This window comes from Oxyura jamaicensis, chromosome 3, assembly GCF_011077185.1.
Source record: "Oxyura jamaicensis isolate SHBP4307 breed ruddy duck chromosome 3, BPBGC_Ojam_1.0, whole genome shotgun sequence".
Taxonomy (NCBI): Eukaryota; Metazoa; Chordata; class Aves; order Anseriformes; family Anatidae; genus Oxyura; species Oxyura jamaicensis.
The window spans coordinates 80858950-80930754 of NC_048895.1; the positions used below are offsets into that span (position 1 = coordinate 80858950).

The window sequence follows — 71805 nt, forward strand, 5'->3', positions numbered from 1 at the left end:
AGAAGGATAGAGAAGGTCCCGTGCCAAAAACAAATGGAAAAGCAGAGTTAGCTACAAGGATGGTTGTGTTTATTCCACTGGAGTTCCTTTTTCGGTGCATGAGGAATTTGCTTTCTGCAATGCTTTGTATTGTCACCTCATAGCAGGAGGAATCAACTCACTTTCACGAAGCGTAAGAAAAAAAGGAGAAGCGCAAGCTCGGCTTCCCTGGGGCTCTGCATTTTGATGAACACACAGAGTAGCCCAAGCCCTTTCCCCGTTCCATAGGTGCGTGGGACCCGATGGCAGCCTGCAGCTCAGGCTAGCAGCGTGCGGTGATACAGGTCAGCTCACCCATGGATGCAACTGGGCACCAGAATAGAGGCAGGGAAGAACAAATAGCCAGAGCACGGAGCATGTTAACAGGTGTAACAGGTTCAAGCTCCTATTCTGTGACAACCTTCCTGTGGGCAAGCCAATTAGTTTCTCCATGCCTCATTTACATATTCATAAATTCAGAATGAAACTGGTTTTTGGTCTCACAGGACTACTATGAAAGGTAAATTATATTAAATTTTGTAACCCACTCTAGTATATGATAACAGCAGTGATTTAAGCACCGAGGAGAGAAAAAGGGAGATTTTATACCCAGCTTTCCTTTGTGGCAGAAGAAGAACTCACAGGGATGTCACCCCTTAGGAGACCAACGTGGCACCGGAGACATTTGTGACTTCTCCCAAAATATGCCCAACAGCCACCCACCACCAAGGAGAACATCAAGAAGAGGGAGCCTGGCCCTGCACAGTGTGGCAGCAGGATGAGGGACAACATGAAGTGAAACAAGAGAGCAAGAGATGCTCAGACTGGCCTTAAGGAGAAACTTTCCCCTTAGGAAGCAGAGCGGGTTGCCCAGGAAAGCTGAACAGTCTCCATCCAAGGAGATTTTCAAGGCCAGAGCCAACACTGAGCACCTTGAAGCTGAGCCCACTGTGAGTAGCAGGTTGGTCTGGCAACCTCCCACGGTCCCTTTCCACCTCCTGAGGCCCTTTCCTACCTAAATTACTCATCCAGTCAAAATAGCTGTATCTTTGTTAATGGCAAAGAAAGGGAGACCCAGTCTTCCTTTGTGGAAAAGTATTTATGTTTAAAAAGATAGCTTATGCAGATATAATATCTGGAAGGGTCCATGCCAAGTATACCATAACTGCTAGACCCCGAGGACATGGAATGAGTCCTGCTACAGTGCCTGGTTGATATTTCTCAGCAGATATCATATCTTAATTTATTTTATGTGGCAGATGAGAAGGTGTTTTCCCTTTAATATGCACATTTGTTTCTGACATCGCAGGTGCCACTGAGAAATAGCCTTCCTGCTACGTTTTTGCTTTTCCTGTTTTGAACGATATGTAAACTGGTCTATTAAAGACAGAGAAAGGGCTGGAGTTAAAAATGCCCCTATTTACAGCAATGCTTCTGTACTGCTGGTATTACAATGCTCGTATCCATGCAAGCCACAGTAGTAAGATATCAGGGAGATAAAGGAGGAACTGGAGACAATGCTTCCACTAATGAAAGTAAAAATAGAGGTACCAAAGCAAGGTACAGGTACTGGCTGCCCTGCTATCCCCACCAGCTGTGTGCAGGTGTTTCTGCTGGGCTGAGGAAGGGCACAGGGGCAGAGGAGCAGCTCTTCTGTGCAGGCAAGGGAAAGGACAGCATGTGTGTGTGTGTGCCGCAGGGTGGCCAGCCCATACGAACCTGCTCGGGCTTGACTCGGGCTGTTATTTATCACCTCGTTTCATGTGAATATGGCTGTGCAGCAGTGCGAGCAGAGAGCTGCTAAAACTCCAGCCTGGTGCTTGAAGGAGAGCTGACGCTGTTCTGCATTTCTATAAACCACAAATATTTCAGTGTCCCACAGGATAAAAAGCCATGACATAACTAGGAGGAGTACGGGCACAGTATTCGTTGTGCAGGCTGGATGAAGCTAGGCAGTATATCATCCTTCCAGATAACGGCCCGGAGAGCAGCTCTGAGACAGGCTGCCTCCCTGTTACGCAGCACTCCGTATTACAGCAGTTGAAACTCAGCCAGTTGCTTCCCAAAGAGCGAAGCATGGCAGATGCCTTCACCATCATGCCCTGTCACACGAAGATTTATAAGCCATGAGGATGCTAACAATTTAGCTCTCCCACTTGGCTAATGACATAAGATACTCACTATGTGCTGGGAAAGTAAGGGCATAGCTCTGGACAGGTACAGCCATCGTGCCTGCTCAGAGGAGCAGTGACCATCACCCTGCTTCTCCACTGACACCATAGTGCCAGGATCTGCCTCCTCCTTCAGCAAGTATTTGGGGAGGGTCGTGTGCTGCCAGGAGAGCACAGCGCTTGCCAGCCAAATCCCAGCAGTTGGTAGAGAGATGATTGATTGGAAGGCAGATGGAGGGAGCTTCACCGGGAAACACAACCGCTCGCCTTTGGGAGGGAGGGATGTGCTCCAGATGAGAATGTCACAGCAAGAACCACGAGTGGAAGAGGATCCTGGATAAACTGCAACTGGAATAAGGCATACATTTGAATAAGAAATCAGAAAATAGACTGGGGAAAAGGGGCAGAGAAGGAAGGAATAAAGTTTAGAGAAGACAAGAGGGTTTTCTTAAAATGGGATGTTAAGGAAAAGTGAAGGAAATATAGAGGGTGATGGAGAATTTGGGTAGTGGGTAGAAGGCCAGCAGAAGGACTGTGGGGAAATAAAGTCAAGAAAAAGCATCAAAATAGGGGGGCAGGAATAAACAGTGGCAAAGTAGTTGCTGCAGCAAGTTTGCACAGGCTGTTGTTGTAGATGCCTCTGCGTGCCGTGCTTACCACCTCCTCCAGGCTGGCCCCATGGTCCTGATGCTCCCACAGGCCCTGCATGAAGCCAGCACAGCCCTGCAGCACCAATGCAGGATTTATTCCTTCCCTCAGCTTTGTATATCACCAAAAAGGCCTGCTTACAGGTAGCCGTGTGTTGTAGAGCCCTGGAGCCAACACCTGAAATGCAATTGCATATTTAATCTAGCTCCTGTAGTCACTTGGCTATTCAGTCCTTTGGAAAGGTGATGATGCCTCCCCCCCCCCCCCCCCCCCCCCCCCCCCTTTTTTTTTTTTTTCCTTCCTTTCCGTACAAGCTAGTTTGGAACTGTTGATGCGTTCAGGACAGGTTTATCTTGAAGACATCTGCTTATACCAAGGGAATAGTCTGAACTCCCAGTGACCTATAGAGCCTGCATTCCTAATTCATGGAAAAATATTCTGTAATCAGGGTTTTGCCACTTCAATGGAGTCTAAAGATAGAAAGGTTATGTTCTTGTCTGGGGTCACAAATAACCATTTATGACTTTATAGCTTCATTCTGACCTAGAGTTAACCAGGTGCAAAACTGGGAAGTAGGAGGAGCAGGTTACACTGTCACAGAGTACATCTACCCAGAGGGCTTACCTTATGCTTTTGCTCACATTCTTTTTCCAACCTCTAACAAACACTTACAATCCCTTTAAGCATGACTGGCTAAGTGCTCTGAGACAATGCCTGCTTTTATGGCTGCTTTGCTGCAGGCCAGGGGCCCTGAGAAGGTGTGACAAGCCCAAGGAGCTGAGCACATGCCCTCCAGCATCCTCACACCACTCTCAGCACCTGCCAGCCCTTCCCACCGTTCAGTCCCCATTTGCCTCCTTCCCCTTTCCTTTTTATATTCTCCAGAGCAGCATTCAGTTCCTGGAGCCACCAAAAGTCCACCATCCACTGCTCTACCCCACCATGGTGAGGGTTCAGGAACTGTTTCCTCGGAGGGCCTCTCACTGTGTCCCACAGCCTAAGAGGGTTATATCCATTAGGATATATCATGGCTGGATGGATAGTATGGATAGGAGAAAAATAGGATGGCAATAGATAGAAACAGAGCTGCTCATCCAGACCACATGCTGATCTGGAGATCCTCACACCTGCCCTGTCTTCTCTCCTCTCCCAGTCTGTTTCCTGACGGGCAAATCTGTCACTACATCTCTACAGCAGAGAACTTCAAAAACTGTAAATCTCCACAACTACGCCTTGTTCCTTCTGTTGACTGAGGCACAAATTTAAGGCACAAATGTAGTTGGAACATCTCTCATATGGCTGATTGTAAGTCTGTCGCTGGGGAAAGACATTTTGCTCTGATTTTACACTTTCGCTAGAGGCACCTTGAGAACATTTTACAGCAGGCACTGAGTATCGGGTTGAGTTTGCATGATCCATCTACACGGCTTATCTACAGAACAGCCACGGAAACCTAAACATAGTGCTTCTCTTGTATGCTGGTAAGGATGGCCTCTCAATCTGGGTGCTTCCAAACTGGGTGCAGCACAAAAAACAAACAAACAAACAAAAAAAACACAAGAGGAGTCCTCCCAGTGCAACAATACTTTCCAGGAAATCATGGACTGTTTCTGGGGATATGATAATTAGAGTTCGGTTAATACATGAAGATCAGTTTCTTCCTTTTGGCAGTGGTCAAACTCACTGTTGACATCTGCAGGAACTCTGCTGTGGACTAGAAGGAGAACATCACCTCAGCTAGGCATGCCTCTGCCCATCTTTCTTCCCTCAGTTACAGGCAGCTATGCGATATCCTGTTGGGAGCCCTTGAGAAATATGTCACGTATGCCAGTTTACTTGTCAAAAAATATAAAATCTATTAAATTAAAGTTATATATATTAAAGTTGAAGAACTTAGTGGTGAAATAATTTGAGAAAAAATATCCTTGGCCTTGGAAATTCACAATGGATGTTACTTTGCCAGGGTTTGTCTTTCTCTGGCATGTTCCCTTACAGAAAATATAAGTTTGTGTATGCTCAGTGGTATCTTTTTTGTTTGTTTGTTTGTACAGGGGAATAGTGACAATAATTCATGGTTCAAGTTGTCTAGAGGACTAGGAGGCAATGATGGTAGACTTAGTTCTACCAAGAGTAGTGTCCAAACAGTGAGTATTAGAGCTGAATAATTCAAAAACTTTTTAAGATAATCTTAGCTTAGGCCCTGATCTTCCCAAGACAATGCTCATACTTCATTTTTTGCTTGCACAGTCACACTGAATGCAACAGGAGCAGGGCAGCACATCTAAAGCTAAGACTATCATAAATCACCTTTCTGCATCAGAGCCTCAATCACAGTCTGTTCCTAGATATGCCATACGAAGAAGAAGGAAAAATAAATAAATAAACAAGTTTGCTCTGGCCCCATTTAAATTCCTTTTGTGTCCATTTTCTGTGATGCTTTGGGAAAGAAAAAGAAAGAAGGAAGGAAGGAAGGAAGGAAGGAAGGAAGGAAGGAAGGAAGGAAGGAAGGAAGGAAGGAAGGAAGGAAGGAAGGAAGGAAGGAAGGAAGGAAGGAAGGAAGGAAGGAAGGAAGGAAGGAAGGAAATAAAAAGAATGAGGAAAGCCACAAGTGTAAGTTGTTTCCACATTGTGAAAACCCAGTTGTGCATTTGTGTAAACAGGGATCCAGCCTAGGTGTTCCCACAATGTTCCTGTCAGGAAACAGATACGATGCATATGATTAATCAGATCACCACCAACTAGGTACAGTGGATATTTGCTTTCAGACCACCAAGATTAGAAAAGGTATCTGTTGAATTCATTTGAATAGCAAATAGACCAGGGAATCACAATCTGTTCTTAGCTATTCAATGGATTAAAACCAGCAATTCATTGAATATATTACTCTCTTCATTCTAATAATCATTAGAGCAGAGTCAGAAATTTGAAAACAGTAATTTCAGGAATGGTGCATTATTTCTGCGTGGAACTGATATGTGATTTACTTCAGTATATGTTCTCCTTGGCTTCTGGATCAGTCCCAAGCAGCTTGTAACAAACCCTCCCCGCTGACTGCCTAGCTGACAGTGCACCCAGAAAAGCACAGGTATGAGGATTTCAAAGATCAAAGCAGGAGTTAGCTGCATTATTCATGTGGTATTAGATTTTGACCCCCACTTGCAACTAACAAAGTGCAGTTATGAAACTTATTCACTTACAACGCCTGCAAATTAATTTCAGCAACCGTTTGAGCATCTGAGCTGATCTGCACTGTGAGTACACGGGGAACCAGATCTTGGGAATTTTCGTTTTGTGTGAAAGCAAGAATGAAATGATTTCAAGGACAACTAGCAGAAAAAAAGCAAAAGTGCTTTGGGGAGAGGAGAGACAGCACTAGAATCTGTTAGCATTCAGTATTTCCAGGAGGAGGCCTCAATTTGAGGGAATTTGGCCAGAAATTTGGACAGATTTTGTGACCTCCCTACCAAGGCACCTTTCCCCAGAGCACCCATCCCTTTGGCAGCCCATGGCCTTCCCAACCGCAGCCTCACATGCTGGCTCACAGTTTGGAGAACCGGGTGGAAATTCAGCCTCTCTGCTTCACAGAGGATTTAGGAAATGCTTGCTCTTCACACAGAAGCCATTTCATCAACTCAAGTCAGAAGCAGCTGGATGCCTACAGAAACATCTGGAAAATCAGCATTAGAGGTGGAAAGAAGAGGACAGAGCACTAAAATAGACGGCGGGCTGCCATTTAGTACTCACCCAATTTATACGATCCTTCCTCCAGTTGCTCACTTTGTCTTTCCAGGCTTCGTAATCTGTGGTGGACAGACCAAGGGGTGGAGCTGGGCTGGCAACCAGCGCCTGGTAGCAGCGCTCCTACAAACACGTAGTACTAGCACGGGCAGAAGGCACCGTCGTGCTGATCATCATCCTCTGAGTCAGCCATTTGCAAACACCTTCTCCAGGCTGTCATCTTGCCACTATGAATTCAAAATCTGAGTCAGAACCCAATTTAAACTGCTATAATTAACAGTCCCAATTTAACCGAATCTAGCAGTTTGTCATCTTGCATTCTCTGCGTACATCTGAAAATCTCTCTTCTGGGCTCCCAAAGAGCCTAAGAGGTTTCAGGCTCCCATCAGGACTGAGTCCAACAGCAACCAAACAACAAAACTCATCCTTACTGGATTTATTTCACCATTAAATAGTGAAGTACCAAACGTGATGGACTGGCTGCTGCTGTGTGCTTTACTATAAATACTGCTGGTGAGGGCAAAGCCCAAACGCTGCATAAAGGAAAGAGGGGTGGGAGCATCTTGCATGCTCAGGAGCCCCAGGAAACTTAGACCAGCCAAGACTTCTACACAGAATATAATTATGTACTGAACAAGCTGAACATGAGCACTCTTTCCTATATTTTTTTTTAAATGCTGTTGTTACAATGAATGTTCACTCTGAGAGCGGTCTGGTTACTGTGGGTGGCTTAGGAGAGCCCCTGCATTTTTTTAGGGAGTACAATGCTATTACAAGTAGGTGACTTAGGGACTAATGGGTAGTTTTTCGGCCATGGGTGATGCCAAGCCAAAACTGTGGGTAGAAGCATATTTTTGGAAACATTTAAGATTTAGGGAGGATTTTTTTCCTCCACTTTTTTTTTTTTTCTTCCTTTCTTTTTTTTTTTTTTCCTCATAACTTCCATCTAAATATCAGAATCATATAAACTTTTAGGTTAGAAGATACCTCCAAGATCATCAAGCCCAATTGTTAACCTAGCAGAAAAAAAAAAAAAAAAAAAAAAAAAAAAAAAAAAAGTCCTTTGCTGTGCAGGTGTCAGAGCACTGGCATAGGTTGCTCAGAGAGGTGGTGGAGTCTCCTCCTTGGAGACCTTCAGAAGCCACCTGGACATGGTCCTGGGCAGCCTGCTCTGTGTGTCCCTGCTTGGGCAGGGGTTGGAGCAGGTGGCCTCCAGAGGGCCCTGCCAGCCTCAGCCCTTCTGGGATTCTGGGATTCCTTTCTTTTCTCTCACTACCAGTGCAACTGAACAATATATTTGGTCTTTTGTATTTTGCTGTTACTGTTTATTTTTGCAGAACTATGTCAAAGCCGCCATTAAGAGCTCCTGCCTCAACCAAGTACTGTGCAAATGCAGCTGGAGAGCCACTTGCTTACCATCTACACAGACAAAACACATGAAGACATAACCCCAAATTACTATAGCAGGTCAACAGTCAAGTTGGGAAAAGTGCCATGTCTCCAAATCCAGTTTAGATAGCCTGTGCCCCAAACTGCACCCATTCTGCTGCCTCAACACTTTGTTGTCATCCTCTCTATCCTGTGGCCTCCCATTGATGCCCTTTGGGAACAGCCTTCTGTGAGCTGACATAGATATTCATCTACTTTTTTGCAGAAATACCTACACGTCAAAAAGTATGGGCATTTTTAGAGATTTCACTGAGAAAGCCGTGACTGCCATGCCAGCTGTGTCAAACATTCATGTTTTAGTGTTGATCAATTCACTGTCTTCTCATCATGTTCATTTTAGTGTGTTTTACGCATCAGTGTATAAATGAACATAATACCTCCTTGGAATATACTTCTGATGACAAGTTTTTAAATGTCTTGAACTACACGTTTCCACACTCCATCAGGAAAGAGATCCTTAAATCAAGCTCTTGTTCTTAATTGGGCATTACATGCTGTGTGCATATATAAACTTGTGGTATTATATATCTGAATATAAACTTACACATATGCAGAAAAAATCAAACGGGGTTGTCATTTATACCCTCAATGACGAAGCTGAGAAATAAAATCTTGCCTCGTCATACATCTTTCAACTTCAGTGAATTATTTTTACTGACGTTGCAAGTCTTCATTTTAAATCCAGTTTTGACGAAAAAAGTAGCTGATCATCTGCCCTGTTATTATACAAACTATCAAGTGGAAGGAAATATAATTTGTAGAATGATTAATTACATAATGATTATAGTGGAGAAATATATTCTCTAACATAATTCGTTAAACGGAGGAATTTAATATGAAATAGTAGATTTCCAAATTTATACAAATAACACCAGATGGTGAGTAGCTAGTTTTAATTAAATTAGGTTTGATAATTATAGCTGATTAATTTTTAGGTTTGACTCAGATTAGAAAGAATGTATTATTTTCCTGTAAATGTATTTTTAGTTTCCTTACGAGGGCGCGAACATCGTGGCGTGCGCCGCGGTCCAGCCAGGTCCCGCAGCCGCCAGCTCGCAGCATCCCTGCGGGACCAGGCGGTGCTCCTGCAGCTGGCAGGATGCTTGGGCCGGGGCCACCTGACGGAAGTCGGAGGGAGTTTTGGCAATGGAAGCAGGAGGGAGTTTCTGCCACAGCACCGAAATATGTTTTCATAGCCTGGTCTACTGGCTTAGCAGTTTTTGAGCAAAGGAAAAAGGCCCACAAGAGGATGGTTTCCTTCCAGTTGCTCAGAGCATGCTCAGCCACTTGCATTTCTGTATTGTGCCTGCAGTGACCTCCTTGAACACACACACTTGCACTCACTGTGTCTTGTGTCCTGAGACATCTCCTCATGGACGAACAGACAAGGGCCAAGGCCTGGAAGCGAGGAGCCCTGGGGCTCATCCTCTGCTCCAGCACACTCTGTCTCATTACTGCTGCTTTCCAGAAGTTCATATTGTTTGGTCACAGCCTAGAGCTCACCAAGTCCCAATGGCTCCACTGAACCATGGAAATATGCCTACATATTGTCCAAGCCCTTTTAGACTATGGCCAAAGCCTAGCTTTCAGGACCAAGTCCTTCATACTCAATGCTCACCATCCCATGGGAATTGTCTTCTGCCTCTGGACCATGTCAGGTGTAATGTGTCCAAATCAGGACCCACACAGAATCACAGGATGGTTTGGATTGGAAGGGACCTTAAAGATCACCTAATTCCACCCCCCTACCATGGAAAGGTACACCTCTCACCAGACCAGGTTGCCAAAGCCCCATCCAGCCTGGCCTTGAACACCTCCAGGGATGGGGCATCCACAGCTTCTCTGGGCAACCTGTGCCAGGGCCTCACCACCCTCAGAGGAAATAATTTCTTCCTAAACTGAGTCCTTTCTATTTACAGATTTTGCAGTTTCATCTACAAGCCCAAATGAATGTTTTTATTAGTGTTTGAGACATCACCCATATGCAAAATGGGTGATGTCTGGGAAACCTCAGATTCTCCCCAGTAGCAAGAGGCTGAAGGTAGAAATATTTGTATGGGACTAACTGGGAGACATTTACTCTTTATGATGATCAAGGAAGGACTCTTTCAGTGTGCCTGAGCTTGTGGCATACTTCTCTTTTGCTTGAGCTATTAACCTGTCTCCTGGAGCCTGCAAAGCATAAAAAGAGCTTGAAAAAAACAAAAAGGTTTGATTCATTGGATCATCACAGTTTAAAGGTACTTTAAATATTGTAGTTATAACTGAATAATATAATTATAATTGAACATTATAATTTAAATTATGAATATTCATTTAAAAGGGGTGTTCAGGATCTGCCTATAACTACTGGAAGCCATCGGGTGCTTCTGACTTCCAGCAAAGAACATGTTAGACTTCAGGAAGCCAGTCCAAGGGCTTACTCTCCATTCCGTATGACATTATGAAACTTAAAAGACACCTTAAATCATCTTCCCCACTAGAGCTTCCTCAGAGCCAGCACTTGGGCTGGCACGCAGGCAAGGTGGTGCTGTCCTGCCTCCTCTCTCTAAAGTCCTTTTCCTTTTATCTCAGTTTTCTCTCCGCAGGGTTCTTCTTCCATTATCTGCCTAGTGCAAATCCCGTCTCCTGCTCTGCTTTCTTTTGTGTGTGTGTGTGTGCGTGTGCTGAAAAGTGGCCTCCCTGAATTTGTATTATATTGATTATGTAAATCAGTGCTTCTCCTCTAGATTGCTTTTTCTTTGTGAATTGGGAGTATAATTTGCAGTCTTCTACCTGATAATTGTGAGTATAATTTGAGCTGTCTCTTTGTGGAGTCATCAGTGACTGTTTTAATTTCCATATGTGAGCAGTCCTTTTTTTTTTTTTTTTTTTTTTTCTTTTCTTTTTTTTTTTTTTAACTTTTTACCAAATCCTGCTTCTTTCTGAACTAATGGATTGATTCTGCTGCTCATAATAGCATCACCTAAGTGTATTTTGGAATTTCCACTGCTAGTGAGATTGAAATTTATCTACAATGTGACAGGTTTTTTCAACATTTTCAAAGAAGACATAATCTCATAACTATCAACCTGACAATAAAATTGTCTATCTGTAATGGAAAATTGAGGACTCAAATATGGTCATTTTTTTTTTTTCTCTGTGAAAATGTTTCAAAATGAAGTAAAACAATATCATTTTGTTGTGAATAGTACATGTCTTTCATCGACTTGAAATGCCAACTATAGATATCAAAATTAAAATAATGAGAGGTTCGTGACATACTGTTCTTTTATTCAGCAACGAATGCAACCCACTTACACAGTGCCATGTAGCACATTTAACAGCAAATGAGATATTATAAATCTATTCAAAAGGTTTCTAAAGGATAAAGGAAAAAATTCTAATAGCCTCTTCCTGGCAAGTGCCTCAGAGAAGGAGACGATTGCTTTATCATGCCATTTTCAAAAAGCTCTGCAAGTAGTTTCTTACTCTCTTGTTGGTGTGATGTTGGTGTTGGCGAAGCATGGACAATATGCTGAAGGTTTTATAAGGCACAGGTGGACAGGAGCTCTGCCCAGCGTGTTTCAGCATGAGACCCTAAGCCAACTCCCATCTGTGGCTGTGGTCTCTGGAGATGGTTCCCAGGGCATCCTGAATGTCTCTACAGGGCACTGGGGCCTACCAATGAAAACAAACAAACAAAGGAAAATCTCTTAAACTGTAGCAAAATCTTAAAAAAAAAAAAAAAAAAAAAAAAAGAGAGAGAGATTTCTCACAAAAACATTTCTCCGCCAAATAAAGTAATATTTTATGTTGACCAAGGAGTTTTATTTTTATAAACTCACTATGTTGCATTCTGATGTTTTAATTAATAAAAGTATTTCAGGCACTATATAAACTTTTCTAAATGCAAAGTAGTTCGGAAAAAGTATCAGCTTTTTCCACTCTCCAAAAATGTCCAAAATGGGCGATGTTTTGACCCAATCAACATGCTTTTTAAAATTTCTGTCTGCAAAGAGAAATGCCACCATAATTAGTACATTTATATGAAATACTTCATTTTGGACAAACTGATGTTTTTTAATGGGAAACTATTCTGTTAGAAAAAATCAGATCAATGCTACTGCCTTGCTCAATTGCACCTGCAAATAAACTCGGGGATGTAAACCTGGATGGTGCTGCAATCAGTGGGAATTCTGACAGAGGCTTCAAAGCGTCCAGGAGTACAAATGTGTAGGTACGTGTGCATGAATATACACGTATCTGCATCATTTATGTATATCATCTTTTACATATCTATACCTAGATAATTATAGCTATTGCTATATACACACACCAGAGAAATGACTGGTCTAACAGATGGGAGTCCTGCAGGAAACCCTAAGAACAGCCAGGGTTGGGGGAGAAGCGAGGCAAAGGCATATGTTTTGTTGTAGCTTGAATTACCAGAGAGCTAATCCCCAGGAAGGGGGTACATTTGACCTTCTGCAGCATGGGGAAGGTTAATCTTTCATATTTCTCAATCAACACATTCCAGGGGAAACTTTCTGCTTCACTGCAGTATTAAAAAAGCATTGAGATATTAGAATTTTTAGCAAGATGGAGATTCTGGAGGATTTTTTTCAGCACTAGTCATGCAATTTGTCAACACTGTACTAGATGAACAGTCAGTCAAATACAACTCTCTCTCTTAATCCTTGAAATGTGGCCAGTTTCTCACATTTAAACAACGTGCCCTAAGATGTTTATTTTCATTCTCGGTTAGCTGGTTAACATTTGAATGTGATATTGAGCATCATTATCAACTGATGAAAGGTGAAATGAGTGAAATGAATGAGAAATACTACATTTTAAAATGCATGGGCCAGCCATGCTCCCATGAGAACTCTCTGATAGATTTAGGGAACAGAGATTCAACCCTTTGTCAGCACTGTTTTTAAATATCCTGAAATCAAACTGAGCAGTAAAGTGTAACACTGGAATATCCCATGCAAGTAATAATAATAGAAGCTCACATAGTCATTGGAAAGATTTCCGAAGTGGGTAAACTTGTATTTAAATGGAAGGACTGGGGGAAAAAAGTCTGGATGACTAGCAAGAGCAGATTTTCACTACATGCACAAGAGCACACCTAAAAAATATAGATATATGCTCTGTCAGCAGCATGTAAGCATGCATGTATGTGCCTGTGTGTGTGTGAGTGCATGTCTGTGCAGGTGTGCGTGGAATTACGAAGCAAGGGCATCTCTTTCTCTTAGACATCTACACAGAAATACCTCTACACAGAAATACCTCTCCCCACTAGGTTTGCTTTTGAAAATTCAGTAATATTCTTTGTCTTAACCCAGTGCAGAAATCCTCTGAGATACATCTTCCATCCTGACCTTAATTCTTTTAGTCATGTCTAGATATTGTAGCAGTCTTTAGGTTAAAGTATGATGTATTGCAGACATTCAGAGAAAGGAAGCTTTAACTTTGAATTTTTCTGCTTTTGTGTGTTGGTGTCAGAACTCTATCATTGCTCTTTCAGTGGGGAAAGAGGGAGATTATGGGCTTGTTATCTGGCCAGGAGTTTCTGTACTTCAAAAAATATAGGTCTTGATAAGCTGTCTCCCCTAGGAAGGAAATTAATATCCCCGTTTGGTTTCTTAGGATAGTAGGCTCTTTATATACCAAGTGTCTGTCTATTCCTCAGCATTTTCTGTAAGACGTGCACACGTATATATATTTGTGGCTGTGCAGAAATGTGTGCAAATAAATGTGCGGATATTTGTAACTGTATATTAATTACAGAGAATGTCTCTACATGAAGCTGAAATGGTTTTAGAAATTGTGTTTGTCCAGACTGCTGTGTTCTGCAGATTCACATTGGAAGCCTTTAGATTTATTTCTCTATCAGCATATATCAAAGAATTGACAAAGGAGGCTTCAGAGTGTTGGGTTAATTACAACAGCAGGATCAGAAAGGTTAAAAAATGTTAATGTGCATTACTGGGGCAGCACAACCTACTGAGCACCAACTGATCGGGATTTATTGTGGGGGCCGAGACAGGTGTGCACACAGAGTGTAAGAGGAGCTGAAGTGCACAAGAGCCCTTTTACATCCAGTGATCCCGATAATGTGCTGACACACTCACAGCATTTGATTTTAATGGTTCAGCTGGCTGGGTGGTGATATCCAGGTATCAAGCACTTTGGCTATTCCGACTCCCCACTGAAGGAGCTGGGAAGTCACTGCAGATGTCCACAGCATGGGTTACAGCCCCGTAATATGTTTACTTTTCTCATCCCCAGGAGCACGCTCAGGGATCACAGGCACATGGCAGGCTCCCTGCTCCATCTGTACAGGGAGGTCAGAGAGCAAACACCGCTAATGCACTCACGGCATTGCTGTTATAAAAGACATCATCGCTTGCATTTGAGATGGCAGCAAAGTAGCCTGAGGGATACCACTGTGTGTTGTGCTGACAACATGTTAGATCTGTGCCAGCGTGCTCCTGCCTCGCTCTCCCAGGTGTCTCAGCTGCAGCTGTGGCAAAAAGGCTGGTTCTCTGAGGGGAGAAGAGCCAGGGCCAAAGAGATAAATGCTGGAGAGCTTCCAGGGTTGGAGAATGTGCGTGATGCAGCATGCATTTTTTTGGTTTCAGAGCTAGTGGTAAAGCCAGACCCCTGGTAGGACCTAATTACCTCCCTTCTGAACAGTAACTCAGAAGCTAAACGCTGTCGAGGAGAGATGGGGACTCATTTCCAGGAACATAGGCACAAACACGTTTTTATTGGCCATAGAGAATGGTACTGTGCGTGCCAATATAGCATGGATGTCTGACTCAGAACATAAAGTGCAGGTGCCAGCAGCAAGAAGATGCTGCTAAGAAATACCAGCTCTCTGGGACTGCAAAGTGTCAGCTGTCTAGGGAGACCGGAGCTGGGAACAGGAAGCCACTGATGGCTGACGATGTTTCTTTGCCATCTCCCTCTCCTCTTGCAGCTTTGGAGCAATGAGCCGTGGCAGCAGGAGTGGTGGAGCTGCTCCTCCTGAGCCAGATCAAGCAGCCCCGAACCATCCTGCAGGAGCCTGCACGCGTGGGAGAGCAGGGAACACACAGCATTATCCAGGGGCAGCTGCTCCTCTCCTCCTCGCGGGATGCTCCTGGCCACGGACAGCACCTCGTGGCTTGCCCTCATCCCTGGAGCCTGCTCTAGGAGCAGAAAGAACAGAGAATCGGAGAGCAGAAAACCGACAGCATTAATACATTTTGTACAGTGCCCTGCGCAATGTGCCTTGCACAGCTGGGCACGCCAGAGGTACAGGTAATGGCAACAAGCAGGGAGTGTCTCTGAGGATGAGAGTGGGAAATGAAATTGTCTTTGGGTAAAAATAGTTCCTTTTGATTGTGTGTTTTCTGCTGGCTCTTTGTCTTCAGGCAATGTATGAGAACTTGAGGAACATTTTTTTTTCCCCAGGTGATGTTTTAGTGCTCTCTGCCTTAAAGCCAGTCAATATTTGTAATTATTTGTCCATCCCACAGGTAACCATAGGACTTCTGAAAAAAAAAAAAGAATGAAGATGGCAGCACAGTACCTGTCAAGATTTGGAGAATTAAGATGACAAAAAGCAGGCTGGTGGGCTTAAACCTCCTGCATTGATCCAAAAGACTGTCTAGTTTTACACATCCTTCTGGTCCTTTATACATTAATGTTATGCTTACTACGTAAAACCCATGTAGGTGCAACTGTATGTGTTTCTGTGTGTATGCACTCGCATATGACTGTATTTTCTTATTTGCATATGTGTATGAATACATGCAGCACGTGTGGGCGGTGAGAAGCTAAAGGAACATTTTCAAGGTTGACAAGACCAAAATTTGATCCTCCTGCAGCCGGCTGGGTTTTTCTAAGCGTGTGCTGAGGCAGAAGGAGCAAGAATCCCCTTGCAGGCTGGAGGGTGCTGCAGGAGGATGAAGCCCCAGCCCACCGGCTCAGTGCAGAGGAGTTAACCCAGCACACCAGCTCTGCCAGCACGGTTATGCTGCTGACAGGCCTCGATAACAGGGATATCCTGGTCCCAAAAATAAGCCAGCAGGAACCTGCCTTGAGATGGGTGTCTGAGCTCTGAGCAGCCTGGTGCGGGGTCCTAATGGCCCATGTCCCTTGCCAGCCATTGGTGACAGGGCTGACACAGCTGATGTGCAAAGGGGAGCCTGGTCCTGGTGCTCCTGCCCCAGCTTCCACAGCACTTTTGTGGGTTTGGGAGCAGGGGACCTGGTGGGTGGTGGTGAAACGAGGGGGTGGGTGTGCGGCACAGCCGGCCCTGGGCTTCACAGCTCCTCCAGCACAGCTGCTGTCGGCGGGAGCTGATGGTGTCGGGGTGCCGACGGGCCTTGTCACCTCCCAAGAGGCTGCCACCAGCTGCCAGCTCTAACAGGCTCTTTATTTCATGAACGAACATGGAGATCCTGGCCTGATCCATCAGATTTCTCTCCTTTCTCCCACAGAAGTCACATTTTAGCAAAGCTCCGTAAACTGCATTTGCATGACAGTGCCTTTAGAGGTCACAGGACGTGGGTGCACATGTGCTGTGTGAAGGAGATGGCTGGCAACAGGAGCCCACAGGCCTGGATGCATTCATGGTTCCCCTCTTCCTGCTTCCTCCTCATTTCATACAGTGTCCTCGTGACTGGGACTTAGGGTGGTGGAGATCCCAAGCAAAAGTCCCGTTTTCTCTCAGCAAGGAGGTTGCACTTGGTAATAGCCCAAAAGATAAGGGAAGGAACCTCCTATCCCTCCTCTTATAGCTGTTCATTTTTCAGAACCAGGTATGAAATGTGTTAAATCTGACTTTCTCCTAGCATGGGGCCATGCGGGTGCCAGTCCTTGCTCCACGGGGCTGTTTTAGGCAAGACACAAGAGCAGGGTAGTCCCCAGCAAGGCAGGCAAAGTGGATTTGATCTTCTGCAGGCAGGAGAGGAAACCAAACCCATATTTGCCACAGCTAGGGCAAGTACTTTCACCACTCTGCTGGAAGATAATCAGGTATATCCATTTTCTCTATCCTCACTTTGTGCTCAGAATCCATTTTCCTGGCTGGACCACCCAGAAAACACACAGCATGTGGATGTTATTGGGCTTAAGCATGCAGTAGGGGCTCAGTTGCTAAGCTGTGATAAGGCGCTCAGGTACTTAAGGATCCTAGAGAATATAGCTGTCAAAAACACAGCTAAAGATTTGAGGCATCTGCAGAAGCCAGCACAGGTTTATAGTCTCTTGCTCCTGGACTGTGTTACCATAATTTGCTTGTCCTTTTCCAGACCTGAGCCTTGCCCAGTTCATAGCACATTAATAGGAATTGATCACTTGACCAGTTTTGTCAATTCTTGTTAAGTTAGTGAATGAAATGTTCCCAAGCCACCAAGATGATACAATGAATGGCCATGTTTGTAAACTAGTAAGCCCACAGTGTATGGTCCTTCCAAGAGAAAAAAACATTTTTATTTTTCCAGACTTATAGTTCAACTGGAAGACTAGAAATGTAGAAGACAATCATGTATTTCCCCAAACAAGTGATGAGCAAGGGTTTTTTTATTTGTTTGTTTGTTTGTTTGTTTGTTCTCTGATCAAATATAGAGCAAGAAAAGATGGTTAATTACAGGCTTGCAGTCCATTGTACAGGAGCTGCAAAAATGAAAAAGAAGATCAATCTTTTAGAGATGTGGTAAGAAAAAGCAGACTAGAAAGGACCCATTAGCAGCATGAATCCATTACATTTGCCTAAATATTTCTAAAAGAGCTGAGAGTGGAAGCAGACAAATAGGCAACAAAAGGCCCTGCGAAATTGCTTTGATGAGCTGGCCAGCTGCTCTGTAGTTCCCAAATCCAAATTTTCATGAACTGAAGAGAAAATGATAGAGCACTGTGAACATCTCCATCAATTGACCATGCTCTGATGCAAAGCAAGGTAAAATATGATCATTCATCTCTAAATTTAAGGAGTCCAGGAAAAGTCCACCCTGGTCTATCTCTGATGAAGTGGCAGTATTGCATAAGGATATATTTTAATCTTAACTGAGAGTTTGGACCAGATGATTAATCTGTCTTTGATGGTGATGTGGATAATATTGCCAGCTCACTACCGTAATTTGCCAGTGTTGGATGAAATTTATTATGTAAGCAAGAAGTGATGGTTTGTTGCTCCCTGGTCAAATGCTTACAGGAAAATCTGTTGCTGGCTTGTTGACTACAAACAGAACCTGCAGAGGGAAAATCAAAGTTGCATTCAACTTCAAGCATTCCAATATTTAGTCTTAAACTTCACACTTTGCAGCAGGAAATGTGAAAAAAAGCGAATAACACATTTTTTGGAAAGAGACAAAGATCATATAAAACCTGTCTGAGAAAGATTAAGTACTTGTTGGGAAGCCAGAACTGCAAGCAGAACATTGATCATTTTCTCTTTTTATTTTTTTTCATGCCACACGTTCCTTCCTAATCCAAATAAATATTTCCCTTTCAGATACTTTTCTCTCTGGAGTTATTGAATGCCGTGGCACTTTGAGAAAGGGGTTTTGCTCTGCTCCTGCTCTTTCCCACTTTATTTTCCAGAGTCTGTGTTCATGCAAGGTGATGTTACGCTTGGGCACTTTGGGGATGCTTGAGTCCCAGAGTCATACAGATTTTCTGTCATTTCATAAGCTATGCCATGGGGGGTTAAAATTGTCAGTAACAGCATCTGCTAAGAAGCCCCCTGAGGCTGTATCACCCATAGGCTTTTGCCAGGGCTTATGTTCTGTACTGAATATCCCACAGGACTTACTCAGCCATGAGAAAAGTATTAGCCTGTAATATTTTGGGACCCTGAGAGAAGCATCCAACTCACTGACTGGAAGCTAGGAGCTGTTATGTGCCCCAGCAAGTCAAATATGTGCAATTATAAAGTTACTGTGAGGGTGAATAATGTATCACACATCCTCATTTGAACATATGGACTCACAGATTCTATGTAATGAGCAATAGCCTGTGTATTGCTGGGCTCTCATACAGCTTGGGGAGGAGGTTATATATTCATATAGCGTGATGTAGAGGAGCTGCCGCAGTACTGCAGCAATGCTGCTGGATGTGAGGCCCATCAGCAATGGACATCTGAATAAAACTATCAGTTTTAGGTCTGTGAGCATTGAGTCCCCGAGCCCATTATAGAAATGGTAATGCCAAACTACAGCTCCATGGGGTGCCTGAACCAAAAACTTGTATAGGTTACATCTGCACTAGAAAAACAGACAGAGAGCACAGGCAGAAAACATTGCATGCTCTTCTCCATGCTGTCGAACAGTTAGTATGGGCCCTGGGAAGGTTAAAAAACAGTGCGTTTGCAGACTGGGGCCAGGCATAGGTCAGGAACTGCCACAGGTCAGAGTGCTCTAATGGCTGGACACAGCAAGTGTAAAAGATTTCATGGCTCTAGTTCACACATCTGGCATTCGAGTCATGTAGCTCCAAAGCTAAAAGTATCTGCTCAGCTCAGCCCCAGAGCTCCTCCATCCCTGCCCCAGGCCTGCTTGCCCCACCAACACGACTGAAGTCATTGCTTCACCTCACAACCATCCTGGTGGCAACCTCTGCAACAGCCCTGCCAGACCGCCCACACAGACCACCCTGCCCACCTCAGGGATTTGGGACTAGGGAGCCCAGGGTTACCAGCTGTAGTGCCTGGGAGCAAGTAGGCTTTCCATCCAATTTGAGTTTTGCTGCTAAAAATGGAAGCCAAAAATTTCAATCCCCTGGGGGTAATTCTGACATTCTTCATTCATCACTGGCATAAAAAGCCCCCCAGGTTTATAATCCCCCTGTGCAGATTTCTATGAGGAAATATAATTACAGTCATCTAAAAGGTTTTATTTCTATTTTGATTTGGAAAGCTTTTTTGAGTTTGTAATTTAATTTTTATATATGAATAGAGCATAATAATTATTGTAATTATAAACAATATCAGATATGGTAATGCAATAATTAATTAGTATTATAATTGGTAAGTGTTACTGTAACTGGTGTTTGCTTTGGTAATTGGTATTTTAATTGGCAATTGCTATTCAAAATGGCCGTTGGGGTAATTCTTACTAGTGACTGGTAATTACAATGGAAATTGTTAATTGGTATTCTAATTGGTTTGGTAATTCATATTTGGTTTGCTCATTGGTAACAGAGCAAAGTGGTCATTTGTAATAGAAAATTGGTTTGGTAATTGATTTAGCAATTGGTATTACAGCGAGTACAAAATAAGTGATCAAAACACTTTAGTTTATTAACAATTTAAAATATATATCATGTTGAAATGAAAACTTGTTTATGAAACTGGCAATCCAACTTTTCCAAACCAAAAACATTGTATGAAAAATGCCTTATTTTAAGAAAAATGCGTAATTTTAAGGGCTTTTTAGAAATGGAACTTTGTGGAAACCAAGATCCTTTCAGTACTTCACTTTCAGCAAATAGTTGTTTTCCATTAAGTGTGTATTCTCCTGGATAATTTTTGATTGGCTTGCCTGTAGCATCCGGAGCCTGTCTGTTACCTGCCTGCTGCCCCCATGGGACAACACAGCAGGATGAAGTATCTCCACAAGTACACAGGCAGTTTTGTACCCACTTATATCATAGAATAATTACGGTCGGAAGAGAACTTCAAGATTATCTGGTCCAGCCATCCTCCTACCACCACTGTCACCCACTGAACCATGTCCCTAAGCACCACGTCCAACCTTTCCTTGAACATCCCCAGGGACGGTGACGCCACCACCTCCCTGGGCAACCCGTTCCAATGCCTGACTGCTCTTTCTGAGAAGAAATGTCTCCTTATTTCCAACCTAAACCTCCCCTGGTGCAACTGGAGGCCATTCCCTCTAGCCGTGTCACTAGTTATCTGTGAGAAGAGGCTGACCCCCATTTCCCTACACCTTCCTTTCTGGTAGTTGTAGAGCATGATAAGCTGTCCCCTGAGCCTCCTCTTCCCCAGACTAAACAACCCCAGTTCCCTCAGCCACTCCTTACAGGACTTGTGCTCCAGGCCCTTCACCAGCTTCATTGCCCTTCTCTGGACATGCTCCAGGGCCTCGATGTCCGTCTTGTAGTGAGGGGCCCAAAGCTGAACACAGTACTCAAGGTGCAGCTTCACCAGAGCCAAGTACAGGGGGACAATATCACTCATATCCTTATGGTGCCAACATTACTGCCTCTGAAGAAAGTCCTAACTGGTTACTGACCCAAGGGTGAGTCTACTGGAGTGATGAGTGAGGCCTCTCCTCCCCTCTTTTTAGGGCAGGTAACCTGTACCTGCTGAAACCCAGTCCTGATGGTACCCACTTGCACACATCCTGGTCATGGCCCCCTGAGGAGCATTTCCTCGCTGTCCTGCTTTGAAACATCTACTCCTGAAGTGTCTGAACATTCAGGAGGGCAGAATTTTCCTGAAGATTGCTCTTCAACTGGTATTTTTAATGTTGTATGAAGTCTGATATGGTAGAAGAAGCTGGGTCAGCCCATCAGACAGATTGTTCCCCCTTTTCCATACATACATGACAATTGTTTCCAATGCTGGGGGTCCTTTGCTTGACCTTCTGCAATACAGAGAACTTGCAGTGTAATCCATTGGGTGGGAAACCATGTGGCTTAAACAAAAAAGACTTTGGAGTGCTGAGATATGCTAATGACATCCATATAAAGGCAGCAAAACTAAGATCTGAAGGGAAAAGTAACTAAAATTGCTCTCTACAGCCTTTGATGCAAAAAATACTTACTTGCTTATATAACTGATGGTACAAATTTTCACAGAGAAATATCCAGAACTGCCAGAACTATTTCTGTCCTATTATGGCCTTTGGAAAACTATTGATTTGCTTTCAGATGCGTCAAGTTGAGCATCCAGTGTACATTCTTCCTGGCCAAAATGGTTTGCCTGAAGATGTTTGAATATCTGGCTCATTATACTGTGTGCTTCCATGATAAGCATAGAAATTGGAGATAGAAAAGACCCCTTTGGTCACAGAGCCCAACCCTCAGCACTGCAGAATTGTTCCCTCTCCCTCCTACACATTTTCGGCTGTTTTGTCCAGCCCAGTTATAAATGCCTCAGATAATGTTTTTCCCCTGGAAAGCTGCTTACCACCAGTGACCACTGTTATTAGGAACTGGGACTGGGATTACATCCAGTTACAAGAAGGGAGATTTCAATGTGATACACACAAAAGGAGAACAGAGGAAGCAGCCAAAGGAAAGCTATGAACTGAATACAAAGAGCCTGTGTTTCAAACTAAAAGTTTGAAACTTTTAGTTTCAAAACACCACTTAACAAAAGAGCATAATTTTGGAGGATGCGTCTATTTCAAGTGATCAGGAGGTAAACCGAAACTTTAACTACCAAAAAGAAGTTCCTTAGAATTGGGCAGGTTTTTTTATCATTCATCAAACCTCCCTCAGATGGTAGCAGCATTTTTTTGAGGGGAGTTCAGTTGCTGAGACGGACATTTTGAGGGTCATACCTTCAAAGCTTTGCTGGCAAGTTCACTTGGTTGCAGTCCAAGAGAGACTTCCTTCTCTTTCTTCTACTTCAAATAATAATACGAAGGGGAGATTATTTTTAAGAGGCTCCTTATAAACTGAAATATGAGGGTACATTTCCAACATCATTTCTGAGATAACCTTTATCCTTCTTGAATTATTTTTGAACTCCATGAGGGTTTCAGAAAAACAATTCAGAATGCCTGTCTCCACTACCTGGTAATTCAAGGCTGATTTGTAAACCCTTTTACATAATGTTCATGGATACTGTAGCATGCAATTACAGTTTTCAAATACTTTTCCTTTCACTTATTCTTTTCCCAAGTCTTGTTTAATTTAACCAATCAAAAATCCATTTATTTCTGATTTGAAAATTAGTTAATGCAAATAAAGCCTGGCTGACATTTGCAAGTCATTTGCAAACGCCCTTATAGCCTGCAATCACTATTCCTTCCTCTTCTGAATCTGCATTTACTCATGTCTCTGTGTGATTGATTGTGGGTTGGGTATAACTTAGCGATACATCAAGAAAACATGATATATCACTGCTGTTCATTATGTGTTCCACATATGAATTATTATTCACATGTAAGAATTTGGCCTATGTCTACATTTTTGAAGTTAGTTTAAGCCTGAAGCTAATCTTAAATCAGGTATCAGGCTCTGGCTGGGGGCACTTTCCATGCTAGTAGCAGTGCTGGTCAAGTGGCTGCTATCATTAATAATTTAGCACTTTTTTTCTTTCTTTCTTTATGGGTCTTCTGAGCTGTGGGATGCAGATGCCTCATCTCTTCAAGAGAAACTGCAGGGAAAATGCAGGACATTTTGTTTTGACTTAAATGTTTAATGGCGTTGGTGCCAACTAAAAAAATGCACAGTTACCTCACTAAGTTAAACCTTTACTTCTCCTGCAAAGTGCAGTGACCTCCTGGAGAAAGTGGTTCAACAGCAACATTAGCCTCAGGACCAGGAATCCTCAGGTGTACTTCCATTGCAGACAGCAATGCAGCACAAGGATAGCACCGAGCTGTAAACACATTAGCTCAGGTACTGGGAGCTGTTTTGCTGCAGTGGCACAGAGCTCTGCAGGTGCTAATTTAAGTTGATCCTCAACTAACTGCTGTGTCCTTGCAGTAAATGCTCTGACTTTTATTATAAGTATCTGGTGTTTCTTAGAGTCTCACTACAAGAGAGCCCAATGTAGAATCAGTTCTAGATTGAGACGCCTACATGTTCAGGCAGGTCTTCAGGTGTTGACTTGCAGTCCAAGCCCCTAAGATATGCCAGTGGAGAACAAGTCCCTGCAGTCAGTGAAGTTTGCAGATTAACTCAATTAGCTCCAAATTAGAAACCTAAGGCTGAGTTCCCCAGACTAGGCGCATTCATAGTGTCTGCATACCTGAAATGTCTACCCTGGGGAGCAGGCATAGGAGATGCATGCATTTCTGGAGAGGCATCTGTAGGCCAGATGGAATGTCCTAAGGAGGACTGGGTTGCACCTAAGTCTGCATTTAGGTACATCCAGTGGTGGATCACCAGAATCACTTGCTAGGACTGACTGTATTGACTGGGTCTTCTCTGACTACCATGGGAGTTCAAACACCTCGCATGCAGACACCTACATGCACAAACTTAGGTTTCTTAATAGAGAGCTGGCTCCCACTCCCAGTACGTGATCATGCTGGCCAGCATGCTTGCTGCTATGCTGACCCTAGGGGATGGATGAAGGCTTCAGCCTGTAGTGAGGGACCAGACCAGAGTGACTTCCCATCCTAATGCACAGCAGGGTCTCCCTGCACAAACAAGGTTATGTCAGCCTTCTCCCTTCCTTCCCCAACAGGTCCCAAGTTCAACCTTACTTCTGCAAATGCTCACATAGTCCCCTCTCTGAGTGCATGCTGCATTCAGGTGAAGAGTTAATAAACATTCCTAACTGAAGGTGGGATTTTCCTCTATACCAACATAAAAATACAAAAACTGCCCAGGCAAGCCTGGCTATTGCTAGTCTTCTCCTCTCAGGAGCTCAGTGCCTGGCTCCATACAGCTCACAAGCACTCCTCTAATCCTAGCAGCTCCATTCACAACAGCCATGCCACCAAAGTCCCAAGAATGGTACACGTCAGCTAAAATTACCAGGATGTGTTACAGAAAGAAAAAAATATTCCCCTATTCCTGCCCATAACATGTCACACACACCCCAGTATCTAAAATCTCCCCTTCCTTCCTGATGAGGTCAGGAAAGTTTTGCTTCGTGCCCTTCATGCCATAAATACAAGAGATGACAGATGAATGAGGGTACAACATCCACCGGGAAGCGGGTAGGGGTGAAAAAGGACGTGAGTAACCAAAAAACAATGATGTAGCAGCTCTGATTAGACACGTCTTTGTCAGTGGGGGTAGGGGGGGAGGGTCAGTTGTTGGTGGCTTATTCTTTCTTTCCTCTCCTAAATGCGAGATGTCGGTGGCGAGGCAGCTGGTGCGCCGTGACAGCTGCTTGTCACGCTGTTCATAATTGCCCCATTGATACCTTGCGCTGCCTCTGGCTGTTTGTTGCACCCACCTGTTGTCTTTGGGCTGAGCTCCTCATCTCAGCATTACTGGGGCTGCTGGTTTCCTGCGTGCCTCCTCCAAACCCGCCACGGGCCCCTGTGTGCTATCACAAGGTAAGTGATAAAGCACAAAGCACCCGATTATCCAGCTAGCTGTGCTGCAGCAGTTGGTGAAAAGGTTCAAGCTAAGCAAAGCCTGGTGGAAAGATGTGGTGATTTGCTGTCACAGGAGGTGGCACTGATAAATGTGCAAGGGTAGGATAGGAAGGAAGGAAGAATTGTGGCGTGTGTTATCACTGGACACATTTTATTATGGCCACATGGCTCATTACTAATGTACGATTTCACCATTTCTCACTGCACTAATGTCCATGAAAGGAAAAACATAGTAAGAAAAAAATATGTTTATGATGTATGTATGTGTACATATCCTTGTGTGTCACTGTATTCCCAATACGGGGCTCTGGAACATTTGGAGGCTTCAGATCTGTAGAGACTTTCATCTACTTCTAAACACTGCCAGCTCAATGGACAGATTGTTTGCACTTGGGACAGGCAATCACATTATAAAATGTTGTGCTTCATGAAAATAATACATTCCTTTTTTTCTTCCACTTGAGGCAAGCTTTCCAGACCATACAACCCAAAATTATGGAGGGAAAGTCATGATTTTACAAGGTATCTGTTATCTGCAAGAGACACTGACCCTGGGGGGTCTTGTTGCCTACATGCCATTACCCAGTTTATCAGAGATGGAGGTGGCAAAAGCTGGAGGAATTTGTTATGTAGCATGAAATTTCACAGTGACTTTACACACAGCTAAAGTGAACTGATGATGAAACTAATATTCAGAAAATACTGAAGACTCAATAGAAATGATCTAGTATGGCTCAGTAAAAATCCGACCTTGCACATGGACGGCTGGTTCACTCCAATGGGCACATGGTATTGGAACAACATCTTCCTGAAGAATTTGACCTTGACTATGATTCTTCCCGGGTAACCGAGTCCTGCAGAAAAGAAATCTAAAGTAGCAAACAACACTGAATCACAGAAACTCCAGATCAGAAGGGATCTCTGGAGGTCATCTGGTCCCACCCCCACTCAAAGCAGAATAAACTTTGAAGTCAGATCCAACTCTGAAGTCACAGCAGGTAGCTCAGGGCTTTTCCCGGCCAATGTTTGAATATCTCCAAGGCCAGAGACTCCACGCTCCCCCTGAGCAGCCTGCTCCAGAGCTTCATCACCTTCACTGTGCAAAAAAATATGAATATTTAATGTCAATTTCCCTTGCTGTAACTTTCCTTTTTCAAATTGCTTTTTACAAAAGACTGAAAAGTCTTAACATTATCTCTTACAAAGCAGAGAATTATTATTCTAGCATGAAGAATCAGGGCACAGAAACATTATTACAAGGAAGAAGAAGTCAAGCAAAATTTCAGGGTGATTTCCCAAATAAAAAAGGCTCACAAGATCACACTTTCAATGTGTTTGTACCTGTCTGTTCCCCTCTACTAATTCCCAAATCTGATAGGGTTTTTTCAACCAGTTCTGATGGAAGTATAGTGATCTGATGGTAGATTTCTACAAGTTTAATGAAAACTGGCATGTGGGTAGAAGAGACAGACCCTGTCAGTTCCCTCGTTGACAAAAAGCTGCAATTGAACCCAATTGTTGTTGGGTATTCGAGGACCCACATGGCAGGGAGGCACTCTGAATGCCCCAGCTAGCAGATGTGATCAGACAGCCAGCGCCGTATTAGTCACCAGAGAATCCAACCACGGGTCCAAACCCAGAGGGAACCAGGCTTCATTAGTTCTGCTGCTCATGAAATGCTCTGTTGTGTAATTTTTTTTTCTACCTTTACTCTTACACTTCAGTGGAGCGGTCATAAATTTCCAAGAGGGAAAGAAAGAAAAAAAAAAAAAAAAAAAAACTCCTTCATATAATCTCTCTTTATATATCATCCTTCTCTTACTGAGAAAGAGAATGGCTAAGAATAGCCAGTCAGATGATTTACTATTACAATTTTCTGCGGGTATATGGGATTTCTGGATGTCACTCAGCTGCCCTTAACAATAGCAAGGACACAATTGTTTCCATAGTAATACCCATTCCAAAGGGGTGAAGGTGTGTGTGTTGGGGGGAGAGTACAAAGCAAGTGGGAGGCACAGGTTGCACAGACTTGCATAAAGGACAAAAATCAAGCACAACAGAGTTGGGTTCTGCGATCCGAGCTATAGAAATTCCTCTTTTAAGGTCATTTCTGTTCCACTGAATCCAGCAGAAAACTTACTTGAGCAAGTATGCAGGCTAAGACTCTTTCACATTTTTGACAACGCGCATACATGGGAGAGCTTTATGTCTTTCATCACTCCTCCGCCTCAAACAACTAAAGCACAACTGCACCACTTTTAATAAGGGGAGATGTCCCTGGTTTGTGGCAACAGAATAGTACCCCTCGCCTTACTATTTCTTACTCGGTACAATAGACAAGCGTGGTTCAGCAGGCTGGCCTCCCGAATAACCTAAGGGTATAAAATAGATGGTCTCCCTGTGTCGCACTTAAATAGAGTTAACCAGTCAACAACCTCCTGACAAGCAGGCTAAACGTGCCTTACACCTTTTCATCTAAAAATACCCTCTGAACAGAGGAATTCTGACGCTGCAGCATGTGTTAGGGCTTTTCTGCTACGTTTTACTATTCCTGGTCACCCTGAAGAAAACAAGAGTTGCAGAAACAAAGGAAAGCCAACACTGAAGTAAATAAAACCCTTCTGCTTCTTTCTTCTGTGGCTTAATAGCAAACACTCCTCATATGGTCGCCCAGCTGCAGCAGGAGAAGTACCCAAGAAGATTTTAATAAAAGTAGCTTTTATAAATGGCTGATGGGGGAAAATTGAAGAATGTATCTGGGATTCCATTTGTCCAAGATGGTTCCTGGGTCTGGTGCTAAAAGCTCTGCTATTGACTCAGACGGTTATATGACCCTTTGAGCCGGAGCCAATATAGATGAAGAGAAGTTAAGCTCAGGCCACTGAAAAAGGAAAAGGGCATTGAAAAGTAGATAATAAAATAATCTAGTCCATCTTCTAGTCCTTAAATGGTCCCGTTGTTTTTTAATATTCTGTAATATGAGATGTAAATCTAAATATTGTAGGGAAGTAGCTCTGAAAAGACAACATTTTGTTACTGAATCTCCTGCCTTGGTTGGATCTCAGAAGTCAGCTTTCCCTAGCCTACTAGAATGGCTGCTTCCAAGGCAGTGCTCTCCCAGGGAGAGGTCAAGTTGTTGATTTTACTGAAGATGAAACACATTTTCTGGCCATCTTTTTTTTTTTTTTTTCAGTGTTTTCTTCATAAAGTAAATCGATTACAGAAGCCAAAAAGCCCTTCCCAACCACAAAATTATGTGAGAAAATCTAACTATTCACAACAGGGCTTCGAGATGAGATCATGCCAAAACAATCACAGCAAGGCTTCTGAAGAACAACCTCTGTCCCACCGTCTGCTTGCCCTGCTGTCTTGTTTAGTTAATATTTTGTACTGGAAGGTCAGCTGCATGGGTAGATCCCAGGCTGAGCTGTGTCCAGAGCATCGCTGCCTTTACCTTGGATTTATTTTCCAGTGGATCCAATGATGGTGTGGGGCTGTGACATGATCAGCTTGTGGCATCCATTTCCCCCTAAAAAGAAGAGAAAAGGATGAGTGGGCTTGAGCTTTGCCACTTTGGTTTTCTTGTTTAAACCCAGAGTTTGCAAACCTCCCCTCGCCCCCCACTTTGCAGAGCTGAAGATGCTAGGCGACCTCTCAGTCACACAGGTGCCCCAAGACTTAAATTTAATATTCTGGAATAATAAAACCTGGGTTGACAGTGCTTCCGTGACCAAAGGGTTTTATTAAATGAAAACAAGCATGCAAATGTACATTTTATGCTGAGGCTAGTGACACTATAATGAATAATTTGCAGGGGTGGAAGGGATGGATATCTGTGATAGCATTAGCAAGCGTTGACCATTTGAGCAAATGTAGCCACAGTAATTGTAATGACGGTGGAAAAGGCATAGAAAAGCTGGCAGAGGTAAAAAAAAAAAAAACAGGCTGTCTCTTGAAGGCCGGACTGTGATACAGCCTGGCACAAAAGAGGGGGAAGTTTGTGTTTCTTACTCCTACAGACTCACTGTGTGCTTCTCCTGAAACACAGGGGGAAGCGGCGTCTCCAGGCTCCCTACACTTCCCCATCTTCCAGGCAAACCAGTGGGAAGACCCATCCTGGGGAGGGAACACAGGCTGAGGAGAGCCTTAAACATGCACACCCTGGGTTTCCCAGGAGCACAGCTCTAGTGGAGTGCTACGACAGGTAACAGCCCCACTGCAGTCCCCTGCAGCCTCCCCAGAACTGCAGGGAGGGGAGAGAAAAAGGGATGATGAGCCCTCTTCGTTCTGCAGCAGCAGCAGAGCAGTGCTCCTTTCCCTGGGACAGCACTTACACACCGATGCTTTCAGTAGGCATTTCATCATAGCTGGGTTTTATTGTTATGAGAGCTCTTTCCCTCACCCTCCAATAACAGCCTCTACTTATTAAGCACCGTACAAACACGTATACAGAAGCAGTGCCTCCTCCGCATGGCTACATCTCGTAAGGAACTTGAGCTAGAAAATGTGTAGCCCTCATCCAGACTCATAATTGTTTCTCTTTTCTGGAACTGAGCATGTACGCTATGCAGACTGGCATATACCGTCCCTATTTAAGAGCTGACATGATGGGTTGTTTTCATATCTAGCAGGAACAAGGAAAATGTGAACAAAAGTCAAGAGTGAAAACAAATCTGTATATTTCCATGCAAGAACCAATCTATTTTAGAGTCATCTTAGGTTGTGTTTTTAGTTGGGTTTTGTTTGTTTATTTGTTGGTTTCTCTTGCCATACTGATGAATGATATTAATTTGCATTGCATAGAAGTTGCAGATACAATCCTACGCCTATTTACATTAAATGCAACATTCAGGCACCCAACATCACTTGGAGTCTTTCCTGACTTTGATGCCCCTGTACACTAGCAAAGGTAGAGCATCAGGGAAAAGCTTTGTCATCTTGTTTTTCTCAGTTTCTTCCCTTCACCACACAGCTATTTTGTTTATTTATTTATTTTTTGGAACCCACTTTTTTTTCTTTTTGTACTTTGCGATGCATATTTATAATGAAAAGATGATCTGTATCCTCATTACTGCTCTATTGCTCAATGATGAAAAAACATGTTAACAAAGGAAAATGCTTTTCCGTCAGCTCATAATGTTCCCTGCTGTTCAACTGGGACTGTAAAGAGTATGGTTTAATGAAAGAAGGTGAGAAGGTGAAAAAAAAAAACTAATGAGGGTGTTTCTCTGCATTGAAAGATCACTTAGGAGCAGCAGTGATTTCCTTTGTGTCAGAAAAATACAAAAAATAAGGTTCAAAGGCAGCTTCCCCAAGGTCAAAGAGGCCCATCCTCCCTAACACAGTATACTCACTCTCCTCCCTGGCAACCTCCTTTTTCTACATAGACCAGCATTTTGTAATTTTTACATGGTGGAGAGAAAAGAAGTTTATGTGCCTTAGCCAGCTGCTAGCTCCTAAGGAACAGACAAAAATGCTGTACTAGGTACTCGAAGCTGCATGCATCGGTAACAGAGCAGCTCACGAACCCTCCGAAGGGCAATCACCATGCCACGGTTTCACACTGAACACAGCGGCTTCTTTCCAGCATGCTGGAGCCGAGGCTTGGGCACCAGAGAGGGAATGAGAAAGGAAAGAGGAGGGGACTGTGGACTGATGCCCAAATGACCATTTCTAAGAGTCCTTCCCCAAGTGTCAGGCAACAGATGTCAGATAAGCAACAACCTGCCCTGGATCTGGGCAAGTCTTTGTTTTAAAACAGAGGATTCTCAGCAGTCTTCTGGCTCTTCTCTTTTCTATTATCTTCTTCAGGAGCTGGTGGAAGGAACGTGACGTGGCACAGTACCGCTGCCATCAGGGCAAAGGAAAGAACCTTGTTAGTACCCTGCAGTGCCACCCACAACACAATGGGCAAAACACTATGAAAAATCAATACAGCAGAAGATTAAGCTCCAATGCATTCTGTTTGGCATGGGTGTTAACACCTCTGTCAGTAATAGCCTGAGATTTTTTAACAAAAGCATACACGTCCTTAACTGTGTTACATGTCTCTTCTCCTCTTCCTAACTCACCGAGTTCATAACCTAAATTACATAGAACAGTGGCTAAATTAGTTCATCATTGCTCAACTCCGATCTAAAAGGACAAAGCAAGAAGCAGAAGAGAATAATATTTGGGGAACTGGATAGCTTCAGGGGATAGTTAATGACAGGATAGAGAGACTTGAATGCCTGCATCACTGGTTTTAATTTGGTTCGGGGCACTAGTGACACAAAGTCATTACCATATGATAGCTGTTTGTTTTCCTGGCTGAGATGAGTTGGTGGTCTCGGTCTGTTCCTAGCTGGCAGACATCTGCATTACAAAAACCAGCAGCAAATTTCCCATTCTCACCAGCTGGCTGAGTCAAAAGGCAGGGTCAGATTTGGGAAAGGGGCAGGGCCACCGCGACACCTGAGCAACAGGCTGAAGCCAGCTGCGGAGATAGCCCCAAATGAGGACATTGCCATGCCTCGCCTGTGACATGAGCCTGCTGTCACCTCCACCTTGCACAAGGGACCAACATTTGGCTAAATATGGAGCTGGACACTTTGCAAAGCCCCCGGGTAAACCATTCACCCATTCACTTTCATGGATTCTGTATTTCTCTGTATTTTTTTATATATTGTGGTGGTTTTACCGTGCTAGGCAGTTGAACACCACAACCGCTCTCTCACTCCCCCTCCTCAGATGAGGAGGGGAAGAAGTAAAGGAAAGAACAACTCACGGGTTGAGATAAAGATGATTTAATTAAAGAGGGGAAAAATATATATATATATATATATATAATTAAGGAAATATTATTATTAATTAAACAATTCAACTAAAGGGAAAAAAGGGAAAGGGGAAAAGGGAGGGGTAAAGGGAATAACTAAACAAAACAAGTAAAGGCTATGTGGAAGTGCAGAGGAAAGAAATTACTCTCTACTTCCCACAAATGAGCGATGCTTGACCACGTCCTTGAAGCAGGGCCTCAACGCACGTAGCCGGTGTTCGGGAGGAGGACAGACGTTTTTGCAACGAGAGCCCACCCCTCCCCTCTTCTTCCTTTTTCCACCTTTTATTGCTGAGTGTGACATCATATGGTATGGAATATCCCTTTGGTTGGTTTAGGTCAGCTGCCCTGCTGATGTTTCTTTCTCACTTTTTGCCCACCCCCTAGGAGGGTCAGAGAGAGTCCTGATGCTGTGCCAGCACTGCTCAGCAGCAGACACAACACTGGTGTGATACCACTGCTGTTCTAGCTACAAGTGCAGAGCGCAGCACTGTATGGGCTGCTGCAGGGAAAGTAACATCCCAGCCAGACCCAGTACAATATATATTTTTTCTTTTTCCCTTTATTTGCTTGGTGGCAGTAAAGTTACTCCTGGACAATAACATTTCTGATTGGGTTTTTATTGTTATTGTTTGCAATGTGGCAGTGCCTGCAGGTCACAGCCAGCATTGTGGCTCTGTTGTGGTAGATGCTCACAAACTACTAGTAAGAGACAGTTCCTGCCTTGATGAAGTGAAAATTTAAGTAGGAAAGTCTGACGGTGGTGAAAGAAGTGAGATCCTATTATCCTCATTTTACAGATGGGGAGCATCAGCACAGGAAGATGAACAGCAGGACTTTCTGAGGGGCTGAGCTCCTGGTGCTCTTGCTAAAGCCTGTGAAAGTTGTGGATGTTCAATGCTACTGAAAAAAGGAACGTCAGAATTACAAGTTGAGCTTTTGGGTCCCAGCCTAACCCTGACAGATAGCTTGCAGAGCAAATGTAGAAAAGCTGGAAAATCATGTTCCCTTAAGACACTTCTTCCATCTGCTGCAGCAGTACCTGATCATTTGAGGTTCTCAGGCACCCTCCTCTGTGAGTTGAGAAGTCTAGGGCAAGAAACGCTCGTTGTTTAAGGTCTTGTTTCACAGCTTCTCTTTCTTGCAAAAAGAAATTTCAGTCATGGCTCTTAGGATAAGCAGAAGCAGAATTATATTTATGGTGGAGACCCTCTTCTCTTTTCCAGAGATTTTATGACTGTGAAACTATGGAAGAGCTTGTGTGCAGCCTTGGTTTTCAGTGCTATCCTAGCAGCAAAGTCTCCAAAGCCAGACAAATAAAGATAAGGCTTTAGGACAAGCAGACAGTCTTCTAAACTAGGAATGGGACTAAATCTTTTCTCTCATTTCCAAATGAGTCAAGAAACTGCCACATAAACCATGAGAAAAAACGTTGGTCTGTGAGCAGGACATGGGATGTGATTATTAGAAGACAATGTACTTCCAAGTGCCTCTTTGTAGTTATTTATGTCTTCTTCGATTGTTCTATCTACCTATGGATGATGAGAAAAAAGTGAGCAAAACCTTCAAACTTATAACACAAGGCAGCGGCAGGAAACACTCTTGAGAAGAAGAGGTGGGGTAATCTTGAAAGGAGCCATGGAATTCCAGGGTCTACAGAACCAGGGAGCAAGCGATCTCTGTGAGATCGCTACTACTGAACAACCTCACCTGATTGTTGTATGGATTTTTGCCAAGTAAATCATCAAGCCCACTCATTAGGCACATCTGATCAATGTAAACAGATAAATAAAATGCTTCATGGTTGGAATACAACATTCATAAAATGATGGCAAAGTTTATTTATCATAAAAATATGAAACAATAGTATTTGAAGAATCTGGTAGAGCAAGAATTGGTGATTTGTGGCTTAGAAAGAGCACAGGATCAGCTGGATTATATCCTATGTTACCTTCTTTCCTCCTCTTTTTGGAATAGGAAGTGAAGGAAGTTACAACTGCAGTAGTACTGGGGGTGGGCAGAAGATACCCAACCAATGCACTGCTTTGAAGCACATTAACTGGGAGCAACCAAAAGAAAAGTAAGAATGTCTGACTTTAGGGTCTGTGTCCACCCCCATCTCTTCTTTCAGTCCTCGTCATTGGTATTGAATGGCTTTACTTCCACTGGCAGCAAGGCTCAAAGTGTGAGGAAATGCAAGGCTGCAAGTAACTTGCCACTATTTTAAGTCTTTTATAATCATACAGCTTAAAAAAGTGGCCATTGACGTATTCCGGAATTCCATCATGTGGCTGGGAACCCCACAAAATTCACATACTCTCGTTTTCCTTGATGTTTGGGATTTAAAATTTTGTTCCAAATCAGAATAACGGTGTTCTCTACCTCCAGAAAGTCATGGAGAAAATTAATTACAGCTCAATAGAAACATGATTCAGCTTTTCAAATTTTGTATTATTTTGTAATATATAATATAAAATGAAATATTTTGAAACCAAAACTCATTTTGAAAGAAGAAATTGAAACATTTAGCTTGGAAATGTCAAAACGAGATGTTCCCACACTGTTGGAACATCCCTCCACCACTTACTCTTTTTTAAATGACATTTTCAGTGAAACCGACACAAGTTTGCAAAGCGATTTGGTTTTGACAGGGTTGCATTTTCCAGTGGAAAGCTGTTCTTTCAGAGGTTTTCCAACCAGCTCCACCAGGAACAGGTGTCGCAGGATCTCAACAACCTTCCCCTTGCCAAATCGCAAAATTAAAGCAAGATCTGGATAAACATTTGGGAAGCGCAAGGCATGAGGGGTCAAAGGACACCCCACCATGAGGATGGCTGAGAAGCTGGTGCTCAAGTCACCTCTGGCTACTGATACATCTCCTGCCAAACTGCTGCGCCTGTGGGCTGAACTGGCAGTAGCAACTGTGGGGGATTTTAGGAAAAAAAAAAAAAAAAAAAAAAAAAAAAAAGCCACCTCAGTGTGTAGGCATGGCTACATTTGTCAACATCGCAATTTCCCTCTCTGCTCTCCGAGTTTAGAAGTGACAGAAAGAAGGATTACCCCAAGAAGACTGGAGTAAATCCTAGTTCAGGATGGGGATCTTTTAGCCAGCCGTGAGCGTGGAGGTGGAACGAGCAGTAACACATTGCCCTAAATTTACCCCGTGGGCTGACTTGTGTCCAGCGACGGCCTCTGGATGTGGCTTGCCTTTGCCGAGGAGCTGCGCTCCTCCATGACTGTGGAAGAGAAGCTTAACCAAGTAGGTTCACATTAAAGGCAAAAGTACCAACCTTTCAGAGAAAAAGAATCAAATGAAAACTCTCAGTCCTCTGAGGAGAAGTCGGTACTTTCTGAAATATAAAGCCAAAGAGAAATCTGCTCTGATTTTACTGCAGTGTTAAATAAAGTTCTTTTTACACACCAGCACTTTTGAATTACCAAACAGACTGACTAATATCAGAAGCTTGAGTTGGGCACAAATGAGTTAGCCTTTTTTCTTCTCCAATTTTCTCACAGGAATGCCACTTGAAAATACTTCCTTTCTTGTTAATTTAACGGTTATCATCAGGAAGAGCCAGCAGTGGGGAAAAAAGAAAAAAGAAAGAAAGAAAAAAAAAAAAAAAAAAAAAAAAAACACGTAGGCAGTAATTATGATTGAGCAGAATCGGTATGGGACTAAATACAAGGAAAGATGAGACCGAAGCAGCGGGTCTGGGATCCTTGACAGACGCACCAGCCCGCTTCCCCTGGGGGCCCAGCCCGAGAAACCTTCGAGGGGAAGGCTCACCATCAGATGGCTCACACCTCTCGGTTCGGGCACCCCCGAAAACATTGCCACCCAAAGTCCTTAATCCTCGCTCGTGAAGAGCGTAGCTCCCTGTGGGTTTCTCCTCTGAGGAATGAGGGATCCGGGATATTCCTCTGCCGTGAGTGGATGTCGTAGATGGATCAGTTAATGTCTTTAGACATTATGTCAAATGATAAATATTTATCATGCTTCTGTATTAATACATGTAAAGACAAATACATATTTATGACACTGCAGAGGGAGAAGCACACTGAGCAAAGCCAGCTGGATATTACATTCTTTAAGAACCGTCTTTTGAGCAAACCCAGCCTGCCAGTTGTCCTTGTGCCCTGAGAGCCCCCTCAGCCCTGGGAGATGAGGGATTCCCCGCTCCTTCTGCCCGCCGCCATGACGGCTGTTGCACCAGCACAACACCACAGCCACGTCTGTCAGCCTCGGGGGTAACGTGGAAGAGGGAAATAAACGATGACAAAACTCCGGTGCCTCCCGGCCGGGCACCACCACGCAGAGATGCACCAAGCCTTGAGGCACACCGCTGAAGGGCGAAGCCCCTTGGGGTGCCGCCCCAAACCCACCCTTAAGCCCTCGGGAGCTTCTCCAGCCCCTCAAGGAAAGCCGGGCTCCCTCCCCAGGGCTGCCCCGAGCCCTCGGCCCCTCAGCCGCCGCCGCCACAGCCCCGCGGGGCGGAGAGGGCGGCGGGCGGGTCCCTGCCGGGTCTCTCCCTCCCTCCCCTCCGGCGGGGAGGCGCCGGCCGCCCCCGCGGGCCGCAGGCGGCGCTGCCTCGCACGTTGGCTGCCGGCAGGCCCCGCGGCACGACGGGGCTAATTATAATTAATAATTTAGAGCCCCTCGGGGAAGGGAGGGGTGAGGGGGGGAGAGAAGGGAGCGGGAGGCGGCCGCCCGGCGGGGCGCGGGGCACGGCCGGGGCAGGGCTCGGGTCCGCCGCCCGGCGCCCGCCCCCGGGGCGAAGTTTGGCCGCCGCCGCCTGGCTTCCCCCGGCGCTGCCCGTGCGTGCGGAGCGCCTCCGGCGCTGCCAGGGCCAGGACAAAAGGCACATTAACACGTGATGGCAGCCGGGCTTCATAAATGGGACCGGAGAGGGGCGGCAGGCTGCGGGGGGTGACGGGGGACGAGGCGGCGGCGGGTGCCGGAGCCCGCTGCCTGCCCGCCTCGCTCGCTGCCTGCGGGCGGAGGCGGCGGAGGAGGGCCGGGGGCGGCCCGCGGCGGGGGGGCGGTGGCGGTGGAGGAGCGGCAGCCGCCCGTGGAGCGAGGGCGGCGGTGGTCGGAGAGGAGGCGCCAAGGGGGGAGAAGAAGTCTCCCACCTCCTCCTTCCCCTCGCCGGCACCGCCTCCTCGGCGCTCCCCAGTGCCGGGGTGCCCGGGCGGGGCGGCGCTCCCGCTCCCCGCTCCCTGCCGGGGGTCGGCGCGGCCGGAGCAGGCGGGGGACACGCGGCCGGTGCCGTGCCGAGGGTAAGGAGGGCGAGGGGCTGCGGGGACGGAGGGAGAGAGGGAGGGAAGGGGGGTCCCGGCGGGGCCGAGCCCCCTCAAAGTTTGTCGCCGGGGGGGCGACGCCGCCTGCCCCGACGGCGGGGCGGCCGCGGCCACACCGCGCTGCCCCCTTCTCCGTCAGCCCGGAGCGGCGTTGGCGAGCCGGGGGTCGGGGACGGGTCCCCCGGGACACCCGGGGTTGCTGCCCTCGTCCCGGCCCCGTCTCAGCAGTCCCCGTGCGCACCCCCCTCGCCCGACTCCGCAGGGGTGCTGGGTGGGAAGGGGGCAGCTCCTCCGCAGGCTGTCCCCGCGGGGTTTGGGGCCGGCTGGGGTCTGCCTGGAACTGGGAGGTGTGTGTGCGTGCGGGGGGAGCTCCGTAAACTTCAGGCGGTGTCTGTCGTGTGAAGCCTTCGGGCGGTCCGGCACCGCACCAGTGACCGGATGGGTTTCTCCTCCCCGGGCATCTTTTTGTTCCCAAGCCGGCTGCAGAGCCCCGCCGGGAGCACCCCTGGATGAGGTACGTACCCAGCCCTCGGCAGCAGGCAGCTCCTTCCCGTGATTTCGGTTCGGTCGGGGAAAATGGTGTCGGATGATGAAGTCCGGAGTTGTTTTTTCGCTAAAATTATCGTGAGCGGTGCTTTCTGTATGCTAGTAAACGATCGCATTAACAGTTTTGGCGTATGTCTTCTCCCTTCAAGAAGGAAAAGGGAGAGGTGCTCCTTAGAGCCAGATAGCAAAATGCTCCTTCTGGAGTACCCGCAAGTTTTTCTTTAAAAAAAAAAAAAAAAAGGAAGCGTAGTGTGGCTTTTTTGACCTGTTAAAGGTGTGTGCTGTTTCTTTTTTTCCTTGCACGTATCATCTTGTTTTCATTGTTATTGTTCACCTTATCTTAAAGGAATATGGCATTCTCTGCTGGGGGTGGCATTGCTGCTCACATGTATCGGGACCACGGGGAGGATCAGAGTGCTCTTTAGTACAGTATTTAATACCAAAATGTGCAACATAGTGGAAAAAAAAATCTTAGGAGTACTTATTTCTCCTCAGATTACACCTCGTATCAACTGCTAGCGCAGGTTTTCTCTTCTAAAAAAGAAAAAAAAAAAAAAGGTGTGACTGCCTGCATAATAAATATTTGTACTAGAGTTTATTAAATCAACTGTAAAAGAAATGAATATAATGTCTTTAAACAGTTTAGAAGATGAATGTGTAATTCCTGATTTGCTTGAGGTTAAAATTAGTTTTGTAGCAACCGGGAACATCTTTGCTTTATTATCCATTGGTCTTTGGAACGAGAGGCAAAGCCATTTGAATAAAAGCATTTTAAAACAAAACTGATAAAAGCAATAATTGTTTGACTCAGCCAGCAGGCATCTATTGCTGAGGGGGGAGAAAAAAAAAAGTTGGCAAGGTAAAGAAATTGATTATTTGCTTTGAATTTATCTCATCAACTGTTTGGTAACACCTGAAACCACAGTAATTAAATAAAAATACCTACAAAACTCTAGGGGAAAGTGGAAGCAGGTTTAAGTATTGTGAGGATGGGCTGGTGGGCGCTTTGATCCTGGCTGTTGTGCTTTGGTGAATTATGTTAGCTCAGTTGCATAAAGAACACCGTTTAGAGCCTTCATGCTCTGCTGAAGGAATGGCACATCTTAGCCAATGCATGTCCGTCTGTCTGTTTCTGTGTTCACAGGTTTCTGATTGGGCAACAAAAGTTTAGAAACGGAGTAACTTCTCCCCCCCCCCCCCCCCCGTCCCCCCCCAGTCATTTCTGACTTCCATCCTTTATTGTGGCCATCCCCAAATGCTTGCAAACTGTGATTCCACTCAGGTTGTGGTGCTGACAGCGTTACGCACTAGGGAGGGAGAGCTCGGGTGGCTTTCCTTTCTGCTAGATAAAAGTAGGTGAGGAGATTAAATGGCAGGGGAGAACCCAAACCCGTGTGATTACTTAGTGTTCCCTGAGCGTTTTGCAAATACATCACTGCTCCTGGTTCCTCAGGTCTGTCTTGTGCACTGTCTTCCACTCCCCCGGTTTCTCTACTCGTGCTCTTTTTTAAGGGCAAACTTCACTTCTCACGTGCAAACTTTGTGACCTCTCTCTAGCTGTTCAGTCAGCACTCGAGGCATCAGCAGAATTCATTTTGTCAACAGTGATTTCTCTTCATTTCTTTGCAGATGTCTATATTGGCTTTATCTCATTCTCCTCATGAAACAGTAAATGGTTTTAGATACATTTTTGCTGCAATTTCCCAGATAGGTTGGGCTATCTACGGTGATGAATGTTCTACAGAGCCACTCATCAACCATTTAGTGAGAATTTGGAGATTTTTCTCCTCTGTAGCAGCAAATTCGCAGTCTGCTGCTGATTTAAAATATGTACCGCAGGCGACCCTAACACTGGGACTTGGCCAAGTTCAAAGCAGCTGTGCAGATGGACATAGAAGACAGAAGGCAGAGGGAAATAGACCCTTTTAATCATAACAAGGCTGCTCTTGTTTTCCTATCTATAGTGGAGATGCATGCCAGCCCCTTGTACTTAAAAGCAAGCTTGCAAATGTGCCAGAATAGACAGCAACAGCATTTGTTATTAATGCAAAGTTAAAAATGTGACAACCTGTCTTCTCAGTATTGCTCTTTATGTCTCCATTTCTAGCCTGACGTTGCGCTGCTGCAAAAAAGCGCACATCTAATTGCTGCTGGTGGGATAAGGATGCCCCCCAGAACTCAGCCTCGGTGAAAGTGCGTGGCTTTGTTAATGATCACTGAAACCAGCAATGACCTGTCCTTTTGAAATGGTTGTAATGACTTATAAATCAATTGCTCATTAGAAAGAACTTTTTTTTTTTCTTTTCTTTTTGCTGAGGGTGCCATTGTTACCCATGAAAAATGATTTGGCTTGCAACATAAGGGTGGACCACGTTTTGTTACGACGTTGGTGCCTCATGCAGGGGCATTATGGTTATGCACACAGCGAGCTCAGTTCTGCATCTCTCGAGTGGGAACATCCTTCTTTTTATATCAAGCTGCCCACATCCCAATTACAGATAAAAAAGATATTTCACTACTGTATTAGTTAATAAGATTTCATTCATTATACCTCAGCTGGGCTGTTGGTGAAACTGGCTGCTTTGTGCCTTTCCGATGTTGTCTTGTTTGTGTAGATCAAGGCTAGATGGCATCGAATTTTACCTCAACCTGTGTTAACCTCTTTTTATGGCAGTTGTATATTCTTCTTAGCGAAGGCGTGCTCACATACTACAAAGTACTGAGCAGCAGCAGCTCATTAGGGAGTACTGTAAATTCCATTTCAGCCCTCGCTGGGATAATTTTCATATCTGCATTTTAGGAAAGCTTTTAAAGTTTGTACTTTGGGGTTTTGGGGCTCCCACCTTCCCTTTCTGGTGAACATGTGAAATGTGCTTGTTGCTCTGAGAAGTCATTATTTCTACCCAGTTCTGCCTCTGTTGAACACAATGCAGTGCTGGATTCCAGACTGTGCCTGGAAAAGTGTGTGGAATAGGTTTGGAGTGCGTGTCTATAGATACCCATACGTATATATTCTAGCAAAATAATTTTTACAGGATCTCAGTGATAGATGGGCTAATTTTAGATGCTTGTTTTTCCCCAGGAAGGCTGTGTATGGGGGAATTCAAAATGATACTCAGCAGTTATATTGCCTGTGTGTTTTGTACCTACACTGCTAGCTTGTCTGTCTGTCCTCTGGCACCAGGAATTTGGGTTTATGCATGACAAACACTACTGCAGCGTTTGTGAGACTTTGCACAGTTGTTCCTCTAGGCATGTGTATGTGTTTGTGTATGTCTATCTGTAAGTTTATATGTGTATTTATATATATATATATATATATATATATACACACACACACACACACAAATTCATAGCTCATCCCTCAGTATCTTTTAACCACTTCTCCAGATACCATGAAATATCGGTTGGAGTCTCTCTGCATTTTGTTGTTCTGGTTAGTTTGATACCAGATTCTACTGTAATTCTTTCTCACTTCTCCTTTTCTCTCCCTCTCTCCTTTTTTTAAAAAAGAAAAGCATCTGCATATTTCAAAGACATGCACCATTGCCAAGCAATCTGGTGTAGTAGCTTAATATGCTGGCAAATAATTTCACAAGTTGTTTGTGTGTGTGAAGGCAGTATATCTGAATATCATTATATTCAGAATGTAGATATGAAGAGGGTTGTCTTATTTAAATTTTTTGAGCTTATTTAAATTTTATGAAAGGCCAGACAGCTCCAGAAATGAAAAAATGTTTTACATCTTTTAATTGCAAGGCATATTTCTGTTCTCTGCTGGCAGTGTGGGGGACATCACGTTCACCAAAAGCCTTTCTGTCCCAGCATCTGAGCACTGCCCATACGTGGTGACCTAATAACAATTTTCGGGAGAAGTAGGCTCCCGAGGACTGAGCAGAAGGAACATTGCTTTGCAATGTGCTGCTGACCTTCTCGGCCGTTATCTGCAAGCCCTGCGTTCCTTTTTCCTTCTCAGTGTGTTTATCCACCGTGTGGGTCATCCAGTGGCCACGTTCGAGCATCTTGTCTCCCTTTTCACTCTGAGGTATGTATCCCTTGCTTCATTTTCCTACGGAGTCTGGCGGGCTTGGCTGGTCTCCGCTGACTGTCCCCGACTCAGCGCCATGTGTCAGTCCACACAGTGCTGTCCTTCTTGGTGACATTACACAGGATGGCTTCTCAGGGCCCCGTGCGTCTTCTCTCACCCTTTGAATACTGATCAAAAATGAACTTTCTAAAGTGCAACCTGTTGCCTGCAGAGCAGGGGGTCTATTCTTTCTTTCAGGTGAGATCTGAAAGTCCCACTGGCTACATCCTTCAGCCTGTGGAGGTGTCTCTGAAGTCCTCCTAGCTTGGAAGAGCAGGGAGGTTTTCTCTCATGAGTCTTCTCCTTCACCCAATCTGCTTTCCCCAAGCCAATCTCAAAGACAATTCTTCCCTTTCCCTAAAATCCTCATCCCCTGCCTCCCAGGGGCTCCTTCCACTGGTCTTCCTCTCTTACCTTCCCCTGGTTTGCACCCATCTCACTTGGAGGCATCCTGTTCCCTGTCTCAGTAATCAGTTTTCTTTCCCTTCTCTTTGCACTCCCATTCACACTGCTTAACCCCCATTACTTTGCCTTTCATCATCTCTTTGCAATCTAGCAGAGACTTCAATTAAAACTTGTTTCAGACACGGTTTCTTGCAGGGGGAAGGAGGAGAGCAGTCATGCACTGTGTGGTTTATTAAGATTTCTCCCTGGAGCCTAATGTTTTTCCTGCCTTTCTGGTTCTAATCTGTACTCTTTTAATAAAGTTCACTAATATTTTCTGCTGCTACAAATTCTTGACCTTTTTTCTTCTGCTCTGGCTGTTATGTGGAAGCTGTTTTCTTGGAGTGGTTAACTCTTTGCTAATAAAAGTGTTTCTCCCACAGCCTCATGCTCTAGATGTCAGATTCTGCTGGGGACCTCTAGCATTCAGCATCCAGTGGAGTCTGAGCCCTTTATGTCCTGTGCTGCTCTTTGCAGTTACTCTCTCTCTTCAGATACATCTTGTGTGTCAAGCTGCTATCTCTTCCAGGAAATCGAGTGTTCACTCCCCATCTCTTCTGCACCTTGCTGGGCTTCTCTTTCTCCATTTAACACTTATGTCGATTCTGCCCTGCAGTAGTAAGCATCTACACTTCTTGGCATTAGAGAACGGTCAGAAAACGTGCATGGAAAAATATTTTTTTCTTTGAATATTGAAATCCAAGGTAAGTCCTCTTCTAAAAAAGTTTGAGAGTTCAGAACTGACCAATTTAATGAGTCCCTATCTGTTTTCCTTAATGTAAATTAAGGAAAATGTATCAAACTACTCTTATTGTGTCCTTTCTGTTTTATTGCGTCGTTGGTCCCTAAACAGGAGCTGTTTTTCAGTAAATACCAGGTCACTCCAGTGTTTCCGTTTCATCTGAACTTGTCGTACTTCAGCAAGCCTCTTTATTGCCTCCCAAAACTGTCTTTCAGTGATATAGGGTACGTAACTGTGAAAGGTTGCCAAATCCCATGTTTGCACCATGTTTCTGTTATAAGAAAGCCACCTCTGCATTCCCTCCTTTCTCCCAGAGGACAGGCAGGCTGGGTGGCGGTGCGTTCCCATGAACACAGCCCTGACAGTCCCCTCAGGACTTTCTCAGCTTTGGAGGGTTTTAATGGCCAGGTGGGGCAGTTGTCCCCACTCTTTCTCCTGCAGCTGTGTGATTCGGGTGTTTCTCTGGATATGGGAGACACCAGCTGTAATCCTTGGTTGGCTTGATGAGAGAGAGAGCTTCAAACCAAGTTTCTCTCCTGCGTGGCATGCTGGAATATCCATCAGTGCCTTTATTTCTGGGTGTTTAACTCTTGGTACGACGTGGAACAACTCTGACAGGTCAGAGTGACGGCAGAGCACAGGTTGCCATCACACTCACCTGGGATGCAGGAGAGCCAAGTTCAGGTCCTTCTGCACCAGACGGAGCAGGACTTCTTCAACCTCGCCTCTGAAGGACTCTGGCCTGTCCGATCTGTGGTACCTGGCCGTGTGGGAGTGAGGCGCCGCCTCTCCTTCTCGATGCCTGCAGGTCCTGCCTGTGCCACAACGGGTGCACACACACCTCACTGACAAAACTGGGGAGGGAGGGAGGAAATAATGTCATTGTCAGTCACCAGATAACACCCCCCACGCCCCCCAGTTGTTTGGCTTTTCTCATTCAGACTGTCAGCTGCTGGGGGTTGCCATTTAGGGACAGTTTGCCCCAAAATTAGAACAAGCCAACTCCCATCCCGTTAGTGTGCAAATGGTATATTAATTAGCATAAATAACCAGGTAGCTGTGGCTTCTGGCTTATTCATATTCAACTGGAGACAGATACCAATCAGTATGTTGCATAAGGACCAAATTTGGTTCAGTGCTTGCACGCAGTAGCTTACCCCGTAGCTGGCAGTGCCTTGCTGTAAGAAGACACCATCCCTAATTTGCTCCTGTCCTAGCTTCAGTGCTCTGTCCTCTCAGAGACAAACCCCGCTGAAGTGAATGCAAGTTTTCCTGAATCAGGAGTGACAGTGTATTTGCCATTCATAGCCTAGGAGTTATGCAGTGTTGGCGTGGTAAAACAGTAAATAGGAAAGGGATAACATGGCTTTCATGCTCCCTTCAACATTTTTTTTTTCTTGCTTGGTGTTACTGAGTCTTAGAGTGCCATTTCTCAGGCTCTGCATTTCTTTCTCTGAGGCATAGAAACCTTGCCCTGTCCTCGAAGCAGTATTGTTCATCCTTATATGGGATAAGGTAATTATTAACCATATAAATTTTCATTTTATAGGACAGTTCTGATTCCTGGAGGCCAACAGTTACTATAGTGGCTCCCATTTCTCTCACATGTTTTCAGCCGACTCTGTATGAGTATAAATTATTCTATTTCTCATGTGGCAGAATTTGTGGACCTCATTTGGCTGGAGTCTGAGTGTACTGGGTGCTATGCAGACATATTAGCAGATAAAAGACCTTCTCTGAAGGACTTACAAGCTTTATAATATGTGAGCAAGAGGAATGAATTTATGTATCTTTGTGCAATCAGAACTCTGTTTCAATTATACCTACTTGTCCTTTAGCCTGTTCTTAATTAGCTGCAGATATCATAGAAGAAATGTATAAACATGGAGATCAAAATATTTTAAAATAGAAACTGGGAAGGTTTGATTGTGGGTTTCCCTTGTTTTTATTTCTTTCCACATCAACATTTTCTGCAGTTATCAGTGGCATCATTGTATTGCTGATAATTACTTTCTGAGGAAGAACGTCAACTGTTCAGTGTTTCTATCCAGGCTATTAAAATTGCTCTATCATTCATCCTGTTTTGAAAATTATAATAAATTCTACCCTTTTTTAAATAACTATTTAAAACTTCCCAGCTCTCCCTGTCCCCCAGAATAGCAGGAGAAGCATTTTAAGGAGTCATCTTCTTGTTCCTCATGTCAGCTGGTGCTGTGGACCAGCTAGAAGTCCAGGGAAAGTATAATTCTCCCTGTTGTCTGAGGTGGGTTCCTAGCCTTTTGCATATTACCTCACTTAGATTTTTATCTAAGGGGTCTTGATACTCTTACAGTACCCCAGCTTCTTGTTAGGCTGCGTAAAACCATGCAGCAGAGGGCAGCAGAAAGATGTGCCCCTGCCTTCACCAATTCTTTCACTTTGAGGGTGCAGACTTACCAACTTGGGGGTGTCTTCAACATACAGCTGATGTTTAACTCCTCGTATGTTTAGACGCCGGTAAGGCAGGCTGGAATAGGCTAGATGAAGTTAAATCCAGGTCTCTGAAGACGCTAACCAACGTGCTTGTAAGAGCCACTCCATCTAGTGGCAGTCCCTTTGCACAGCTAGTCTGGCAGTGCCAGCTGGCAGCGGCAGGCTAATGGGAGAAGTGGCATGGTCTAAAATGGTGTGCAGCTATGGGCTTGCTGTTTTTATCCTTCGCGGAAAAAAAAAAAAAAAAAAAAAAAAAAAAGACACTCGATTTTATGTATTTTTTTAATCCCTATCCATCATCAAAATTCATTGCTTACTGTGAGTTGCTGCATGTACTCACATAAATACACTGAAAATGTTGAGTGCCGGCATCAGCCCAGGCTCTTACTCATCTCTAATCAATGTTTCTGTTCTTTTTAAAGCCATTTTTAAAATGAGCAAAGTTTTAGAGCTCATTTAAGGAAGAGACCAAGCTGAGAGCTCGGGAGTCTCAAACCCCGTGTTGAGGAGCAGCTCCTGGCCAGGCAGGAGGGCTCGTCCTCTCCAGCTGCTGGTCTGCAGGGACCTCAGCTAGGGAACAGAGCCCTTACCTGCAGCCTCTGTCCAAAGAGGAGAAGGGATGGATGTGGAAGACCCCAGACATGTCAGGGAGGCTGGAAGAAGCCGCAGAGGCTCCCAGGAGGGGTGTTAGTGGGTCTCGGGCAGCGTTGGATTCTGCTGGATGGAAGCCACCTGGGAAGAGCAGTACCTGCCGCAGGCTGCACATGGGGGCAGAAGAGCTCAGAGCCAAAACTCGTGTGATGCTGATGCTTCCACCTCACCAAACAAAAAGATCAGCTTTTTGGTCGATGCTAAACCATGCAGCGCCTCAGACTGTGACCTGGACACCCAGTGCAAAAAGCCTGGTCTTGTTTTCACTGCATGGCCATGAAACACCTCGCTGACTGCTTCACTGCATTTCAGTATTGTAGTTTACACTGGGACAAGCTATATCTAAATTAAAATAAACTAAATTCCAGTAAAGTACAATTCCAGATCATGGGAATGGCTGTTTTACTGCAACTTTAATAAAAATCAACTGCTACTTGAATAGGTGCACGCACACATACTGCTAGAAATTTCCAATTATGATTTTCCCAGCAGCAAACAAAAACAAAATTAATGTCAGCTGCATCCCCCAAAGCCTAAACTACACCACTAATGAACTCCCAAGTACTCTCAAAGAAAACTCTTTACAGAGACAATAAGGTGGAAATTACTGTAATAATCTCAAAGTAAAAATACAGAGGAAAAAAAGTCATTGAAATTCAGAGTAAGACTTGTCTCTCCTGATCCCATTAACCACGTTGTTAGCATAGCATATGCATGCATAGCGATATTGTCACATAACTCACTGACACCTTTAAAAGAGCACACAGGAATTCGTGTTCTTTCATTTGTATTTCAAACAAAGGTAGGGGTTGTAGCACGGCTGGCACCTTATTATGAGGATGTATATACTTAACGTGACTCCAGCGGGGACTAGCTACCTCATAACAATTTGTTTGTCTGTCTGGCAGAAGTGCTCAGTCACATACAATTTTTGAAGCTTTACTCAACCATAATCTTCTCAACATGGGGCTGTGGCTTTAATCATTAAAATGGTTGTCTTTCTTCTGACAGAAGTAAACTGGAGTACCTGAGTACCACAGCCATCTTCACGTGTTTATAAAACTAGTTTTTCAATAACAATTTATTCACCTCTGGTTTTAAACTGGTGTTTTAACCTTGAGTTTAAAGTTGCCGGATTTCACCAAAAGCAAACTTGTCAGCAGGGTCATTTTTGCACCATGTAAAATCTGCAAAATCTACCAGGAACAGCTGTAAGGCACCTTCTGCAAGAAAAGTACCTTGCCTGCAATTAGATTATTGCAGTTCTTTTTTAATGTGCCCTTCAGTGACATTTCCCTCCCTCACTAATCAAACCCTCAAAATTTAATTCCTTAACGTATTTTAAGATTGTCTAATAATTCTTTTTTTACTTGCTGAGCAGCAGTGTCTGCAAAAGCTGACACAGCGAGTATCCGTGTTACATATTTGACTGTCCTGTGCATCCTGGGTTTTCTGTAGTCCTCCTCATCTTCAGCACCAACATGGCAGTGTCTTCTCGAGTTTGAGGGTCTTACGCTTCCTTTAATGCTCAATGTCCAGGCCCGCTGAATTAAATGGAAAATGTTGTATTAATGAACTATGGATGAAGTCTCAGGTGTCTAGATACCCAGTGAAGGCACAGTATAAATATAAATCTCACCAGAATCTTAGCTTCTTTTGGGGATGATCATGGCTCCTTCACTTTTTAATATTGGTATTGTTGTAGAGAAGAATCCTTTTCCTCCTTCTTTCAGTTTTTATGGAAAAACTATGGTACTTAGGGTGTGTCTCTCCTCTTTCAGAGTTGCAGTTCTCTGGATTTTGGCAGCTAACCTCTGGTGGCCTTTCTGGCCATTTATTGTCAGGTGAGTAAAGTGAAGAGATTAGGCCAGCACAAGCCTGTATATGGCATCAGGGATTTCTTGGGTGTCTCAGGCAATTTCTTCCCTTCTAAAAGCATGGAAAAGATAGCTTTTGTTACTGCTGCTGATGCAGTCGTCTAGATGTCCCATAGCAGATGCAGAATAGCTGTAGCACACCAAACCAATGATTCCGGCTCTTCTTTGCATTCAGGCCGCTCACTGCCACTCTGGCAATTGAAGGGGACCCTAAAGCAGATGTTCAATGCATATTCAAGGAGTGTTATATGGGCAAAGCTATATAAAGGAGCCCAGCAAAAAAACAGCTGTAAGACCTGTCTTACATGTTGATGTCTGTGTGATACTCAGACATTGATGAGCGTGCTCTCCCAGGGGCACCCTGACCAGGAATTACATCCTGACAAATCACCACCCATGAGCACAGGGTGGACACGACAGGACTCAGAGACCAATGGCTACATGGGCACCTTCTTCTGGGTTCCCATTTCCTGGGGAACTACCTTTTGCTTTTTCTCATGGGAGCAGTGGCTCCTGGTTCCTCTTGCCTGGAGTGTTGGCTAGAACTGCACCCTGACCCAAACTCTGCATTGTGTTTTTCTGCACAAGTATCAACTCTCCTGATTGAGGCTTCTGACCCAAACTGAATGGGTCACTGCTACACTCACTGATTTAGCAGCCCTCTTCATTTTTCCTGAAACTGTGGAGAGAACACCCCCCTCCCTCCTGTAGTCCAGGCAACCCAGTTACCTTAGTTTGCTTTGCAGAAGGAAGGAACTGAGTACTGAAACTATATCCAGGTCCCCATACTTATAGATGAAACACCTTGCTAGTAAACTTGAGCTAACAAATTCAGGATCTTAGTAGACCTCAGATTACTGGAACAGGTTAATATGAATATGCAGGGTGAAGTAGGAAACTTAGAGTGCATGGTTCCTTCCCTGTTCTCTCTGTGTTGTCAGGTTTTCAAAGCCCTTGGTGCCTTTTGAAAGAAAAGCAATGAAGGTGATGATTCAGTTTAATGCTGTTCCTGCAGTGGCACTTGGTATTATCTAAATGAAGCAAGCCCAAGGAATATTTTTCTGCAAGGTACTCTGCAATCAGAAACTAAGTTCAGATCTAGAGAAAAATATCTTTATGGTGGAGCGGCTTGGAACGTTTTGATGAGAAATGAAAATTACTTTTCTGTGGAATACTCAGTTCTCTGCACCTCCATTTTTTTTTTTGCTCCACTGGTAAGGTAATTCAGTTTTAGTGAAATCCAGGTGATTTTCTGAGTGTGCGACTCATCTGGACTTCAGCGGGTGGCAAAGGCTAGACCTGTGGTGAATACAAAAGAAAGGTTGATTTTGTTTGACACAGTTCAGCTAAGTTGTTTGTGGAGTTTGCCTCCCTGTTTATCTTAATGAATTTTGATCTTTTCCCCTTCTAGGACTTCCTCAGATGTGTTTTTCCCTCCTCGAAGTCTCTTTGAAACCAGCAAGACTGGGGTTATGAAGTCAATCCTAGATGGCCTCGCAGATACAACTTTCCGAACAATTACGACAGATCTGCTTTACGTGGGCTCCAACGATATCCAGTACGAAGACATGAAAGGCGACATGGCATCCAAGCTGGGATACTATCCCCAGAAGTTCCCCCTCTCCTCCTTCAGGGGTGATCCTTTCCAAGAAAAAATGACTGCGGGAGATGATCCCCTGCTGAGCATTATTCCCTCAGACCAGATCAATATCACAGAGTTTTACAACAAGTCCTTGTCCACGTTTAAGGATAATGAGGAGAACATACAGTGTGGGGAGAACTTCATGGATATGGAGTGCTTTATGATCCTGAACCCCAGCCAGCAGCTGGCCATCGCCGTTCTGTCGCTTACCCTGGGCACCTTCACAGTCCTCGAGAACCTCCTGGTCCTGTGTGTCATCCTCCACTCCCGAAGCCTCCGGTGTAGGCCCTCCTACCACTTCATCGGCAGCCTGGCTGTGGCCGACCTCCTGGGCAGCGTGATTTTTGTCTACAGTTTTGTTGATTTCCATGTTTTCCACCGGAAGGACAGCCCGAACGTCTTCTTGTTCAAACTGGGTGGAGTTACAGCCTCCTTCACCGCCTCCGTAGGTAGCCTTTTCCTCACGGCAATAGACCGGTACATATCTATTCACAGGCCGCTCGCTTACAAAAGGATTGTTACCCGACCAAAGGCTGTCGTAGCGTTTTGTGTGATGTGGACCATCGCCATCGTAATAGCCGTTCTTCCCCTGCTCGGCTGGAACTGCAAAAAGCTCAACTCCGTGTGTTCAGACATATTCCCTCTCATCGACGAGACTTACCTGATGTTCTGGATCGGGGTCACCAGCGTCCTCTTGCTGTTCATTGTCTATGCCTACATGTACATACTGTGGAAGGCGCACAGCCACGCTGTTCGCATGATTCAGCGTGGCACGCAGAAAAGCATAATCATTCAGACTACGGAGGATGGTAAAGTACAGATCACTAGGCCTGATCAAACTCGTATGGACATCAGGTTAGCCAAAACCTTGGTCCTTATTCTAGTCGTTTTAATCATATGCTGGGGCCCTCTCCTCGCTATAATGGTGTACGATGTCTTTGGGAAAATGAACAAGCTCATCAAGACTGTCTTTGCCTTCTGTAGCATGCTCTGTCTGCTGAATTCGACAGTGAATCCCATCATCTACGCTCTGAGGAGCAAGGACTTACGACATGCCTTCCGGAGCATGTTCCCCACCTGCGAAGGGACTGCACAGCCTCTGGATAACAGCATGGAGTCTGACTGCCAGCACAAACACGCCAACAACACGGGGAACGTGCACAGGGCCGCCGAGAGCTGCATTAAGAGCACAGTTAAGATTGCCAAAGTGACCATGTCTGTCTCCACAGACACGACTGCTGAAGCGTTGTAAGCCAGAGACTTCTCAGCATTGTGAGGAAAGGAGTTAGTTTAAAAAAAAAAAAATCAACAACAGAGAAAACCAAACCCATGGCTTAATGTGTTTGTACCCTCCTGTAATATTTTTTTTTGGTTTGTCATTGTAAGCTAAGCAATGGTTGTGTTAAGAGTATTACCATCAGCCAGTTCTTCGAGTTTTACAATTAGGGATTCGAGCTAAATTTTCAAAAGTTGTTTTCGTTTTTTTCTCAAAAAGGGTTTACTGAATAATAGTAAGTTTCCTGAAAGAGCACAGAGAAAAATATCAAGCTAGCAAAAGTTCCTTAAGGGTGTATGAGGAAAAATTGTGAAACCTAATTGAAAACTAATGCATCCTAAAACAATACCATCAAATAAGAAAAAGCCTTGTAATCATGCTGTTCATTTCAATGTGAAATGTATTTCATGTCTGTAAGTAATAGGAGTTTTTGATTTTTTCCAAAAGCGGCAGTGCTGAGTTTTAGAGGTTTTGTAAAAATGTGTTGTCCCGTGAATTGTATGCTGTTTTATTCTGTGTTATTGATATTTGTCCGATTAAACAAAGTGATAAGGTAGATTTACGTGGAAATAATGTGAAACGTGATATGTAAACCCCATTGAAAACACTTATGTATTTGAAGAATTCCTATGAGCTATTTTGGAAATTTTACACTTTTAGTGGTCTTCTGTGGACTTAGAGGAGAGGCTTTGTGTTCTTCTACTAAAATTATTTCCCCACTGCCTTTTACTTTCACATGCATATGAGAATAACAGCAACAAAGGAATAGAGGAGGAATATAAGAGAGGAATGCACTGGTTCAGACTTTTAAATACCACTGCGTTTATACAGAAGGACGTTTACTGTTGTACAGACTATCGCCCTTTCCGTGGGCGTTGTGTGAATACGAACACTGAAAGCGAAGGTCCCGGATTTTGGCTCCTTGAGTCGCATGCTGGTGCTGGACCACTGAAGACAGCATGTGTCTGACTCCGTGTGTGATGTTATCACTGTGCTGTCGATGTATACTTGAAGTGTGTTGCATTCCTGTATCCCAGGTTTAAGCAGATCCAGAGCCTGAGATGCCAAACTCCAGCCTTCACTAAAAGAGGAGGAAATATTGTCAGGTTTAGGCATTTTCTTATCGTGTGAGCGTGTATATAAATAAATATCTATGTGTGTGTATGTGTGTGTATGTATGCGTGTGTGTGTAAGTATACTAAGTGTGAGTCATGGTAGCATAACTAAGATAGGACACTATGACCAAATGTAAGCTGTATTTCTTGTTGCACGCTTTGCACACAAATTCTGTTTCTAAAATTGAGTTCTTCCAACTGATTACCGATGAAAGTACCGCGTCACGAACATACAGATCCACTCTGAGGGGCATATCCATGTGCTGGAGAAAGCAGCCTTCCAGTTGTGTTTGAGTATAAGGTGAAGCAGGAGGCAGAGCATGGCGTGAGCCAGCCTTGACCACCGCAGTGGCTGTTGAGGGTGTTCCTGAAAACAGAGAACGCCAGGAATAAGGGATCGTTCACATCCTTCAGTACTCAAATCCAATTGCCTGAAGCAAGGTGAGCCTCACTGTGAAACCACGATACAGATGACAAGTTTAGACACCGTGATCTTTGAGGAAGAAGTTGCTGATGAAAATGGCGACTGTGCTCCATGGTGGGATTGTTTCTGCAACCTGGGACTTACGCAAGGTGTGCGTTGCTAGATAGACTTTGAGGCACGGATGTTCTGTAACATCAAGGGTGCTGAGTCCTGTTCTCTGCTGCCTTGCTTTTCTGGACCATTTCCTCACCCTTCTTCAGCTGATTTCTGCCAAAATAGCTGCGAAGGAGGCATAGCCAGCTAGCTGCCTGACACGTGCCTGAGGTTGGCTTCCTCGGTGGCAGCGGGTCAGCAGAGCCAAATCCGTGCCATCCTGCAGTGGGATTACATAGGGAAAGAGCAGGGTGATGGTCCTGGGGTTGCTGGCCACCAGAATGTCCTCGTGGCATTTTGGATACGGTAGCACAGGTCAGAGCAGCTGGTAGCACAAACATCAAAGCTGAGCTCAGCTGGTGGCTCTTCAGTGGCGTAAGAGGCTGTGAGTTCAGGGCGTAAGACCTTGCGTGGGGTGGCACCTTCTGAAGATCTCCCCGGACAAGGTGCTGGGCAGCAGAAAACGCAGGGGTATTGTCCTCCCCTGGTTCCCTCCCTGCAGCTAACCTGGGTGGTGGGACGGGGCACCCACTCCCCAAGGAGCCAAGGCTAATCCTTCTATCTAGACATAGTCCATCCTAAAGCAATCCTCTTGGAAGGGAGGGGGGAAGGCCGTTTCAAATGTAAAGGTATATTAAGAGCCATTTTTAAAACCGTCTTCTTGTGAATTAAATGCAAACTTCGTGGACTTTTCATTGTGCATTCAAGTTCTAAATTTTACATGATAAATCATGGGACAATGGGGCTGTCTTGGCACTTAACTTGGTGCTTATTGATATAATAAGAAATAGCATCCTGTGAAACGTTACCGTCTATCATCAGTATCTTCATTTGCATAATGAGTTTTTCTAAAGCTCTGGGAACTGTGTCGGTTCACTTCGAACCATTTATTCAAGAGGTGGCAACCATTCCCCTACAAGTTGCAAATGGAGTAGGATGACTGCTTCATTAGGAAAATCCGCTGCCATCCCAAGATAAGCTGTGCACCACCTTCAGCTCTAGGTATTCCCCGTTTGCAGCTGCCTGCCTTCACCTGGTGATAGCACAGCCACCCTCTGTTCCCCGGCCACCCACACCGTCACCATCCCACCAGCGATAGTTGCTGTTACGTGTCCCTGCCCACTCCACATGTCGTGTAGCTAGACGAAGACCATCCCTGTCACGTTGCGTGCAGTTAGATTTCTCAACAGTCTTGATTGTATATTTGTATAATATAATTTCCTCAATGCTGTGCAATCACTATCCACGTTTTTCTTGCACTGGCCTTTGGATGAAAATTTTTGTGTGTCTATTGCGAGATAGACAGCGCGTTTTACCTGCTGTTACTGGGCTGAATGTATGTAAATAAGTGGGGAAAAAAAAAGAAAAAGTCATCTGTACAAGCAGTGGCCTAAAAAGTCTGTAATTGTAGACTAGGACAATTGTTGAAGTTGCTGTGACATCTCAAATACTACCTTTGAATAAACTGTTTACAGGGTCTCTTGGGATGCTGTTTGATAGTGAAAGGGAAAAAAAAATCCTCGTGATACTATAAGGTAAAGAAATTGGGTTACCTGAGCTTTTTATTTCCAGTGTTTCAAAGTGGAGAACATAACTCTTTATTGTCTGTAAATCTAACATTATTACTTCCTCTTAGAAGAATATTGTATCATTAGATGTTTGTTTGAGCTGGTACATCCTTGCAACTGCTGCAATATTTTTCATTAGCAACCTGTATAATAGTTTGTACACAAGTACTGTTCAGATTGTCATGAAAAGTAGCTTTGACCATTTACCTACCAGTAGCAGAATAGTATTTCTGTAAGATTTCCAGTGTATTACTACCATATCATATTTTATTTCTATAATGTAATTAAACTGTTATTTATTCAAGGAAAAAAGAAAAAGCATTCTCTACTTTTTTTTTTGTTTGTTTTCCAAATTTTGAGATAACTGAGGAAGCCACGTGATGATGCTGCCTCATCCCACAATCTGGTGCTCTACGTTTTGTTTATAAGTTTGTCTGTCAGATTCTGAAACAACTGCTTAAACAACTTGACAACAGGTTGTCAAGCTTTGTGGGGTTTAATTGTACGCTGATATCTTTGAAGGAGGAGGTAGATTGTGTATTTCATATTTGTGTATTCGGTACTGTGGAGACAGGAGAGAAATGACATAGTTAAAGCTGAATCTCCTGCTCCATTATGTAGGCAATTTCCCCTTTCCTCTGTATTAGCCAAAATGCAATAAATCTATTTTGCCTTCCTCAGATGCATATGTTTGCACAGAGACGTCACATTAGGAAAAACCCATACACTTCAGCAAAACAAAACACAAAAGAGCAGAAGAAAGGAATGCAAATAGAACGGTGCTGCCAATACCAATGGCAACTTAAATTACTTATTGGTGGTTGCAAAAGTAATAAAAGACAAGAGACAACAGAAAGTTGGCCTGGTTTTGGCCACTGACGGTACGGACAGAGCTATGGGGGTGAAATTAGCATGTCCCATGATCTTGGATCATGATTTTGCCACAGGGCATGTGCTGGGGATGAAGGAGTGGTCAGCGATGCACAAAAGCTGTGCAAGAAGAACAAGCTCAGCCATTGCACTGGCTACCGGGCACACGACCGGGCTCCCACTGCTGCCCATCCACAGCTGAAAAGAAGGGTTGAAAAACCACTCTATTCGTTTTGCAGTCTCACACACCCAATCCAAAGCCCACTAAATGCCACAGGAAGATTGCTGCTCATTCAGAAAGATAGTTTTCCATATGACTTAATCTCAGATTCATGTTACTTGGGCGTTTTTCCTTCTCAACATGCAGTTTCAAACTAGCGGGTGTCCTTAGAGGGGGTGACATGAGCATGTCCCATGGCCTTGGATCGTGGTTTTGCCACAGTATTTGTATTTTTAGAAATCAGATAACTGATAAATTGAGATAGCCTTGACAAAACCAAAGCAACTAGAAATGAAAGATTAGATCTTAATGTTTAACTGCACAGTACATTTTAATGAAGAAGTGAGAGTATTTCTGCTGAAAGCTCTCTTCCAAGACAACCAGGACAATTTCTGCTGAAAGCTCTCTTCCGAGACAACCAGGACGATTTCCTCTGTATTCACGTTCACTAGAAAATAAAGGCTGTACTGCTGCAAACTGACAGTTCCTCTTGACAGTGACACCTCACCGCATCTGTAAGTCTATTCTGAACAACACAAGAGGAAATGATGACAACTTTGCAAGCAACTGTTTTCCCAGCCTAAACCAACTCTGGAAGTGTGCAGGCAAATACACTGTCATCATTTCAGCCTTTCACAATGACATCCATTGCTATTTCTGCTCTCCTGATAGTTGTTTTAAGAAGTCACAGGATGTACACACAAAACAATAGTTTTTGTCAGTAAAATATCTGTTTGTGTTTATTTGTTTGTTTTTGTTTTTGTTTTTGTTTGAATATGATTTTCCTCAGTGAAAGACTGGCTCTGGCTTGATTTAGAAATCTTAATATCTGGGAACAGATTAGAAAAGAAGAGAGAAAAAGCATTATTATAATTTCTGCCTGTGTCTAAGAGGACATCAGGGTGAGGGGTATTATTTGATAGTTCAGAGTAGACATCCTCCTCCCTACTGCCTTTATTCATTTTTCTTTTTAGGTAATGAATACAAAGAATATCATCGTAGTTTTCTTTAAATAGCAGCACAACATATGAAGAACATGATTGCCTTTAACAGGTCTCCTTAATGTGAATGGCCATCTATTATTAATCTTTAAAATTCAGTTAGCAGAACGAATGATAATAAGTCCAAGGTAATCTTAATGACTAGATATGACATGCCCTGCTATTGTTTTTCAATAAATCATCTTTGGTATTCAGAACAGCACTCAGTTTCACATTAAAGCATATTAAGGGATGGAATCCTGCCTCAGTGAAGTCACTAAGAATTGTACATTGACTTCAGCAGAAACGATAGCTTACCCCAGGTTTTCAAATTATGTCTGCATTTGGAAAGTGCAATGTTATATTCCATTGTACTTGCATCTTCGCTGACATTGAAATAAAGCTGAGACAGAATAAGTAACAGCCTCTACATTCCTTTGACTTGTTCTTCTTTACTTCCAGGATAATCCATGTTGAATTCTCGTGGGTCAGTGCAGAACCATAAAGCCTTGTGGGAGTTCCATGGACCTGCCATGGGAGTGTTGTAATTTATTTACCCGTGTGTCTGCAAATGGGTAGAGAACATCATGAACAAACCCGCTCTGACTGTGCTGCTGCTGAGAGAGTCACTCGCGACCATGTGCACCGATGCTGTTTTGGCACAGTTTTCTCTACCTCTCTCCATATATATGTGTGCATGGTGAAAACAGGATACACAAGCATTCAAAAATTTTCCCCAAATCAAGGTCTCTCCACACATATAATCATAATAATAATAACAACAATAAAGTAATGCAAGTTCACGGCCGCTGATTGCCCAAAAGGAAGACCTCTTCTGCTATGTATAGCCATAATGGAGTGCATGGATCCCTGCCTTTGCTCTATGAATCATTTTTCTTCTTCCCCCTAGATCTTACTGAAAGCCCCTGCAGGGATCAGCACCACTGGAATGCCCAACTTTCCTTCAAGCTGAAGAGAAGGAGAAGTATCCCAGTTATTTGTGGTGGCCTGTTCCCAGACCTGCTGTGTGTGTAATGCTGTGAGGGTCTCTGAGACACCCCCATGGTGCCCTGTCCTCCAGGGCAGGGCTTGGTGGTTGCTGTAACCTGGCCCAGAGCAGAAACCTCATCAGGAAGGGTGAAGAACAATATTTGCTAGATTAGATTCCAAAAAAGGAAGGATTTAAGGAGTAAATCTGTGTAATGCAGAGGTGGGAACTCCACTAAGCACCATTTCTTAGTTAAGAATAAGGATTAGGGGTATTATTTTAATAGAAGAACATGAGGAATTATACAGACTATGGATCCATCCAGCAAACACTCCTCCCAAACCTTCACAAGAGTAAAAATAAATCCGGTAAGGCCTTTCATCAGCAGCCTGGGAAAAAAATATAATCATTGTCTCTGCAACGCTAAACTTGTAACCTAATTCAAAGTCATTTTTAAATTATACACCTACCTGCTACCAATGCAGCCTGAGTAGGCAAAATTAATAACAGGCATGCTCAGTAAATCCGAGGTTTAGAGCTTTAGCTCAAATGTGAATGTCTAAATTGAGTAATACCATCAGTCATGAGAATTACAGTTATCTACCTCCTTATCTTCTCCTATTTATTTCAGGGATTTTATTTATTCCTATTATAGCGCTGGCAAAACCTGGCTGGCTGGCGGCACTGGCAGGGGGACTGCCTCCCAGCATGTGGCTGCTGGAGCTGCTGTGTGGTCTGCAGGGCCAGGGATGGGGAGGGTTGGTGGGAGAGGAGAAGGGAGATGAGACATGAGAAGAGCTCTCCATGACCTCTACCAAATCACCAATGGGTGTGGGTCATGCATAGTCTGCTTCTTTTTACTCCATATTGTTAAGAAAAGCTTCCACTTTTGTATACACATTTATTATTATTACTATTTCCCCTTCATTTTCTGTCCTATTAAACTGTCTTTATCTCAACCCATGAGTTTCACCTTTTTCTGATTCTCTCCCCCATGCCACTTGGCAAGGAGGGAGCAAATGGCTGCGTGGTGCTGAGCTACCTGCTGGGTTAAACCACAGCACAGGAGGAGCAGCGTAACAGCATAACGTCACAAAGGACTCTAAAAGGACCATGTTATCCACCTAGAAATTTGGCATTTAACCCAGTATCCTTTGCACCTGATATCTGCAGGTAAATTGTTTAATCTTGTTAGCCCTGAAGGCCTGGCTGAGCTTCATTAAAGGGCTGTGTTTTCTCCTGATGGAAATGCAGGTAGAAGAACTTTTCTAGTGACTGGCAGCTGACCTCCTAAACAGATGTACAAGCTGAGACCTTTTGGGTTCCCTCATTCAAGAAACTCAGCCCTGATTTGACGTGAAAATGCCCATCATTTCATTTCCTTTTAACGCCATCCGAAATACCGCTGGGCCCTGCAGATGCTTTACTTCATTACTGCAGACACGATGAAGCTACTGGCTACCATACGAAAGGACAGACGGAGTTTTCAAGCTCAGCGCTGCTCTATTCTTACGTTTTTGCTCTTTGCCCTTTCTTGCTGATTACACGGGGTTTTTAAATAGTTGTTTGTGATCTAATCTTAGCTGGTGTGTCAGCTGGCCCCTGCTGAGGCTTAAATCCTTCTGCCGACTGTGAAAGAGTAGACTGAAGTCTCAAAATGGAGCAGGGCACTCGCCTTCAAGAGAGCAGTGTGTGGAGGTGGGGATGAATGGAAAGTGTTTCTTGTACGAAAGTGAACTACGGTGAAACATGAGAATATGGGCTGATGTACATTTTCCATGGCCCCTTGCCCCCCCAGAAGTTTGCTTCATCTCCTCCCCGTGCTGCCTCCTCCCTCATGCCAACACAAGTGCTTGCAGGACTGCCCAGTGAGCTGTACTGATCCAGCTAAAAACTAACTTTTTTTTTTCTTCTTTGGACATGCTATGTCTGCCAGATTTTTTCCAGGCGTGTGACCATAGCCTGAGCTTCAGAGCTGGAGAATAGTGCTGGATTTGTCACATGGGCAACTCAACAGCTCCATCAAACCAGGTTCCTGCTGTGCCAAGCATGTAATGGGACTTTGGGGTCTTGGTGTTCATTACTAGAGCAATCTGAAAGTGTTCTTCTCTTCCACACAGGCAGCTCTGAGGGAAACCGGAGTTTCAGAGCGTGTTTAAGCACCAGAACTGCAGGGCTATTTTGGGGCTGCAATCTGTGACCTTCAAAGGCAAAGTCCTCAGCAGAGCTAGGAAAACTCTTCCCATTCTCAGTGTCAGTGACTTCGCAGGTGTGAACACGTAATTTTTTAACAGAAGTGACTGTTGTCTTTTCCTTCTCTTGAAAGATACCTATGCTTCTGGTGAGTCCTTGGAAGTTCCTGTGCTCAAGGGGATGGGCAGAACACACAAGTCATCCAGGTGGCCAGCCTTGTGCTGGGCATGCCCTGGGCAATGCCTCTTTCTTGTGGCTACTCCAAATCCCAGAGCAGGCAGGGTGAGCTCGGTGCTGCAGCAGCCCTCATATGGCAATGGGAGCACCCCTGGGCGCAGATGCCCATCGCCACCTATGCGAACCCACAGCACTGCCTGCATTGTGAAATCCCTCTCTCTGCTGCTGTACCAGCTTCTGTTGCTACTGCGAATCAAGGTGATAAGCTACTGGGAATTGCAGCGGTCAGTTTGTTATTGCTGCAGAAAGGCACAGAGATGCTTAGCAGGAGGAACTGCTGGCCTGTTGGTGGGCACAAACATCTCAGGTGCCTCCACAACAACCACAACCACTACGTCCTCTTTGGTACCATGAGCCCTTGGTGCCTTTTTGCTCCTCTAATTTTATTTGAATCCCTACCAAGTACAACATGAGCGCATGGGAAATGCTCACTCTTAGAAAGAAAACAGGTCAAACGTTGATTTTACAGGAAATGTTTGCAGACCTGGATTGTTAAAAAAAGAAACTGTTTAGTTCTGTACCAAAAAATAATTTTTTTTTTATTTTTTTTTAAATCAATCTTCTTTAGAGGCTGGGTAGGGAAATAAATCAGGAGGAGAAGCTGCTGTGAATTAGAGGAGCTTTACCACATTCCCAAGGAGTGCAACAGAGGCCAGCCGTACATCAGTCAGTCACGCTGCTGAGCCATGGATGTGTTTGCTGCGCAGAAGTAATTGCAGCCACATCCTTTCACAGGAGGGCAAAGTTACCCCATTTGTGCCCTGGGGTGCAAAGATGCACATGGGGAGCTGTGCAGGTTGGCTTCATCCCTGGCTTCAACCGAAACTGGGGACCCAGCGAGCCAGACATTAGCAGTAACGTGTAGGTTCTCTGGCCAAAGTGGACTAGACTCATAATATTCTCCTTTGCAAGTCACTGAGTTAATGGCCTGCTTTTACATATATTGCTGTTATACCTGGCAATTCACGATAATAGAGGCTTGGGGTAATAGCAACAGCACAAAAAAATAAACAGCCTTTATCAAGCCATTCCTGTGAGAAGAAAAAACAGCACTGCATATGTCAAAGACTGCATTATTAGAGTGGTATTTAGTCTGTAGCTAAAAGGCCACACAAGGCTTTACTTTTAACTGCTAACTCAGGTCTCCTCAAGAGACTTGACTAGGATTTAAAGGGTAAGTATTGTGGAATGGTCTGCAGAGGAGAGAGCAGTCCCCTTAATGCTGTCTTTTCAGACATTATTCTTTCCATTTGTATAGAGACAATTGCTCCAGCTAACCTGCCTGTCCTGTACCCTAGGCAACCTGACAAATTAAAACCAACTGCCTAATCCATCAAACAAATGGTTTTCACTGGCTCCATCAAAAGTAAATAAATAGCTATTCCCCCTCCCTGGAAAATAAAATGTTTCAACAGAAAGGAAAGCTGCTTCCCTGCCTCGTCTTCCCCTTCTACAGGTGCCCAAGGGGAAGGCCTTGCACCATGGCCTTGAGGTTTGCAGAAGACCAAGATCCAGAGAGTGTACCCATTAACACAGATATTTTCTTTCCAGTATGTCCATGAGCTCAGTAATCCAGGGAGGACTTTGGTGAGACAGATAATCCCACCTTGACCCCTCTTGTGGGGCTCCAAGACAAACCCAAAACCTGAAGCTGACAGCCTGTCAGAACAGGCCCATCAGAGCACCCAGCCTCACCTCCTCCTTCCTTGATGCCATTAGCAGCCTACAGTCACTCCCAGTGCCCCCACAGTATCCAAATCTGCTTTGCGAGGCTGAATTTATTCACTGCCCTTGATTTCCTGACAGGGGATGTGTGCTCAGAGCCTGCTAATGAAGATCAAAGGGCTTCCACAGGGCTTGCTGGCATGGACAGAAGAAAGCTGCCTGGCACCATTCACCATCCCTACACGCATGCTAGAAGACAGCACCATGAAACACCATGCAGCAAGGGCATGCACAGGGCTGGGGCTGATGCACCCCTGCCCAGGGAACTCTGCCCAGTGCCTTCCCTGCCCTATACTGCCACAAGCCACAAACAGGTCTGAATCCCACCACGTGCCAACTTCAGGCACCCAATGCTTCATTAATTCAGCATGTTTTGGCAGCATCTAATACCTAAAGGCACCTAAAACCATTAGCAACCACCACTCATACCTCCGTTCTACAGCATCAAGGTTTATAAAGCACCTGCATGGGAGCTCTGGGGTGACATTTTGGTCCTGGGATGAACTGATGTGCAAAGGCTGCTTTCTCAGGCACCTACCCATTGCCTGTGACTCCAGCCACATCTAACCTCTTTCCTCCAGCAGTAGAGCCAGCTTTGGCGGCAGGCACAACGATGGGTATCAGTAGCTGGCTGGGATTTAATTGAACACAGATGGAGCTGAGGCAGCCTGAGCCTGATGCAAAGTGCTTCCAGTCCATGCTTCCCTTGGGGTCTGCAAGCCGCAAAAACAACAGTGTGTCCCAGTTCAGCTGTAAAACATCCTTAAAGCTATTTTTTGTTGTTGGCAGTGGTTTTTGGTTGTTTGTTTGGTTGGTTGGTTGGTTTGGTTTGTTGTGTGTTGTTTTTTTTTGGAGTGAAGCATTCATAATCTAGAAGAGACATTCAGAGACACTCGCAGCTACTGAAAATAAACTCATGAAAATAAATAAATGAAATAAACTAATGAAAATAATGAAAATAAACATTAGCCCTGGACATACTAGGAACATCAGTGCACTTGTTCAGTAACTGCCTTTTCCTCACCCAAGTACCGGATGGGAATGGCCACTCAAGAGCTTATTCTCTGGAAGTACCAGAATTAGCAGAGAAGTTGCCAACCTCTGCGGGAGCAGAGCACAATAAAACAAAAAAAAAATCTCCATGGTAGATCCGCAGCAGACTATGTCCAACAAGCCTATCTACTACACCACTGTGCGGTAATGCATCCCTCACCCCACAAATTGTACCTCAACACACACCTTGCTATGGGAGGTTTGCTTCAGAAGAACAGCAGAAGCCAGGAGACCAGCACTGGAGAGGCACACCACCAGCTGCTGAAGGTTTTCCAGCCAGCTTGGCCAAGGGAGTTCATAGCACCATGGGCTGTCTTGCCAATCTCACAATGACTTGGGAAAGTGGGAGGAAGGAGGCATATCTGGATAATGACTGTGCTATTGTCCTGAGCCTCCTCATCCTGCGAAAGGCAAGACTTAGTCTTCAGGCTGTGTTAAGCTCCTTGAGAAAGCTCATCTGCTGACAGGACTGGACCCTGGGTTTTGTATTTATGCATGACCATGCCTTGATAGCGTTTGGGTTCTATCTTAGATGGATGGAGAAGTCAGACAGGCATTCTCCTGCACATTACAACAAGGAGGTGACTTCAGACACATGAATGTCATTTCTTGTGAGGGAAAATTGAAGAGGGTGCCAAAAAAGCCATAGAAATTATTTAATAGCTTGAGAAACATTTTTTCTGTGAGAGACCTTGTTCATAATTTAGTTATTTATTTTTTATCAAAGAGAAGACTGAAAAACGACTCTTTGGTAGCATATGAAGCATTTCCATGGGAGAAAATACCAGCGACTGGAAGGCTCCTTAACCAGCAGAAAAATGCATAACAAGAGCCAGTGGCTGGAAGCTGAAGCCAGACAAATTAAAATGGGAAATAAGGCATATGTTTTTAAGAGTGACGGTAATTAACCACTGGAACAAATCCTCAAGGGAGGCTGTGGATTCTTATCTCTAGAGAGTTTTGAATCATGGCTGGATGCCTTTCTAGGAGATGTACTTTAGCCAAAGAATCTATTAGGTTCAATAGATGGGTAATTGCGTGAAAAGTAATGGCCTGTGATGCACAGGAAGTAAGAACAGATGATCTAATGGTTCTTTCTGGCCTTAAACCTAAGAAGCTATTCATCTAGATGGGAGCCCTGCACCTATAGCTGAGAATTTGATCCCAGCCCCCCACTACAACATTTATAAACCTGTGAAAAATGAGTGTATAAATGTGCCAAAGAGAACAGAATCAAACGATAGATGGGGAGCTAAGGAAGAAGAAACACACCCATAAAATCACCAATCCTGTTTTTTATGAATTATGTTGGAATGTAATGAGCACCTATAGAATCCAGGACTGTGAGGCAGTAATTTACACTGGAGAAATTCAAATGAAATGGGAAGATATGAGGATATGTTTGGAGACTGTCAGGTTTCTGCGATAAAATTGCGTTAGTAATTAATAATCTCCCAGAAAGAGAGAGAGAGAGATCATCTGCTGCCGTGTGTCTATTAGCAGATAAATCCAAAGTGAAAGATATCCCCTCTGGGACTACTTGATGGATTATATTAAATTTAATGGTAATGGAAGGCATACTGTAATTGGAAGATGCTGGAGGGGAAAGATATGGTGGGAGCAAGAGCATTGCTGATATGGAAGACCCCATCTTATAAAATGGGCTCAGTTCCTGCCAAACCGCACCCCAAAAAAAGGCAGAAGAGGCTCCATTCCTCATAGGCAAGAACCAGAAAATGTACAGGATGATCTTAGCTGATATGGAAGCCAACCTATAGCATCCCCAAGGGAGATACGTTTGGCAACTGCTATGTGGAAAATAAATACTAGAAATGCCAGGATTTTTTGAATCTATGACTACATTTCAGAGGAATAAAATGACAAGTTCAATTAGGTTCCTCGAAGCAGAGGAGAGAAACTGATTAATCAGGCATGGAAGTTCCTAAGTAACCAAAACAACTGTGTGGGCTTTCTCCTCTTGACTCATGTTACAGGAGGAGGGTGTATCTATTTGGAAACGGAATACATTTCCACATGCTCTATAAAGGAATGTCCAAACACATCTAGATAGAAAATGGTCCCTGTTATCCAGGTCTCTCCAGAACATCTTGTACATTGTGTGAAGCTCCGGAGTATGTACAGAAATTTTAGGGTGTTTGAAGATAAAGAATCTTTTTAAATAATGCATAGGCTCAGTGCCAGCATCCCAAAGGGGCTACAGAAACTTCACAAGTAAACTTGTATCGAGCAGAGAGATACCTGCAACAAACAGGAATCAAGATTAAAATAAAACAGCAAGGCATTTATTATGTCTGGAGTTCAAAGATGTCTTGGAAAAATAACAGTGCCTGTCAGAATGGCAGGATGCAAAGAACCATATCCCTGCAAATTGCCAGCAGAACAGCAAGAGTTACCATCCTCGGCCAGTGAAACATCAAGTGATTATTGCATCTGAGCTGGCTCTTTCCCAGAGCATTGGATGCCGTCTCTACCAGCTTCAGAAAGCTGCCTTCCGCAGATGGGCTTTTTCAGAGGTGTCGTACACCTCACCGCTCAGGGGGAGAGACAAACAAAAGCCAACGCATGTGACACAGCACTGAACCATGCAGATAATATCATGCAAGAGGACACATCCTGATCATAACGCCACAGGAGGCCTGCAGAAAAATTCAGCTTCCCGGTAGCACTCTGTTTGCTCACTTCGGCTGAAGGCTGAGGTAGGGGGAAGTGAACCCCCCCCCCCATCCCCAGTCTTAAAAAAAAATCATTATTTAAAAGGGATTTTTCTTCGGGTCATTTTTATGTCATTTTTTATGACAGCTGATTGAATTTAATCACGACAGGGAGTAGGAGGGTGACCGCAGTAGGGCTGTACTCTTCGGTCATGAGCCTGGCAGAGCAGAAAGCCATGACAGGGCTGCCGTGCTCACATTGTTTTGGGTTTTTCTCCGCCACCCAGCACCCTACCCTGCCCACCTCTGGAGCATGGGGGTGCGTGGCCGTGTGGGCGCCAGCATCACAAGCAGCATCACTGATCTGCCTGGCATTGCCTCTCCTCGACAGCCCCAGCCCCTCCAACCCGGGGATGGCGAGTCTATTTTTGTGGTATATGTTGTTGATGTGGACTTGTAGCTGCTTCCCACAGGAGCACGCCTTGGAGTAGGAAGCATTCCAAAAAACATACGAGCTGCTATGTGCATCCACCGCAGAGCAGGGAGAGAGAATAAATGAAGCGCAAATCTCGGTGCCCAGCACTCACAGTGCTTAACCCTAAATCCACTGGTGACACACTGCAGGAGCAGGGATGAGTTATTCAGCTAACACCTCTCCCCACTGCCTCCGGGGCTTATTATCAGGATGAATTATTTAATGTGTGTGCACAGCTTTGATGCTGTACGCACCATTTCATATGTACATAAGTGCTAAAGATTACTGGGAGGTTCTGTCGTCGCTAGAACACCAAACACACATTTCTGGGTTTAATTAGGTGTGTAAAAGTGGCTGTACAAGACCACACTCGAAAATGTGAGTCCTGATGTATTAGTAATTATGGGGCTGTGGCAAAATGGATATCGGCAAGAGGATTCATCCCATCTGGGTTTAGCCCTGGCCAAATGCTGCTCAAGTGCTTCTAATGAACTCCAGGCTCTTAAGTCACCCAGAGAAGTTCCCATCCCAGTCTTCCTAGTGTGGGTTTGAGCAGAACAGAGTGATCCTTTCATTGTAAAAATGAAATCAAGCAGAAACCTGCCCAGAAGTCACAAAAGCTCTGCTATAAGCCCAATTCTTGAGCAGGGGATCATCAGAGGTGTAGCAGAAGCACCTGGGCACTCCAGGAGGAGGCTGGTGGGACATGAGCCGCCTGCTTCACGTGTGTGTCAAGCTGTCCCTAACCATGTTTTGTGATATCCAAACACCTGCTAGCCCTTAGCAGCCCTGGAGAGATGCTCCACTTGCAGGCCCATCATAGTGACACTGGAGAAACCCTTCCTGCAGGTCAGCAAGGTGCAGCAAGCTGCGATTTGCATTTGTGCAATATACTGCTGCTTGGGGGCCTGGTAATCTCCACCAGCACAAATAGCAGCTTTGCCTCTATGCACTTGGGGACAATGCAGACAAAGCCCGTCAGCACTGTCACCAATGGCTATAATATGGCCAAATCCCCAAACCAAACAAGACCTTAATTTCTCATTGAGTTTTGGGTTTCCTGAAATCTAAACTTGAAAGAGGTTTCATCCCTTGCTCAAGGGGTAAAATCCGCTGGCGAGGAAGAGCAAATAAAGGTTCACAATGCACAGGCTTTCTGCAAATAAATGGCTGAGTATCTCACCAATGGGACCACCGTGATCTTACAGCTACAGCATCTCACCCTCATCTGTGGTACAGGAACTTGGGAAATGTACGTTCAGCTTCTTCTGGTGATCCTGTGCTAACACGGGAATGTTTTCAGAGTATATTCTTCATACATTAATAGTTTTGCATGTTGTTAAACTGAATATAATTATATTGGGTTTGCTATGAGCAGCAAATCATATTCACAATTGTGTTTTCATTAAAGAAATTATTCTATATAAAGGCTTCATTAAGATGTTAATTGCTACCGGAATTATATGCACATAAATAATAAACAAGAATATCTACTCATTATTGGAAAATAATTTCCACATCTCCCAAACCATTTGCTGTAATTTGCTTTAGGTTTTAGTGGGAAGTAGTGTGCTTGGCTAGAATTAACAAAAGACCCTCTGTTATGAAATGTGGCTTTATCTCTTTCTGTGTAGAGAGTCACTTGCTAGGCCATGCTTGGCCATGCAGCTTGCTAGGCCTTGCAACTTGCTAGGCCACAGGAGATGTCGCATTATCATAGCTAAAAATAATAGCTCGGGTGAAAATACCAGTGATGGGAAACATCGAGGAGGTTTAAATCACTGAACGAGTCGACATAAAGACCAAGCACGGACTAGTTCACACTACGTGTGAGACAGCAGGCACTTCTCTGTCTGTAGGCCCTCTGTTTTCATCAGTCAGGGGCAAACTCTCAGCCTTCCAAGAGCCCCACATGCAGCACCCACACCTCTTGCCAGAATCCCTTTGAATTTCCCAGTCCTCATGTGTGGAGGATTCACAGTGAAATGGGGAGGGAGCTCCCTGGTCCATGGGTGACCACCAGATCCTTCACAGCACGGGCAGCAAGGACAACAGCAGACAAAATCCTGGCAGTGAACCCTCCTCCGCTGAAGTGGCAGCCGCTGGAAGTGACACCGGCGAGCTCAGTCACATCACATCACAGGAAAGCATCTGTGTTTCTGCCGGCTGTCTCAAGGCATAATGATGCTTATTTCTGGCCTCCAGAAAGAGTATTCCTCACTCTTGCAGAGCATCTTGGACAGTGGGATCAAATATGCTGTATGTAAGCTCTGCGGACTTGCCCTGTTGGGCAACAGCCATCTTCGGTGGCACGGAGAGGAGAACAAAAAGGAAAATACAAAAGGTTTGGCAGTGTCAACAAATTCTCCTTTCTGTGCCTTCCCTCTAGCACTGCAGGCTGACTCTGTGTGGGGGAACAGAGAGCTTTCACTCGGGAGAAGGTGGAGAGGAACAAGAGGAATGTAAATGCGGTGTGAATCAGAATGCACACGCAGAATTACAAGAAGTCTCCACTTCGAGAGGAGCCACAATAGAAACCTGAAAGCATGAGCAATAGGAACTAGGAAATAGCAAAAGGAAATTAAATTTTTAAGACCCTGTATGTTTAGTTGGTGTTATCTTCAAGACAACAAACAGCAAGGGACCAGGAAATTCAAAATTAAATCCAACACTCTCCTTATTTCCTGATTTTCTCTTGTTAAGCATAAAAAGCACAGACAGGATCAAGTTAACATTATATTTCCTGCCATGTGATTCTGTTGGCATCATTTTTGTTGCTGTGTATATGTAGACTGACCCCCACTGAAATTATAATAAAAATACATTAAATGCATTGACTTACAGAGAGAGGTAAGCCGAGAATTTCAGAGCTGTAGTCCACAAGAAACATAACAAGGCCAAGTGCTGGTCCTAAAACATTTTCTGTACATCCAAGGTGCATGTCTGGTGAACAGAGTTCATATCTGATGGCAGAGTCTGTTGTTATGAGATGGCATTTATTGATTAGAATGAGCTATTTGGCAAGTGTTTATCACACCAAAGTTAAGTCACGTAGCTGTTTGGTGCTGCTCCAATAGAGATGCCACCTTCTGGATGGGTCTTCAAGCAACCTGGTCTGGTGGGAGGTGTCCCCACTCATGGCAGGGGTGGTGGAATCATTAAGGTCCCTTCCCACCCAAGCATTCTTTGATTCTGTGATTCTATGATTCTGTGATTTTGTAATTCCACAGAGCATTAACTGCTGGGATTTGATCGTGAAAGGCAGGAAGAGAACTTCATCAGCTCAGGCAGGAAATCCTGGAGTGAGGAAGCAATACCAACAATCCTAGACAGCGATGCGAAGAAACCTGTGTCTTCCTCAGGCTCAACCTCAGCCTTCCAATAGCTTCATAATTATGAGGAAAAAATTTGGATTTCAATCTCATTAATTTTTCAATCTCATCATTTTACCTCCAGGAGCCCTTGAGCTCAGTGGCCTCAAGCTCAAGGTCTCGCTTTCCTCTGTGGTTCCCCCTGCTTTGATGGTAACTTTGATGTAAGCCTAAAAATATAAAATGACTTTTACTTTCTTGAGTGAAGTCTGTCACCTGCCCTGATGGCAAACTGCAGCCAGGGGGTGTTGCAGACCCCATGGGAAGAGCAGCTGCTGCCTGGTCCCCCCACCTGTGCCCCAATTCCTCCGCCAATGCCAGGCACACGTGTCCCAAAATGTGGCCCAGGAGCTTGGCCATGGCCTTCAAAGCAAAGAGTTGGACTTTGATTATTGCTTTGAGATTATTGTTACTGAGCAGTTTTAGTCATCCTGACCTGACTTTTCACTGATATCTGTGAGAGCTGACCCAGACTCCTGAGCTAATTCTGTGCTTACAAAACCTATTTTTGGACAATCCTGGAATCCTGAGAATGGAGGACGAGAAGTGGCAGTACATGGTACAGGGAAAACTGTGCCGATTTTAATTTTAAAAGCTCCTTTTACCCAGAGTTGGTAGCCTTTGAAAGGAAGGAGGGGGAGAGGGAGCAGGCAGAAAGGAGGAAAGGAGGGAAGGGGAAAGAGAGGAAGGAGGGAAAAGACAGAGAGGAAAAAAAAAGGAAAAGAGGGAAAGAAAAGAAGAGAAAACATTGACAGAATGGAAGGGGAAGGAAGACAGAATGACAGGGGAAGGAAGAAAGGAAGGAAGGAAGGAGGGAAAGAAGGAGGGAAGGAAGGAAGGAGGGAAGGAGGGAAGGAGGGAAGGAAGGAGGGAAGGAAGGAAGGAAGGAAGGAAGGAAGGAATATGATCTGTAGTCAGAAAGACTAGGTGAATTATACCTGCATTTACAAGTGACACTTGTAAAGGATTCTACACTGCATTCTGATCCTTCCATTTTGCTTCCTATTTAATGTTCTCATTCTCATTTGAAAAGTCTAGCAATACAGGTCATATGTCAAACACCACTGTGAGTCAGTCTGCCAGAGACAGACATCTCTTGTGAGAGGCAGTGATAGATACAACTCTTTATCTCAGGTTTGACTTGTCACTGCCTGATGAACCAATCTTGCCCAACACCAGATGAAATGTTAAGACATCACTGAAGGGTATGGCAGATCCTTTCCAGGATTTTCAAGGAAGTTTTATTGAAGAGTTAAAAGTTAGGCATAAAACCCATCAGAGTTGTTGGTCTGGGGATGATGTAAGTGATGCCTGGGTACAGCTTGACCGTGACATGACTTACAGAAACCATGAGCAAGAAAATTTGTGAAAATGCAACACTAAATTTGCTATTTTAACTTCTGAAACTTTAAAGGTTTACAGACTTTCTTTTTTTTCCACTCTGTCTGCTCTCCAGTTAAAAGAGCTTGAGCAAAAATCCTAGAATCATAGAATAATTTGTGTCAGAACAGACCTTAAAGGACATCTAATTCCAACCCCCCTGCCATGGGCAGGAAAGAAAGAAAAGTAAAGACGAGAAGACCATAGTCATGGACCATTATCCACTTTATTGGTCCTGATGGGAAAAAAAAAAAAAAAAAAAAAAAAAAAAAAGAGAGAGAGAGAGAGAGAGAAATGGAGTTATAACTTTTTAGGAAAATCTGGATTTTTCATTATTAAAGATGCTGAAACACGTATTTCATACCGAGAATGAAAGACAACATGAAGAATCAATCCTGTCTACCCAAGACTAGCCCCAGGTAGATGGCAAGGAGAGCTTCACCAAATGCATGCCTCATGTGGCAATTTGTACGAGTCAGGAGGCAATGGAGCAAGAGAGGTCTCCTACAAAGAGAAGAGGCAATGCCTGCCTGACAAAGCACCCAAAAGCATTTCTGAGTGCAGTTTTGTGGACTGTTCTCCTTATTAACTAACTTGCTGTGTTGCTCACTGGCACAGCGATCAAAGAACCGTTCTCTCAGCTGAAGAAAAGGCTTGTGTCTTCCAGGAAAGTACATCAGCTACCAGGCTGAGGACTAACATGCAGGGTTTCTCCCTACATCCTATGCCCCATCCATCTATTCAATTTGCACCAGTGTGCAGAAACATGAGAGACTCCTGGGGTGTGACAGGAGAGGAATCAGGGACCTGCCTTTATTCAGCCTTTCTGCTAAGAGGCTACATGTGGTGAAAAGGTGACCTGTGCTTCTTCTGTAATTTTAGCATACAACCATGTAATGCAAAATGCAGACACAGGTAGACTCTTCAAACTGAACAGGATTCAGGGTTGTGTTCTTATTACCATCTTTTCACATCCAGGCCAATGAATTTTGAATTCTCTAAATAGTGGCTGAGCTCCAATACTGAAGTGGGTGGAGGACATGAAGATGGAAGTAGACATAAACATAGATGGGACAGATATATGGCATAGTCAGGAACATATAGGAATAACTCTTCCCTGTGTGATTTACCAGGGCCAAATGAGAAATTGGTCCAGGACCACAGACGGTAGGGTGTATCAATGTAATGAGGAACTGTGTTTTATGAATATGCGACTCTGCGAAGAGTTTAGGATGTGGATACAGCAAGCAGTTGAACATGGCTATCAGTGTCATAGG

At 44.4% G+C, this 71805-nt stretch overlaps 2 protein-coding genes and 1 long non-coding RNA gene across 4 annotated transcripts in view; 2 read left to right on the plus strand and 1 right to left on the minus strand.

The window, feature by feature from the left end:
* The first annotated feature begins 14779 nt into the window (after positions 1-14779).
* On the plus strand, positions 14780-16144 carry LOC118165301. Its single transcript, XR_004749975.1, has 2 exons — positions 14780-15317; positions 15536-16144. It is a non-coding gene; the product is annotated as an uncharacterized LOC118165301 (long non-coding RNA).
* Positions 16145-29552: 13408 nt separating this feature from the next.
* Positions 29553-55096, plus strand: CNR1 (cannabinoid receptor 1). Of its 2 annotated transcripts, XM_035321265.1 has the most exons (4): positions 29553-29561; positions 33653-33662; positions 37127-37346; positions 49598-55096. In XM_035321265.1, exon 4 carries the CDS (start codon positions 49659-49661, stop codon positions 51078-51080), a length of 1422 nt encoding a protein of 473 aa, XP_035177156.1. In that variant the 5' UTR covers positions 29553-29561; positions 33653-33662; positions 37127-37346; positions 49598-49658; the 3' UTR covers positions 51081-55096. The 2 variants fall into 2 exon arrangements, with proteins under 2 accessions (XP_035177156.1, XP_035177155.1); XM_035321264.1 differs by lacking the exons at positions 29553-29561; positions 33653-33662; positions 37127-37346 and adding an exon at positions 37775-37881.
* Positions 55097-70858: 15762 nt separating this feature from the next.
* The window catches only part of SPACA1 (sperm acrosome associated 1), a 22853-nt gene continuing 21906 nt past the window's right edge, over positions 70859-71805 (minus strand). Inside the window, exon 8 of the mRNA XM_035322566.1 lies at positions 70859-71805. This exon is cut by the window's right edge and continues 511 nt beyond it. The gene's annotated coding sequence lies outside the window, so the exon portion shown is untranslated.